The sequence below is a fragment of the Hesperophylax consimilis genome, chromosome 5 (genome assembly GCF_061612785.1).
Source record: "Hesperophylax consimilis isolate HC1 chromosome 5, BYU_Hcon_1.0, whole genome shotgun sequence".
Classification (NCBI taxonomy): domain Eukaryota; kingdom Metazoa; phylum Arthropoda; class Insecta; order Trichoptera; family Limnephilidae; genus Hesperophylax; species Hesperophylax consimilis.
In genome coordinates this window covers 30,167,894-30,234,617 of record NC_142840.1, presented here as the reverse complement: position 1 = coordinate 30,234,617, position 66,724 = coordinate 30,167,894, and the positions used below count along the sequence as shown (strand labels likewise).

General features: G+C 33.6%; 1 protein-coding gene across 2 annotated transcripts; it reads left to right on the top strand.

Annotated features, from left to right (window-relative positions):
* The first annotated feature begins 11,677 nt into the window (after positions 1 to 11,677).
* Positions 11,678 to 46,910, top strand: LOC149423751 (N-acetylgalactosaminyltransferase 6-like). 2 transcript variants are annotated; one of them, XM_089631789.1, is made up of 11 exons: positions 11,678 to 12,415; positions 12,976 to 13,048; positions 13,435 to 13,746; positions 14,914 to 15,102; positions 16,387 to 16,564; positions 21,627 to 21,855; positions 23,522 to 23,743; positions 24,379 to 24,539; positions 24,942 to 25,053; positions 25,166 to 25,210; positions 46,600 to 46,910. In XM_089631789.1, exons 1-11 carry the CDS (start codon positions 12,254 to 12,256, stop codon positions 46,699 to 46,701), a joined length of 1,785 nt encoding a protein of 594 aa, XP_089487915.1. In that variant the 5' UTR covers positions 11,678 to 12,253; the 3' UTR covers positions 46,702 to 46,910. The 2 variants fall into 2 exon arrangements, with proteins under 2 accessions (XP_089487915.1, XP_089487914.1); XM_089631788.1 differs by lacking the exon at positions 46,600 to 46,910 and having other exon boundaries at positions 25,166 to 32,329.
* Positions 46,911 to 66,724: the final 19,814 nt, after the last annotated feature.

Sequence of the window (66,724 nt, the reverse complement as noted above, 5' to 3'; positions counted from 1 at the left end):
AAAATATGTCAAAGCCACTTTGCTGTTCGGTAACGTTTTTTTTTATAAAAAAATTTACTATTCATATTTTCACCACATGTCACCACTGTTTTATCCTTTGTCAAAGTTTGAAAACCCATCTGGCAATATTTTATTCGAATTCCGTTGAATAATGTACGTTTGTACCTACATTGCCGCGCTTTTACAATCACAAAGAAATGGCACGGCACCATTCGTCTCATTTTTAACTATTATTATTTAGTGTGTACGAAAGAGCGAAGACGCTTTTCGACATACTTGCTAATAACAGCTGTTGAACACGAAAAGCAATGCCAATGACAGTGATGTAGTGTGGAAATTTTTATTTTTTTTTGTTTTTAATTGAAAAAAAAATGTTACCGGACAGCAAAGTGCTCATAACATTTTTTACTCCAAATGTGCTAAGGAATAGCTGGTTAAAGTTTGTCGGGTTAGTGCCGATACACCCTGTATAATTTTTTTAGGTATATCAAAACATTTTTGTTATATGAATAAGGTATATAAAACATTTTTTTTTTACCCTTGAATGAATTTAATACATAATAATAACCCCGTAATATGTAGTCACCATTTGATATTTTATAAGTATTCTCAAGAATAGTATATAAGTTGACCTATATGTTTAGTTCTTTTGAGACATATAAAGAACTACTTACTAAGAATGACCTACTTTGCTTACTGAATCCATAACTCAATATGACTCAAAAACAAATTATTAAAATAATCATTAAGAAATCATTTTAATATCCTTTTAACTCATATTCAAAGAATTAAAGTCATATAATTAAATACTCTGTTCCTGTACCACGCAACTTTACAAGTAAAAATATAAACCGCACCACTCAGAAAATTAACAAATCTCAGGCAAAAATACATGTTACCGATTCCAATATGTAAAAAAACTTTGGGTTAACAGAACTACAAATACTTGAGAACAAATTCATTAATAAATAACCAGAAAAGATAAGATTCCATAATAACAAAGAATTAAAACACAACTAAAAAAATATACTAAAAATAAAATAAAAAACAATGTCAATAAAAAAACTTCAATAACCATATTATAAATAACACCCCATCATACACACAAGCATAGCTTTTTATGGATTACACCTTTAAATTAAAACATAGATACATATTATACAAATGAAATGTTTTCTGATAGTATTATTGTCCTAGCGTCTGGACGATGTAGGCCCTCTGATTGGTCAAATTAAGATTGTCTGTCTCGCGTAAATTCAGCTAACTTGAAAATTAAGACACGATTTCATACTAAAATAGGATCGCCTCATAATAATACGAGATTTCTTCAAAAGCATCGTTTCTGCTCATATAATTTTTGGATAATATCGAAGAAAATATGTTTTAGAAAGTTCATAATCCATTGGATTAATTACATTACAGTGAAAATTATCCACAGTTACGTGATTATGTTTGACGTTTATAAAAAAAATCACGCGTTCTTTCAATATGGCCGATACGCACGACTATAGATGGCCGACAGAGCGCACCTCTGGCGGTATAAAAACGAACCAAATGCCTGGCGCGAATATTTAAATATGCGGCTCACAATACTTGACTACTTGACCATTAACAAGCGTTTAATAATAAGATTTCTTCTGGAAGCTTATCACTTTGTAATGGCATTTTTAATTATTATTCATATATTTTTTTGCTTATTAATTATATCTGATTTTATATTGACAAGTTTTCTAATTTCTAAAATTATTTATTTGCGATGCTTTGACCTGAATTTTTATCAAAAGTGTGATCATTATTCAAAAGATGATTTGCAAACTCAGATTCACTATTTATATTTAGAGCGCTGAGATGTTGTTTAGTTCTGACTTCAAAGTTTCTATTGGTTCTATCTTTGTAAAAGAAATTACAATCATCCCAATTGAGTTTTTAAACTCCTGATTTTTTTGTTTGATTTTTGGTATCTTTATTATTAAGAATATGTTTCTTCATTGTTATTAGTGTAAAACGCCAGTTGAATAGTACCAGGATTGTTATTATATATAATTTTAGAAGTATCGTTATCCACAAACAGAATTCTACGCCATTGTTTATTTCTATCTTTAGAAATACCCTTTGAGAATATTTTTAATTTTTTTATTTTGTATTTCAACTATCAATTTATTAGAATAACCGTTATTAAATGCTATTTGTCTTATGAATATATTGTTTTATGGTTATATGCTATTTGTTTTTTTCAGGTCTTAAAATACTTTTAGAAATTAGGAAACATGTTAGTATAAAAGCAGATATAATTCACAAGAATTTTTTTTATAAACTCTCTTTTAAATATTTTCCCACTTAACTGGTCTTTCCCGTCTAACGATATTGTAATTCCTAATTCTTATAAACCCAGCCTACTCTTACCCCTCCCCCCTCCTTCCACTTCATCTTTCCTATTGCAAACTATATTTAATTTTTGACTTTGGTTTATACACAATAAAATGTAAACATTTTATTTATTTATTTATTGGACAATTTGCATAGCGCCGCTTTTGTGAGATATCACCTCAGGGGCGCTATGTTGTAATAATCTACCTTTATATATAGATTTTTAATCTCCTGATGAAGGTGTATATATAATCTAACTTTAAACTTTATTAGATACAGTAACAGTTGTAGGTAAAGAATTACCACCAGTTGGAGTAAAATTAACACCTTTTAATTAAACCGACTGCTAATCTCATTGCACAATTACCCTCCTTTTATTCATAAACACGGGTACAATTAATCACTATGTAATAATCTATTATTTCAGTCAACTTTGTTATAACTATCTTTAATTGTTGTGACCAACTATACGATATTGATTCAACTTATAGACACTGACGGGTTGTAACACATATTTAAGCACTGCAAGTCTCCTATGAGCAAATTATATTAGGTACGATAACAGTTAATATCAGTTGTAGACATGTAGTCATAAATAGTGTTTCATTTGAAATAATCCATCACAAATAAGTAAAATTTAATTTATTCAAACAACTGTCATTCTTATTATGTGTAAATTTAGCATGTTATTATTCATTAACTCCTTCCTGTTCCGTGTTTTAACAATATATACTCACCCTCTCTCTGTGAATGACCTAATATCTATCTATTAAATGTAACTGTTGTTAATATCACTTAAAATGGGCGAAGCCCAAGTAAGTGCCGCCCGCAGGGCCTAGCAGTTAACTAGCTAGTTAATAACTAGCAGTTAAAAACCCGCTCCGCGGGTTTTTAACTGCTAGTTATTATATATTATTTGACACACAAATTATAACTCTATTATCAGTTATGTTTATAATTTTGGAAAAATCTCTAAATAGTATAGAATAAAGTCGCTTTCCGCACCTGTCTGTTTGTACAGTTAGTATTTCTGAACTACACAACGGATTTTCATAGGGTTTTCACTATCATTTAGAGAATTTCTTCCGGAAGGTTTATATATATATAATGCACGCATATTACATTTATAGAAAGTAGAGAAAAGATGATGTTTTGAAATCAAGTTGTAAAAAAAATATTTTCGGGCGCTTACATTACCAACGCTGACTAAACCTTATTAGATACATCAAAATAATGTACTATGGAATTCTATATCTTAAAAAGGCCTACAGAAAAGTTCCCAACGGAATATGTCTATCTCCTATATATGTCTATCTCCTATAGATATGTCTATCTCCTAAGGATAACTCCCAGCAACGCCGGGTACACGTCAGCTAGTAATATATATATATTTTTAAAATCATATATTACATATTACCTTGTCCGCTCGACAGTTGGATCCGCTGGACTCGCTGGATCGCTGGATCCATAGTCCAGTCCTACCACCTTCACTGTTGACTTTTTAACCAAATCCATTGACTTCAGAAGAGATGGACTTGGCCTAACCTCTGGAACCAGGATCGACCACCTAACGATCATTTTGGAGTCGGAGACTGCCAGCATTTTTATTTTATTTATTTATTTTATAATTTTTTTCAACCGTTGAAAAGAATGTGACCTTACTGGGGTACTCCATTCTAAGGTCATATTATACATGGTTATTTGTATGAATTATCAATTTGGTCAAGTTTTTTTTAGTATGTTAATTTTTTTAAGTAAGTTTCTGTAAGCGTGTCAAAATATAACAAGACGTAAATTATAAAGCGAAATAATAGAAGAAAAACATAACATTATGCAAGAAAAATATTCAGAAGAAAAACATAACATTATACAAGAAAAATATTCAGAAGAAAAACATAATGTTAATCTTTTTTAGGTTGCAACATTTTATCTATATTTTTCCTTCCCGTGATAGCATGTTTTGAAAATCGGCGACATCATTAAAACATTGACCGCCGGCGAGCGAATATCAAAATAACGAGACCTTCTATAGAAAAGTACAGTTCGCTAAAGTCAGGTAATGGTTTGAAGCGCAACCCGTTGTGGGACTTTTCTACGTAAGGTCTGAGTGCGTGTTTTGCGTAACAGCCGACTAATACTGTCACATCGGTTTGTGTAGCGATATAAAATAAAATTCATACTACCAGAAATTCAGGGATGTGTCTTGTGCATTCTAATCAAATACACAGCTAATTGTTTCTTTTGCTTTCGCAATGTTATTGTGATATGATGCACTTTTACTGAGATAATACAGGCGGAGACCTCTAGCGGCAGAGTCGAAAAATAGGTAATTACAATCAAATGGATGGGTGGATGAAGCTTTACAGGGTCGAAGGCAGATGTCTCTGTGAGGTAGAGAGATGGACCAATCGTAGGCCTCGATTTAATCTCCCACCAATCAAGAGGATCTAGAGGATGCGGGGCGGCAAGTGGGAGTGGTTTACCGAAGCAGACAAAGGAATGGACTTTGAACCGGGAGGGGCTATCTCGATTTATTACAGGAAAAAAACGGAACCTTGGTAGAGGGTAGTGCGATGACGTCATGGGTTTGGAATGCAAGGGTGTGGCGGAAACGGGATCGTAAACCATCGACGAACGAGGGGGACGTGTTTCAAGAAGGGTAAGGGACATAACGCGAAACGAACTGGGGACTGAGAGAAATTGGTAGAATCCTACGTTAAGACATACCGGGAGTGGAAATCATTGGGGGAGAGGGCAGTTACACGCGTCAATTAAAAGAAAACAACAGAAATAAGGGAAAAACAGGCAAATTACGTAAGAAAAGTGGAAAAAAAAAGCAAACATTGAACTTCTATCGTAAGCATGACGTGGAACCGCAAAGAAACAGCGTTGAGGTTACAGGAGAATGATGGCGCGAAGTTAGTTGCGAGAGGGATACCAAGGGAAAAAGGGTTGGCGATGTCAGACACTTGAAAGCACTGATTTTGAAAAAAAATACGGACATGATTTTGGGCCATTAGGACGCTAATAACGATCCAACGAGGTGATAAAATTAACCCGCGTCTTATGGAGACGAAAATACATTAAAATTAATGTATAAACAATTAGTGGGGAAATTATGAGAGAGTACGTTCGGGTTTGTTGTGACAGGAGATTAAGGCCTATGATCGATGCGAGATGAAGTAGGAGAAAAGGACAGGAGATGGGCGTTTGGAGGTACCACCCGAAGTTACACCCAGAATTACAGAGAGGGGTTGTAAGAATCCAGTAATAATTCTTGGGATAAAGTTGGTCGAAGGAATAGGCAGGGTATCAAACCGATGCGGACTAAAACGTGGAATAAAAATATAAACGAGATGATGTAAACTGGGACGTCTCAACTAAAAGCAAGTATCGATGGGAGCCTTAAATAGAAATAATCGAAAAAAAATAGGATAGCTATATTAGACCGTTTGTAAGGGAAGAGAACTAAATGTTAGAAGTGGGAGACGATCGTACGCGGGAGATTTAACACACTGAGAGGGGGAAACGGACGTGTACACCGTTTGAATTGTCGGGAGGAATTGGTTTGGAAGGTAGAGGGGGAAACGGACGTGTACACCGTTTAAATTGTCGAAGGCATAGGGAAGAAGACCAAAACTAAGTTCGTGAAAGCGTTAAGGACAAAGCGTATCACACCATAAACGACGGCCATTAAATAAATTGTGCGGACACGGTAGCATTTAAAAATAAAAGGCCGGAATTCACATTACAAAAAGACAGCTCGCACTAGAGCGTAATATAGAAAACGCCGTATGGGAATACGGGACCGCTTCCTAGTCCGCGTCTGATCTTTCTGTCACATGAGACGAATGCCAAGGTGTTAACTTTCTTGGAATGATCAGAATGGCCTAATTAGCATGATGCGACTATGGACGAAATAGAAAAGAACATACGAGTCGATAAAGGTTAGAATAGCATGTATTTGACGTGATTAATGAGGAAACGGGACTATAAAAGGGCTGATTTTAGAAAAAACGAGAAGTCCTTTCGTGAATTTTGAGAGAGTTGAAAATCGCCGGGAACCGTTCAAACACGTCGCGCTGCTTGGTAATTATTTGTGGACTTAGGAAAATTCTCTAGTCAAAAACGTACAGTTAGATTCAGTGTTTGGAAAAAAAAAAAATAATATTAGCATCGGACCTTAGAGGATTTTAGAATTTCAAAGAAATAGTTAAACACAGTATTTGGCGTAATAATAAATTAAGGTTGAAAAAATTTAACTAATTTAAATTCAGTGAAAAAAAAAGATTAGAAACGACACTACGGTGTCGCGTTATAAGCCGAGTTGTTAATACGAAGTGTTGACAGGGAGAGGGGAGACGGCTATAATTCGAGGTTAACGCGATCTTTCGTTGCCAGAAATTTAAGCTAGGAAAATGATAACAACAATAATTAAAGATAAAATAATCAATATCGGATTCAGAGAATTTCGGACCTCGGAGAATTATTCAGATTCAGTGTTCACGCCAACCCGCGAATTCAATCGAAAATGATAGAAATAATAATAATACTTTAGTACTGGTATGAAAAGGGAAAATTAAATCGCGTACTCCACTTCGTGCGCTAAATAATAACCATACCTCGTTATAGCAAATAGTAAGAACAAAAAAAAGTTATTACTGAGATTAGAGGACTCAATTCAGTGAGATAATCAGGGCGCGCGTTTAAATTAGGCATTTACAATCTGATAGAGGAATTATTGATAGGCGGATGGAAGTATAAGAACAGGTTGTTTTGCCGTCGCTATCCCGGTGGATTAGAGGAGAGGGGCTCAGGTAAGTAAATTGCACGAATATAATATATTTGCAGGACAAAGATGGAGGCTGCTAATCCGGCAGTTATTTTGAAGGCGCCAGTTGGGACCGTAATTATGTACGTATTATCAAATAACATATGTACGAATGAATGCATAAGCTGATAAAATAAATATCATTTATTCCATGACAAAACAATTATCAATTATTCTATGGACTAGGGACGTAACCGGAATTTGTCATTATAGTTCATTGTAGGTAAAGTACCTATTTATCGTGGGGATAATTCAAATAAGTGGGTCGACCGAACCGGCTTTAAAATGGATAGGGCATTGACTCGAGTTGTGCTGAAAAACAGGTTGATTTATTAGGGTCTGCAGGGGCAGACGGCCTTGAAGATTAACTGAGACATTAGAAACAGCACTGGAATGCGGAGTTGGTTTCAAAAAAAAAATACGGCGGCTGAATGAATGGCCACTTGGGTAATAAAAGGTTTGCTTCGAGGATACGTACATAACTAAAGTCATTCAACGGGAGGATCAAAAAAAAAATCAGCTAGTGTCTGAGAATAATTGAAGTAATTATGAGCAGCAATTGAAAGTCTACGAACATAGCTAAATTCATTCAACGGGAGGATCAAAAAAAAATAAGCTAGTGTCTGAGAATAATTGAAGTAATTTTGAGCAGCAATCGAGGGTCTACGAACATAGCTAAATTCATTTGACGGGAGTATCCCAAAATCAGACAGTGCCTGAGGGATAATCGAAGTAAATTTTGAGTTGCGATTGGAAGTCTACGAACATAGCTAAATTCACTTAGCGGGAGGATCCCAAGATCAGGCGGTGCCTGTGGGAAAATTTGAATAAGCAGGGTGGCAGCCAGGAGAAAGGGGAGACTGGGGACATGGCCAAAGGTCATATCTGAGTTGGTGATCTCTATAAATAAAATCATCAAACAAACAAAACCGTAATATATTATGTGTATCGTAATTATTAGCATTTATATTAGTATTTATGTATCAAGCGAACTGGTTGGAATTCACAACTCCTTCTCGGCGATGCTTGGTCTGGAATGTACTGTATAAATAGTACATTGCAGATTATAAAAACAAAACAAAGTAAATTTATATATATTTCTTGATATGTACTGTCTGCAGGGGGGATGTATGTGGTCTGGTAACTATCGGGATGATACACTACGGCTGCATACACGCCCTCTCAGAGGATGGGAAGCAGCCTAGGAAACTGCTCTCCACAAAGACCGCAAGTATATTTTTGCATATAGAACGAAACCGGTTCGTACTAAGTAGACGTAATTCTCGGAGGAGTTGGAATCTGGGAGCGTGAGACCCTGTTGAGATTTGGACGTAGTATGTGACGACCACAGGAATGGTCAACTAGGACACGGTGACTTAGGCACCAACTAGGAGATTGGGTCGAGTGATCATGCCAAACCCAGATCGATACGGATCATTTTCACGTCTTGCAGGAGGAAGGAGCCAGATTTTTGCTAGCAAAGTAATATTCCGAGTTTGTCATATATGCAATAACCGAATCGTACTAACACGCTGAAAATTAGTCCCATGTTATCCCATCTAGTAGGAGAGGTCGGCGATCCAGAGGTCCCGGAGGACAAATTATGATTGTAATGTACTAACAAATTATGTTTGACTTTCGTTTTGTGTATTAAGGTTTTATGGCAGGTCGGGAGGACGGCTTAGATGAACTTCTAAGGAGATCAGATTAGGGAAGGTAGACAGTATGGAGAAAGCGGGGGTTTCAGGTATTTTGATCCAATTTCGATTCGTTAACTTTGAAATTAACAACTCTGACTTCATCCCTGTCCTAAAGAGAACTAGGGGTTACCAAACAAAGTAATTAAAAACCCGATACCATAAAGCAAAAAATCACACAACGTTTGGTGGGATTTAATTACAACTAAATACGAGGGAGTTACGTTGAAGGTCGTAACCGGCGTATTAATTAACTAAGTACATTTGTCTTTATATAAATGTATATATATATTACTTGAGAACCATGAGTAGCCTTCGTAGCTACCGAAGGGAGAAAGAGTTCTAGGGATATTTTAATGCCAGTGGCCTAAGGTCACTTAGGTATTACAAAAAAAAATTAAATTCAAAGGATGAAAGGAAGAGTCATCTCAACATGTATTCCTCCGTGGTATTACATGTTTTATGTTGCTTAATTTCAATATTTATTGTTTATTCACGGTAAAATTATTGTACCCAATTTTTTTCAAAAGACTTATTATGGATAAGCACCAGAGATGTGCTTTATTTCAAATAAATCCATTTCAAATGGAAATACAAAATGCAAAATGGGTATTTTCCATTTTGCATTTTAAATGCTTTTCTAAAAACCATTTTGCATTTTGCATTTTAAATGCTTTTCTCAATGCATTTTCCATTTTAAATGCTTTTTGAAACATTCTTCCTACTTTCTCCACTCATCTTTTTTTCATAAGCCCCAAATATCAGTCGGTCCTCAACCTCGCTATGAGAGATAATTTACATTTGTCAAGTTGCTCCCTGGTAGGAGCCCTGGCAATTGAGTGATACCATTACAAAAAATACTGATTCAAATACTGAACATGGCCATGACGCTGTAATATTAAATGTTAGATAGCAGTTTCTATGTTTTTACGCTGGCAACATTAGTCCCGCGCAAATGTTTTGTGGTTTCATAATCTGTTGTCGTGGTGTTTTTGGATTCACCATCATGTATATGTATCAATATGTTCTACATTGTTAAGTGACTAAATTGTTTAAAAATTCTATAATTATTTTAATTGTTTGACGTGAGAAACCATTTTGCATTTTCAATGCATTTTGAAAATAGGTATTTTGCATTTGAAATGCTTTTCTAAAAACCATTTTGCATTTTGCATTTTCAAATGGAAAAGTTTTGACCCATTTCCATTTTGCATTTCAAATGGTTTTGGGTACCCATTTTGCACATCTCTGATAAGCACTTAGGTGTTTATGGATTATTTCACGACTAAAACTATTTCAAGCAACCAGGGCAATACTGAGAGTATCTACTAGCGCAAATAATAATGTGACTCCTATGTATTGTTGTAGTTAAATTACATGTGAAAAAAATAATTCATATAAATTAATTGAAATTAAAAGTTAATTGTATTCTATTTATGATAGGATATTTTGTGTGATGACCCTAAATTCACGTTTGTTAGGCGTTTAGTCGAAGTGCACATGTTTGTTACAGAGGTAAATAAATTATAACTCATTTGTAAAAGTGTCTAACTAAATACTATATCAAAATATTCATAAACCTAAAAAATCCTGGACGGAGCAATTAGAAAACAATTTGAAGCCGCAGGGTGAGAAGGAAGATATATGGAAAATGCCAAAACCTACATTTTTTAATGACGTATTCCATTCCTTGTCTCATAAAATACCCCCACAATCATAAGCCGTTATAACTGCAATAACAACACAAAAAGAAAATAATAATAGTTCATTATGCACCACTTTGCATACAAATCAGTTCAAGTCATGTTCAAACATTTGTCATACAAGATGGCTGCCAGACAATCTCACTTTTCAGAGTGGTTTTTTTATGCTTTTCACCATAGATTTGGCTTTAATGTCATTCATACAAAATGGCACTAAACAACTAAAGGTCTGTTCAGGGCATTTTAGATCCATGAGAGATGCATCGTTGGTGAGTGGTTTATTTATGCATCGTTGCATGTCATGAATGACTAACGAGGACTGACAGAGGACTAAAAACAAGTATGAATGGTATAAAGAATGCACTCACTAGATTGATAACGCCGTGTTTTTTGTATGGAACAGGTTTGTATGAATGGTCACCATACCTCCGAATGACATATTCCATAACAAAAATAAAAAACAAACAAAAGACGCAGTTAATTTAACTTTTTTCATGCTAAAACTTAGATCCACTGACGTTTGTAGTTTGGAGGTAAATAAATTCAAACTGTTACAAGTGTAAACCCAGCCTAACATCTGTCCAGTATCCATAGCAACGAGGACATCGAGGACCAGTGGAGGAGAGTGGTTTATTTATGTCAATGACATAAACAACAACAGTAAACAGTCCGAGCAGGAAAACATTAAATTTATTAGGGAGGTTGAAAAATACCCGTGTATTTACTTTCTTTTTTTTTTAGGAAATTGCGGAACTGTTCTTTTTTATTCTAACTATGGTTAAACAAGCTTACAGTACCTACTTGCTGGAATCAATTGCTTTCAACGCGAGTTGAGTGTAAACTTATAAAAAACACAGTTTGATAATAGTATGCAGCAATCAAAATACAAACAATTTTATTTTCAAAAGTCAGAAAATATTTCCTTCAAAAGAAGGCAAGTTTATAAGCAGGAAATACCTATATTTTTTATCCCAAAAAGTGAGGACTGCGGCAGCTGCCCCCTTTATATGGGCAATGCCCGGCGGCCTGGCAAAGCTAGTTTTAAAAAATAAAATGACAGTGTCAGTCTAATAAACTACTGCAATATCACTGATACAGATATACACTCACAGCACGTTAGTGGTTTATTTATGCACAGCACTTAGTTTTGACGCCACTGCATAGATATACCACTCGCCGCCACTGACAGTTGTTGTGAGTGGTATATCTATGGTTGTTGCCATATATATGTTTTGACATTGAACAATTCCATTATTATTTTTTGTTTATTCATCTGATTCGTTTTGTGTACAATACCTATTTCAAGATGTAATTATTGTTTAAAACTATCGCTTGCTTCAATTTTTCACAGCAGTTGTTAGTTAGAACAATTAACGTTATAAAATACTACCGCTACACCCAAAATAAAAACCGGTTCCTAAAAGATGTACTAGATGTTTATTACGATACCAAATGAATTTCCTTATCTGTCGGAAAAGATAAACCTGCAGTTTGAAAGAAGTGGCGTTTGCAAATAATGTGTAATGTAGTTGTCACATTCGGTGCCACGATTACTGTGAAAACCGCGCTGTGTAAATAGATTAAAAGCCGTGGTATCCATTTAAATAAACTCGTATAATGCGATAATTATTTAAGGTTTCGATTTCAGTTGAACAATGAAAATGAAGAGACGGGTTTCTAGTTTGGTAAAATTCATGTTATTGGCAATATTTGTCATTTCTATTACAGTTTTTACATTTAAATTGGTACGTCCTTTGACAAGAAATGTAGTTCACCATAGTCCTGAATCCCAAGCATTCAAGGAACCACAACCTCCTGTAAGTGTCCTTATATTATAAATTCTAATTAGTAATTTATAAAAGCCTTCAAACTAATCAAATAATATTTAATAGGTTCTCACTATCGATGGCTATTCCATAATTAAAAAACAAATAAAAGAAAGACAAAAAATAACCTGACAATATTTGAAAAATTCCTACTACCAACATAGTAGGCAGCAAATATTTCTTGTGTTGTGGCGGAGGACTTAGCCAGCCAAGGAATTGAACACTCGGCCCGATGCCAACTCAGCTACTTTCCGGCCAAATTACTTTTCCTATTTAATTCTTTTTGGGTAACCTCGGTAAATTAAGTCAAACATCATTGGTATTCAAGTTTCACCATTTTCTAAAACAGTTGGGAAGTTTTACATTTACATTATTTCTAATAGATTGAGCACATTGAATTAAAAGACTCGAGATCGTACGAGGAACATCCCAAACATTTATTCTAATCTAATCTTATCACTGTCCTATAATCAGGCGCAGAACATGATTAATTATTGTTTCGATACATTTTTATTCTCAATTCATCCTTAATTTGTTTTTCATTATTTTAGCCGGAATACAAAGTGGGAGAACTCATTGATTGGCACGATTATGCAAAAATTAAAAAGGACCTTCGGCGTAAAGGTTAACCACTATTTTCTTTTATTATATTTTTAGTGACATCATGATGCGCCATTTGCAGTGAGAATATTAATTAAATCTACAAAAAACTTACCATTTTGCTACGATAATATAATATTATATTTATGTCTTTTCCATGTAAAAAATTAATTCTCACTATTTAATTTGATTCATTAATAGTTAAATATTTTTTCCTGTGAATTATTTATTTAGTTTGTGTACCCTTATCTTATTCGGGTCGAGGACTCATCTCTTCGACAAGGAACTTTGAAACGTCCCTTTTCGGTTCTACTTTAGCTGTTGCATGTCCAGCCTCTCTTTGTGCAGTATCTGGAGTTGCTTTTTCCAGCTTATATGTTCTAAATTAAATTGAAACGTGATATTTTCAGGTCCCGGTGAGCAAGGAAAGCCATTCGTGCTACCTTCTGAAGAAAAAGATGCGTCCGAAGCACTTTACAAAGAGAATGGCTTCAACGCTTTGGCCAGTGATAAGATTTCACTGCACCGAAGCATTCCGGATATCCGGAATCCCGGCTGCAAGAATAAAAAGTATAATTCGTACTTGCCGGAGGTCAGCGTCATAGTGCCGTTCTTCAACGAGCACTGGACCACCCTTTTGCGTACTGTTTACAGCGTCCTGGACAGATCGCCTCCGCAGTTGCTAAAAGAAATTATATTGGTAGATGATTGCAGCACTAAAGGTACATAACTAATTTTATTTATAATAAGGGTTAAATAATAAATATTATTGTATCATCTTCTGAACTACGCCTTGCAAACTACATAATATCATGTGTGTTTAAACAAACCAAGCAGTGATGGCTCGAGGATATTTCACCACCCGAAGAAAGATTAATAAAAATAACACAATATCTAAGATTATCATCAAACTTAATTTGAACACGCGATTTTTCGCCTGAAATTAGCAAACGGTAGCAAGGAAATTTTATAGTATGTCCCCCAGTTCTATTTTTCCACATTCAAGTATGCATGCGCAGATTAACAAAATCCACAAGAAACATATTAAATGCGAATACAAAATACGAATTAGATGAAAAAAGTTTGGTGACATCGCAAACCTTGTGTGCATGGCCTGTCACTTCTAGAATCTGTAGCTATCGAGTCTCGTGCCAGCGTTCTTTGTCCGCGTTATTGTGCTACTAAGAAATATAAGAGAGGTCATATGTTCGATGTTTAGCCTGTAGGAACTTAAATTTTTTTTTATCATGTTTCTGCAAATGTTAATTACTTTTGTGTTTTTAAGAATTCATTCATTTTGGTGAAGACAAAGTATCAACTATTTTTTTCTTTCAGTAAATTTATGGAATATCTGGTGGGGATTGTCCCCATTGTCCCCCTGTGAAGAACTGCCACTGAAACAAAGGACAGGTTGTTTCACAGAATTTGAACAATTCATCAAATTTCAATGTTAATTTTAAAGTTCTGAGAAATGTTCTATTCAAGTTCCGTTATTATTTCAGTTCATTGAAATAACTTACTCTAAATGAAATAATTACAGAAATTAAATAGAACTTTAAATTTAACTTTGAAATTTGATTAATTGTTCAAATTCTGTGAAACAACCTGTTCTCTGAGTGTGAAGTGAAAAGTGCTCAGTAAGCAGTTAAAAAACATTAATTTATCCTTGGATGAAATTTATATAATTAAATTAATTTTTTTTAGCACAGCTGGGTGTAAAATCAAGTAAAATAATTTAAGGTGTATTGGCAGTGTAAGGTAATGTTCTATGCATGGTCTGAGCCCAGGGGTTGTGGGTTGGATTGTTGCAATTGTAGTACAAAAATAATAAGTTGTCTTAAATTTGTTTTAATTTATTATGTGAAAAATGGCTTTCTTTTTGTTTTCAGACTTCTTGAAAGAAAAGTTGGACGACTATGTGCGAGAATATTTGCCTAAGGTTCAGGTTATTCATCTGCCCGAGAGGCAAGGATTAATTCTGGCCCGTTTGGCCGGGGCTAAGTTGGCCGTGGGCGAAGTTCTTCTGTTCTTGGATTCCCATTGCGAGGCCAATGTGAACTGGCTTCCTCCGCTATTAGGTAAACTTGCTAATTAGTTGCATAAACTTTAACTTTAGTTGACCAACTAATCAGTTGAAATTTTGAATAAATTGATTGATCGGTGGCTGAGTTGGCATCGCGTCTGACTCCCACCCAGGCGTTGTGAGTTCAGTTCAAAAAGAAAATCTCAGCTTAAGTAGGTTAACTAGCCAATATTTTTCATAAATCTAATTATAAAATGCAGCACGGTTTTAATAATGATTGTCCTTGAGTATGATTTCCTGTTTCCCATTATGCTTTGACATGAATTTTTGGTGTAATTATTTTCCAATCTGTGGTTATAATAATAATAATGAACTGAATGAGGCACCTAGTATCTGTTTTTGGGATAAATTTGCTGTGTGTTATCAAATTTTATACAAGCTTAATATTATTTTATGCTATTTGGAACGCAGCAAAATAGAAATATTAAATTCATTTTAATTGTCGAGCAGAAAATGTGTTTCAGTGACCCACTTAAACATTTTGAACTATGAGCCCCGGCGTCATGAAATTTGCACAGCTTCTGTCTGGATTTTGTAGTCTCAGCTTGCAACATTATTTCCACAGTGAGCTATGCAGCCTTGACATATTCTTTTAACCCTTTCAGACCTGAATTAATACTGGCAGTGGTAGAACATATTTGATGCTTTTAGTTCAGAAGTTATAGCTACTTTTATTTAAAAGAAAATTAGGTCTCTCAGGGCGTGTTTCATGTAAAATGAAAAATCTGAAAAAATATCTTTAAAACTTAGATCACAAAAAAACAAGAAAAAAATTCAGTTGAGATTAAACACAAAAATCACCTTTCAAAATACAAAAATGGCTACCGCCCGAAAGAGTAGCTAAAATTCAATTAGCATCAAAAGCCAGTTATACCAGCAATTGGAAAACGAAAACCATCAATTTTTGTTTGCTCTACATAGTGCGGAAAAAATTCCTAATTCTATGTATTTTGAAATATACTCATGGTCTGCAAGCGTTAACTGTAAAAATATAAAAAAATTTGGCCTCCTTCACAAATGCTTTCCTCTGACTCCGGTTCGTCCCCATTTGCCTTCAGTCCTCGGTCCTTGTCTTGCTCTAACCCTCTTCCACCCAGTCTAAATAGACTGGTCCTAGATAGACCTCTACCTCGGTCTGCCTGTCGGTTAATTCCACTTGGTCATAATTTTTGGTGTCTTGTCATCTGGCATTCAAAGTGGACTCACAGAATCTAGAATATGTTTTTAATATTCTTTCATTTTGATAATTACATATTATTATTGTTGTGGTGCATTTTAGAGCCCATTGCGGAAGACTACAAGACTTGTGTGTGTCCGTTTATCGATGTGGTGGCGTACGACACATTTGAGTACAGGGCCCAGGATGAGGGGGCCCGAGGAGCCTTCGACTGGGAACTCTTCTACAAGCGTCTCCCCCTACTGCCCCAAGACCTCAAACACCCCACGGAACCTTTCAAGTAACTACAAATATTTTATTTATTAATATAGCTAGACCGGTGTGCTGAATGTCTGTTGCCATGCGCAGAAAGGGAGTGATTTTTAGTAGTTTAGTAGTTTGCTAGCTTTGTTCGATTGATGCTTAACGGCGGGAAGGGTAGTTCTACCTTTTGCGCCGGCCTCATTTCAATCGCAAAAAAGACTATATATGAATATCATATCTCTTTGTAAAGGTCCCAACCATGTGTACATAATTATCAAATCGCAAAGGATAGTATATGAATTGTTATTGTAGTAATTCAATTCCTGGAATGAGGGTTTTTATGACCGTGAAACCCGATTCGAATCTCTATCTCTGTTCCGCACCCACTCAACTATGTGCAAGCGAGAGAGAGATGTTGGGCGTATTTAAAGAAAGCAGGTATGGGCAAATACCGATAGGCGGACCGTAATAAACACATTACAAGATTAATTGAGTTGCATTTCAAATAATAATCGATTTTTGTTTAGTAATTTTATAGCTTGGGTATGCTGAGTTACTACGTAGAAATTTTGATTAAAATATTTTAATTTGTTTCTTAGATATAGCGATTTAAAACAAATTAAAAAAATTTGCTCAGAACCTTTATTTTCGCCCGTAGACAGCGAAGCGCCAGCGCAAAAAAAGCTGCCCGAAAATTCCTTTCTAAACTATAAGAACCCAACATGGTTGATGTTTTCAAATCAACAAGGCCTAAAATCAAAAAGTAGCATTGATGTATCTCCACATGTTTTACCTGTACCTCTGTATTGACATAATTTTAACACCTGATTAATTATTGGAGCATTATTTAATATTTTTTTGCATGACACCTGCGTAAATAAGTCAATCATTAGGAATTTACAACACTTTTTGTATAATTATTACGACAGATGGAAAATCGGCAAATCATGTATGTATTTTCATTGTGTGCTTATTCGAAAAGTGTAATATTTTTTGCTAAATCAATAAAATACAACTTTTGAATATTATTTGGTGTATGATATTTTTATATAAAAAAGCACCAATTATGCATTATTTTTAACAGCAGGTGTACTAATGACTTATTTTCGTAATAACAATTACATCGAACATGGCCTAGAAATAAATAAACAATTTTATTTTGCTAACTTGTAGAAAACTAGACATGGTAACCTGGTTATTTTGTTATTATTTTGTAAAAATCTAGTTTGCAAAATAGTTGGTTTTGTCATAAATGCACGTAATCAAGCAACTCAATGGTGGGAAATTTCTGATTCAAGTGTTGTATTGATTAAGGATATTTATTTATTTTTTTATTTATTTAAACGCCGTAAAAGGCTTTTACAATATACATGATTTATGTTTACAGTGGTTCACAGGAGCGAAACAGTATTATGTTAAACAGAATAATTACTGAGAAATTATGTTGAAAATTAAACAAGAATAACATCTGGTATACATAGGTACAATAGCATTTTTATTTTCAATCAGTACAGTAGTTTAGTATTGAGGTTATTGTTACCTTCAATATTGGATTTGGTTGAATTTGCTGAGAACTAAGAGTTAGCTCTATTGAAACAGGGCTGTCAGTAAGACATCTCAAAACAATTTTGGGAAAAATTATAGTTTTGATTAAGTATATAGAATTATTAGATAACACTCTTCTGTCTGATATCTGATGTAAGTGCATAGTTTAGGTTCTGTGATAACTTATGAATAGAATGGTATTATGCCTAATAACATTGATAATTACGACAGAGGTATGTTATTATAGCCTTCTTATAACTATATTCCGTGCAGTTGAACACATCTACTACTTCTGAGAAAGCATTGCCAACTGCATGAAATCTAGGTATAAGCGAGTTTCTAAATGACTCAGTCCTGATATTGTTATTGAAATTAAAAAGAATTTTGGATCGAGTGGTTCTAGTGGGTATATGGAAGGTAATTAGGCTTAATATATCAGGGCTGTCTATAATACCATTGACAATTTTAAAAATAAAAGTCAAATCGGAAATAAGTCTTCTATCTGAGAGTTTAAGTAAGTTTAATTCTTTCATCAAGTGATTGTAATTTATTGATTCTATAGGTAGACCGAGTTTATAGTTAATGTATCTTAGGAATTTATGCTGAATTTTTTCAATAGAGTCGGAGTGGATTTTAAAGTAAGGACACCAAATAGGAGAATTATATTCGATTTGACTTCGAACAAGTGAGGAATATAAGATTTTTAGTGTTGAAATATTTTTAAAGTCTCTGCCATTTCGGAGAATGAAGCCGAGCATTTTTAATCCTTTGTTGGTGACTGTTTCTACATGTGAAAGAAAGTTAAATTTTGAATCGAAAATAATGCCGAGATCGTTAATTTCACTTACAGAGGCGAGAGAAACATTGTTAATTTTGTATTGATAGTTAAGGGGTTGTGTTGTTCTAAAAAATCTTATAATGTGGCATTTACTAATATTGAGATAAAGTTTGTTAGTTTTGCACCAATCTTGAAGTTTATTTAAATTTAATTGAATTTGAATAGAGTCATTTATTGTTTTTATAATTTTTAAATAGTTTAAGGTCATCGGCAAAAAGTAGCACTTCAACATTTTTATCAAATACAGTAACAATATCGTTTATGAAAAGGAGAAACAGTATTGGGCCTAAATGTGACCCTTGGGGTACACCGCTAGTAGCTATGAATTTGTGTGAAAGGTTAGAATTATTTTTTACTTGTAGATTTCTATTTGTTAAGTAGCTTTTTATCCATTCCAATAGTTTACCCTCAATTCCGATTTGACTAAGTTTATTGAGAAGAATTTTATTGTTAACTTTGTCAAACGCTTTTACAAAGTCTGTATATATTGAGTCGACTTGGGTTTTGTTTTCGAGTGAACATGCTATAAAATTTTCATATAAGAAGAGATTTGTTAGTGTGGATCTGCCTGGCATAAATCCATGTTGATTAGTTACAATGATGTTGTTAATATGTATGTAGATTTTATCGAGGATAAGTTTTTCAAACAGTTTGGGGATAGTTGAGAGCATGCAGATGGGTCGGTAATTAGTGACATCATGAATATCGCCTTTTTTAAATACAGGTGTTAGATAGCAATTTTTCCATAGGTCGGGGAAGCAGCCAGAATTTAATGATTGGTTAAATATATGACATAGTGGATTGGCTATTATTGATGCACAGTTAATTAGAAAGGCAGGACTAATTTTGTCAGGACCCGCTTTTTTCTTTAAGTCGAGTGTTTTTATTTTGCGTATAACATCAGAAACATTTATATGTAAAGCGGGAATGTGGACCGATTCCTTTGGATGAAAGGGTGGAAGTTGAACATTTGGGATATCATTATCGTAAACATTTTTGAAGAAGTCGGCAAACAAATTAACGATGTCATTAGTATCACTACTACTTTTCCCTTCGAAATACATGTATGTTGGTAGGCTAGGTTTGTTTTTTCTTAGTGAGTTTACATGTGTAAAAAAGTTTTTGGTATTTGAAGGAATAGACTTTTCTGTGTTGAGTATGTATGTTTGATATAATTTTTTGGAGAGCTTTTTACAGTCAGTTCTATATTTATGAAATATTTTGTAGTCTGAGATAGAGTTGCTCTCTTTGAAATTTTTGTGCCAGATTTTTTTGTTAATTATTAAGTGTTTTAAGTCATTATTAAACCATTTGGGGAACTTTGATGGTTTGAATTGAATTAAGGGAACATATTTTTCAATAGCCGTGTTGATGATGGAGTAAAAAGATTCAAGATTTTGGTTAACATTTGTGTTTTTGTCTAAAAAGGACCAGTCTGTACTTTCTAAGTATTTTGTTATGAGTGGATAATCTGCCCTTGCAAAATTGTATGAATATTTAGGAACACTATTAGAGTAAATGTTTAGGAAGTTGTTAGTAATGGTGATGTTTAAGGGAGGATGGTGGGAATCTTCGGGAAGAAGGGGGTCTATGGATTTACATAATTTTACTGAAGGATCGCTACTAAATGCAAGATCTAGTAAATGGAGATTAGAGTTGTATACGTTATTAATTTGTTTAAGACCTAGGAAATTTGACATATTTATAATTTCACGAGCATTAGCAGATGTATTAAAATGAGTGGTTGAGTTATCGCTATGGGTAATCCAGTCTATATTGGGAGTATTGTAGTCGCCGATTAGCAGCATTCTAGCTTCCGGATATTTGAGCTTGAGGGCCTCTACATCTTCAATGTGGTTTACGTAAATTTGTGTAATTGATCCGGGAGGAATATAAACACATCCAAGAATGATTTTTCCTAGGTTCGTCTTGAGTAGTAGGAAAATTTGTTCTATATTTTTGTATTTGCATTTTAGCCTGGATGAAGTTATAGATTTGGTGACTGATATTAATACACCTCCTCCTCTTGATTTGGTGCTGGTGGCGGTACTTCTATCTAAGCGGTAGGTGTTGTGTGAAGTGAAGCCTAGTTCTTCTGTGTTAAAGGACGGATCCAACCAAGTTTCAGTCAGGAAATATATATGAAAGGGATGGATTGGAATCGATGATCTTAGCTCATTAAGTTTTGTGCGGCAGCCTCTGATATTCTGATAGTAAGCCATGATAGGTTTTAGTTTTTTGAGTTACTATTTACAATAACAGGTTTATTTAATAACAGGTTTCTAAGAGTTCCCATTAATATCCAGTGATTCAATATTGAGTGAGGTTTTTTTTTATTTTCTGAGATGTCATTTACTATGTTCCAAATTACTTTACTGTCATTTACCGAATCTACAATTTTTTTTTTATTATAATTTTCTTTGGTTATTATTATCAGGTTGTTGCAAATATTACGATACTTTTTATAGAAACGTAAGAATTGAGGGTCCGGGTTAATGAGGACTTGTTTATGAAGTCTGTCTCTTTTACGTATACAGAGAATAAGGTCGTTCGTAATCCACAGTTTCAGCTTTTTTTTTTGTGGCTCTATTTTTATTGGTACAGATGCTTCATTGATGTGGGCAGTTAGTGATGCGATATAACAATGCTCTTAGTTGAAGGAAAATCTTCGCAGTATAAAATAACATATTTAATTTATTTGCCTATGTAATTGCAGGAGTCCCATCATGGCGGGTGGGCTGTTTGCCATAACGGCTCGCTTCTTCTGGGAGTTGGGAGGGTACGATGATGGCCTGCAGATCTGGGGCGGGGAGCAGTACGAACTCAGCTTCAAGATCTGGCAGTGCTACGGCCGGATGCTGGACGCTCCCTGCTCCAGGGTGGGTCACATCTACAGGAAGTACTCACCGTTCCCTAACCCGGGCAGGGGGGACTTTGTGGGAAAGGTTAGTCATGTTTATTGATTTGTCGGTTCATGTGACTTCATATATCAATACATTGGTTCCACCACGAAACAATTACTTTATAACAATATGATTCCGAAATATATAAACTTGGGCCTTTATGTGGTAAATCCTTGAACAGGGAATGTGGAGATCTGAAAGTAATGCAAGGCAATATGTAAGTGTGATGAACAAGATTAAGAAAGGGACACTTACACATGGCTGTGCTTCTCCCACCGTCGCAAGTTTACCATGTTAGCATGCTAATAGATCAGATTTATTTTAACATATTGTTTGCGGGAGACACTTAAACGCGTCTTTTGCCTACTGTTGGTAGAAAGCGGGAGACGCTTTAAAGCGTTATTGCCAGACGGCGGGAAACGTCAATTCGTCTTGTTATTCTGTGAAGTAAAAATTAGTCGCCAGATCTCGTGAGACGTTTACTAGGTAACCTGCGAGTTTTTTCCGGGTGACAGACTGTGGTCATAAAATATACACTTTTGGTCGTATAACATAGCTGCAACATTTAATTTTTATCTTAACATTTCTTCAGTAGCAATATTCTTTGGTTCAAGGCTCCATTTTCATTTCTGCCTCCATTCCGCTGTTACAAATTATTTCTATTAAAAAAATATTACGAATTTTGTACAAAATATTTATCACTGAAATGTAATTTCGCCCTCGGATCTGAAGACATTACCCCCTTTACGGAGTGGATTGATAAAAAACCATCCATAAACATTGTGTTAAGTAATTTATTTTTATAATAAATGTTACTGGGTAAGATTTGTTAACACTAAGGACACCTGCTGACATAATGAATACCTACATTTTTATTGCATTTGCAATGAAATTCTAAGGACGGATTATTTCAGAGAATTTGAACAATTCTTCAAATTTTAAAGTTAATTTTCAAGTTTTGTGAAAGATTTTTTCATGTTATGTTATTATTTCAGTTCTGTCAAGCAAGTAGCCTATAATGTCATACTAACAGAATTTGAATAGGACTTTCACAGAACCCGAAAATGACTGTTGAAATTTGATGAATTGTTCAAATTTCCACGTAAATATTCAAATTCTGTGAAGGTTCTATTCAAGTTTTGTTATTATTTTACTATGGGCCAGTTGTTTCTCAGTACTCGGATAATAACAGAACTTAAATATACAATTATTTACCATACATTAATGGTTGTTTATCAGTTGGGTAAAATTTAAAACACATTTATTAGTAAGGCTCTTAGCACATATGAATGTACTTAAGTTGCTTGATTTTATTTACCCTTTTTGATTTCACCAATCGACTTAAGTCTACAGTTTGTAAAAAACATGTATTTCCCTTGAATGTACAAATCAATGCTTAAAACCCCTCCCAAGATATTATGTAAATAAACTTTTCATAGTACATAATATGTACTACGAAATATACTAATATTATTAGTGTTACATAAGGCCGGTTTAGTAGCCGGGTGTTCCGATTGGTGGGGTTCTCGCCTAGGCGTTGTGGGTTCAATGCTCTGCAATATTTTCCGCTTACAGTGATGGAAGTTCCTCATCCTCTTCCATGCCGTCTATTCACCTCTTCCTCAGTCTGCTTCTGAGTCGGCTTCTTTGAATAACTTTGCTTATTCATTAATGTAATGTGAGTGTTGTATTTATTATATTCTTTCAGAACTATCGCCGTGTGGCCGAAGTGTGGATGGATGACTACAAAGAATACTTGTACGATCGCCGGCCGCATTACAGGAAGATAGACCCGGGCGATCTAACTCAGCAGAAGGCCCTACGAGAGAACCTGAATTGCAAACCATTCAGCTGGTTCATGAAAGAGATTGCCTTTGACCTTACCAAGAAATACCCACCCGTTGAGCCAAAAGATTTCGCCTCAGGAGAAGTAAGAAACTAAATGTTATTTGAAATGAAAATGTTTTATTTTTTACTATTTAAACACTGCTTATCGCAAAGGTTGAAGGTGTAATTTCAGATTAAATTAATTTTCCTATAAATCTTTAATGCACTCTGCATTTCATGTAGTGTTTGTTTTATTTTATAAGCATTTTATGTACCTGTGTTAATAACGAGAATGACTGATAAAATTAGCGCCCTTGAGGTGATTTTGCACAAAAACGGCTTTATAAAAATCATCCAAATATTATTATTATTATAGCACTCTTGCTCTTATGCTTCAAATAGTAATGTAATGCCGGTAATCTGGGCATTTATTATTATATTTAATTTTTATATTATTATAAAAATATGTACCTATACATATGTGTACGTTAGACGGATGGTCTAGGTTTCTGGGGATGGCTTGGGGAAATTTTGTGGAGGGCCTTTTAAAGGTGGGAAGGAGGTAGTTATATGAGGGAGGAAACACAAAAGCTGATAAATCATTCCTCAGACAAGCTGTTTAGTGAGCACAAGAACGAGTCGTAAAAACTGTTCCTTAGAGTATCAAAATATCGATAAATAGACTCGGAAAAATCTGACCTGGTTTTTGTGGTATAACTTTTTCTGTTTAATTTTCAGATTCAGAGTGTAGCGGACCCGTCTCTGTGTGTCGACACGAAGAAATACGGTGCCAGCAAAAGGTTTGGAGTCAGCCGCTGTGTATCTGATAAGACAAATACTGAAAGTAAATCTTCCAGTGCTGAACAAATCTTCCGACTTTCCTGGACCAAGGACATCAGGTAATTCTCTTTTTGATGCATTAATGATTTTTATTTTGCCTATAAATTATCCCGGTTTTCGGTTAAACATCTGTATCATTACAACAAAATTAGGGTAGGTACTTTAGTAGTAGATTTTCAATCCAATAAGATAAGATGTTTTTAGAATGGAGTGTCTTATATTTGAATAATATGTTCCATTTACAAAGTATAGTAAATCGCTTTGACAGTTGAAATATTGCAGAGAAAATAGAGTTTTGGTGGGAAAAATGAGTTGATTGAAAATAGATGTGCTTGTTATTTGGAAAAGATGTAATAAATGTGTTTTTTGGTTAGTAAATCGGTAAAACATAGTAAAATAATAAAACACGTAAAAAAAATTGTACCTGCATATGAATAATGTAAGTTTTTCATGAATTTCAGGCCAAAAGGTCGCTCAATGTGCTGGGATGTGTACGATTCCCATGACAAGGCAGAAGTTTCCCTATTCGGCTGCCACAGTCAGGGCGGGAATCAGTTCTGGAGATATAAACCTGTGAGTATTACATGATTTTATGCTATCCTGATTTTATAACAATTCTTAAACCTATTTATTATTCATTTTTTACCCATGACAAATAATACATATATTTATTTGTTACTTTCAGGATGAAATGTGGTTGGTTCACGGCGGAAACCCAAGATGCCTGGAGGTAAATGTCTCCACGAAAGATATCTATGTGACAAAATGTGACATAAGTAAAAAAGCTCAAAAATGGAAAATTGGACACGTGGATTTGGATAGGTTAAAGGACTTTGACAAAGAGATTGAATAAAACCAATTTAAACACATAGGAAAAAATAACTGAAGTGGTACTAGATAATTATAATAAGGTTTTATTAATTTTAACCTTCTGCAGTGAGTAATATTACAAAAACACTTAAAAAATTACTCGAACAATATAACTTAACTGAATGTAACCTAAAATAATAAGCTATATGATTTAAAGGTCGAAAAACTTAACAAAGGCTAAATTAATATAATCACAGGCCGCTTGTTCAAAACCCAGCTAAGTGTATTTCATTCCAAAGTAAATGATACTCTCAGTATGCCCTGAAGAGATACTACCATTTACAATCTAAAGTTGCTTTAAAATATATTTAGTAACTAGATCTGTATGGGTAGATTCTTCCCAACCCTCCTCTTTGTCTTCTCCTTTCTTTCCAAATATTCCCTGTTGTGTGCCATAGACCTACTGACTCCAGGCAGTGGGTAATTGGTTTGCATAAAAATCATTCCTAATCTTTGTTGGTAAGAAGGTTGAGAATTAGAGGGTAGATAATTATGAAGTGTGAACCATGTTTTATGTTGGCTTTAGGCTGAAGGTAGATTAATTATGAATACGAAATGACAAGTGCAATTTTTGATAATAAGGTAAGCTACATTAATATTTATTTCTTTTCAAGATATGTTTTTAATTTAAATGTCCATGTCGCATGGGAATTTTGCTATTAAGGCCAGGCTCACACGAGCGTCTTGTATTGCGGCGACAATTGCCGACTATTTCGCAATCCATATGCGATTTTACTGCGCACACGTGTTGACGTGACATTGGTGAGACTTTTTTTGGGTTTTGAAATAGTCACCCAACTGTCGCTGTGACTCAAGTAGTTGTCAAAGCGCTATAGGGAAATATGAAGTTTGATTTAGTTATAGGACTCGAAATCAAAGTTGAGGTGAACAACACGTATATATCATTGTGTGTATTGGTGCATATGTATACAGTTCCCACAGCCTTTTGTCTTGCTTACGTTTACTTATTGTTACTAGCAAGAAAGGGAAAACATGACGGCCTTTAATTGTTACGATCCTCCCGGTGTGCACATGTACATTTTATTTGATTGATTTCACAATTTATTTATTTATAATAATATAATATAGTTGTGGTTAAACCAACATTCATAATCGAAATGTTGCTTGAAATGGCTTTAGCCGTCCTTGATGACCAGATCTGAATAGCCTGGTACTTCCCCACCTTCCTCTTCCTTGTCTTCCTCCCCTTCCCAATACCTTCAGCCTCACAACATACCCCAATTGAAGATACCATAGTCTCACTGTCTCCAAACAGCTGGGAGCAGTTGGGACTATTGTACTCTTTATAAAAAAAAAACACAAGTATATAATATGATGATGGGATTAGAAAATACTAAAAGATTTTACGGATATGTATTTGAAAAATTTTAGTGTGTGTTCTATTTCAATTTCACTTTTGATTTCGGGAATGAATGAATGCAAATCTTGGAAACGGAAATTAACCCACTTCCAGGTATCCAATCGAGCTGAAACTCAGCAGATAGACTCGTTATCAATGACAATGCATTCTATCAACCAGGTGGCATTTGGTGGCAACCAGGTACACACATGCGGACAAATACACATTTCTCTAAAATTCAATGACAGCAGTAAATATACAAAATGAATGTCGGTTCTACCCGATCGGCATTTGGCGAGGTTATTAGCGCGATTGACTCCAGACCCTGGGAAGGAAGGTACAATTCTCAGTCAAACCAATTTTTCTTTTTTAAAGTTTTGACATTTTAAAATATCATAGTAAAAAGTGTTTTTACTTGTTTTTTTACGGGTTGATTTTTTATTAACTTTGTTAATTTTCCCTAGAATTTTCTAGAGTGATATGTTGCATGAAAGCAATTCATCTAAGTAGGTACTGTGTTTGACTCAACTCTGATTGCGAAACCTATAACTTGTCGAATTGCAATTAAATTGATTGATAATTATTAACACAAAGAATGTGATGTTGCATTTTTTTTAGATATGCGAGTATCAATATCTTACATTTGTTTTTGGTTTTTAATATTTATTTAGAAATATGAATTTTTTTTAAAATATATAAAATACAATGAAAATAAGATACAGTTCAAGAATCAGCACATACCCTACGAAAAGTACCAAGATTTGTGGCTTCCTATACGGCTTTTGTTAGGTCATTATAAAGTTTTTGTCCTTTGTAAAATAAGCTTTTTGTGTGCACGTAAGTTTAGTTTTGGAATGCCTAAAATTTCGGCAACTTCTCGTAGTGTAATTGTGAACATTTTCACTTACATAATATTATTTTGCAGATATATTAGGGAGCATATTATTTACATGGTGTGCAATTTTGTTTTAAAATTAGTGCTTAGTGTCTTATGTTTCCAAACTAGTGTTTAACCCATAGGAGCCGGCAAGAATATTCAATAAATAAAAATACATTTTTGTTAAGGCCAATATGAAGACAATAGCATACTTGATAAAGTGACATTTTGATTTTTGTGTTTAACAAACCCTGTAGAAGTAACATCCAAAGGCAAAATTAATGTATAAGGTTGAAACTGCAATTGCAGTGCTTCGTGACATAATTCTTAAATATATGTGGGAACAATTCTTCAACACTGTAATTGCAGGGCTCCGGCTCCTAAGGGTTAACTATGTTAAATTTTCTTTGAAAGTCGTACTATGAACTTGTTTTTGAAGGGCTTTGGGCATTATAAAATTTAGATTTATTGTGTGAATAAGATTGAATCATCCGTAAATTTGTCATTATAATTATTTATGAATGTCATCTTCCTTTATCGGAGTGCTCTATATAATTTTTCTTGCCACTTTAATGCCAGCAATACTGTAAAAAAATCGTATAATATATAGGGTGATGAATTATCAATTTATCTAAAGCATCGGCTGGAAGTGAGGATGGCTACAGCCAGTGAGGATGGGAAGGGTGGCTACAGAAAATAGGTTATGGGAGTGGCCTTTGATGATTTACCAATTTGTTATCAGAGTGGCTATACATATAATAATAATAAAAGTTATTAGAGTGGCCGTTGATGTTTTAGAATTATTTTGTTATCTAAAGCTATTAGGAATTAAAGGTGGGCAATACTGCAATAACAAAGTTATAGGGTGGCCATTGATGTATTATCATTTGGTTATCTAAAGCTATTAGATGGTAGAAAAGTGGCCTATTCTGTAATAATGAAGCTATTTATTAGGGTGGGCATTGATGTTTTATCATTTATTCTGTGATGAAGAAGCTATTTATTAGAGTGGCCATTGATGATTTATCATTTATTATGTAATGAAGAAGATATTTATTAGAGTGGCCATTGATGATTTGTCATTTATTCTGTAATGAAGAAGCTATTTATTAGAGGGGCCATTGATGATTTATCATTTATTCTGTAATGAAGAAGCTATTTATTAGAGTGGCCATTGATGCTTTATCAGTTTGTTATCTAAAGCTATTAAAAGCTACAGGGGTTGCCTATTCTGTAATACCCAAGGTATTAGAGTGGCCATTTATGATTTTTCATTTTGTTTTCTATAGTTTAAAGACATTATGAGAGTGGCCATTAATGATTTTTTAATTTTCTTATTAATGTATAAATAAGTCACTATATGGGCTAAGGGCGATTTATCATGATTAATTTTGTTATCTACAGCTAATAGAAGCTATCTTAACTAATCTGTAAAATGTAAGGTGCTTGCTGATTGTGTAAATGTTATGTATTGTTAAATAATATTAGTAACTCTTTTATAAATGATTATACTGCATATTTTAACAATCCAAACTCTTCATTGAGGAAACATGTATTAAACACAAAATCATGCTCTTATTACAGTGAAACCATAGACATTTAAATCAATAAACTAGCCAATCAGGGAAAGAGGAACCAACCACGTTGCGCGAAGCGCGGGATGCGACGTGACCGTCCCCCTTTCTGCGATTTGTTAATAAATGAATCTGACTGTATACAAGAAACTCGCATTGTAATATCACCATTCAATCCTTGAAAATAAAATCGGCTTACAAATTACTAGTCTTTTTTACAATGGCGTGCAAATTGCTGGCTGCTTATAAAAAATAACTGCAAATCCCAAATCGAGTAAACAAAAGATTGGCCTTGTTTACAAAATTTGATATTTTGTTACACTATTTAGTTAGACACTTAAATTTATGTGTTATAATTTATCCGCCTCACTCAATTTTAGTGTCGCTATGCCAGGCGACTTGTTTAAAAATAAACATCCAGATTCTGCGCAGAAACTGCAAACCTTTGCCTTACTTTAGTGATCCTTACTTTTCTGCGCACGGTCTGGTTATTTCGAAGTTCCCTCTTCGGTAGTAATGTATCACTGATGTCGTAGTTTATTCAAATCATTCTCGAACCTTGGTACCAAAAAGCTCGTCGAAATGATACCCAGATTTCATCTTAAGGCAAGGGACCGGAAAAAACTTTTTATGTGGAATTATTTGAGTCATTTTTGCATTTCAGTCTTCATGGAACTGAAAAAAATTCTTAAGCATGAAAACTTCTTAAGTGGGTTTTACTAGAGTTTTATTATTTCGCATTTTTTCTCCTTCTAATTTGTGTGTGTTTTGAAGCATTAAAATCTACCTCTTTTATGCTGCTATTACTGTAATATTGTATTAATTCCGTTTCTTCCTTATCTTGATTTTTTATATAAGAAATTGATTTATAATAATATGTACAAAAGCTAAGTATGCCTCTTTTCATCAAATCGTTAAATTTTCTGGTCAAGCCAAGTTATCGAAGAAGCTATAAAAATGGCATTACATCTTTATTATGCACCTACAGTGAAACTAATGCTTTCTAATGAACCTGAAAAATCATCTTATATAGGAAAACATTATAATATATACAATAAATTGTGTTTTTTTTTTAAATTTCAGTCTTCAAGAGGCTCAAAAACAAATTTTTTAAGCATGAATTTTTTTTTGGGTAATATATATTACTGTGGATGGGTTCATTTGGTGATAGAACAACTGTTTCCCCCTTGAGATGATTTGAAACGGCGCTATATAAATTAGTCAAATATTATTAATGGTACACTATTATTTTTTTATGTTGAATAATAAATGTCTTGTCTCTATATGTTATCTATGTTAAAATTAATATAATTACAGATAGTATATATTATTTCAACATTATCAATAAATTTTATAATGTAAGGGAAAAGAAACAAATTTTAAAATAATGAAGGAAATATTTTTTATTATCTTTATCGAACCAGTCTATAACTCATAACGACTGCTTTCGTTGTTCTAATTAAACTAAAACATTAACTGCCATTTCGCTCAACCCTGCTCAAATGCAATAAAGACAGAAGATAGACATGTGTCCGTTTTACCTATCATTCAACCACATGAATTTTCATAATATACTTGTAAAGTCTTGTTTTGACTCGATCGTTTTGCATTTCATATCTGTAAACTTGTTTGTACGTTCTGTTTCCAGTTCTAGATTGTAGCCGTTTTAATAAAGAAAAGTAAATTGTTTTTCAAATGTGAAATCGTATTGTTAATTCGTTTTTCTTCAATATTCTGGTACCTGCCTGCTTGAACAAAGTTTGAAAAAGAATTGTCATTGAGGTTACTTTGGCCAAATTACATAGTTCCTTATTTGAAATAATAAAATATTATATGGTTTGTAATTAAGTAGGTAGGCTAAACAGTACCTACTTGCAAACCTCATAATTTCAGAGGAAATGTTGGTTTTGATTTATTAAATAATAGAAAAATACTTTTTTATACGCGAGGTCTGCTACTGTTCACATTACTACATTAATTAAAAAAAGGGTTGATTGAGACTTTACTGCCATATTTAAAATAGTTTCCATTATTAAACACTACCTCTTAAAGGTATTACAGTGAAAAAAAGTTACAAGGTTTCTAATGGACTAACTTCTTTTGTGAGAAAACCTAATACACAAGGGGAATAAATTATGCCATTTTTTAAATTACAGTCTACAAAGGACTGAAAAAAAACTTTATATGCATGAAAACTTCTTATGTGGTAACCCTATAAGTGGTTTTCACTGTATGTTCAATATAATTTTTATTTACTTAAATTTTTAATGATCTATTTACAAATTATTTGTTCTTAAAATGGTACTGAACAATAAGAATAGTATATTATGATTTTTTTTCTCATGGCTCATTTTATGGTATGTTGAATATTATTATGTTTAAATGAATTTAATTGAGTAATAAATGTTTTGTTTTGTGTTGAGAAGATTACTATGTATAAGGAGTGCTTTTAAAGTTTTCCTAGCAATGCAATTTGATTGCATTTAAAGCATTATTTAATTTAATTTGTATTTTCCAGTATTTTGTACATTACAAAAGAACAGTATTCTTTTAAAGTTTTCCACGACGATCATGAAGTATTTTCCACCACATGACTGCTATAATATAATAATATTTTTTTATTAGAAAATTATTGAAATATATCACATTTATGAAATAATTGAATACTTAAATAAAATAAAGCATTAAGTGTAAAACATGTTAAACTGGGATAATAGGCATTTAACTGAACAAAAACACTCAATTGTTAGTATAAAAATATTCTATAAATAAACTGTCGTATTAAAGATATAGCTAATTTGGATTAAAATTTTCTCATTTTACACAAAAGTACTAAGCGCCTCCTGAAAATATTTAAAAAAGCACCATGTGTGATTAAAGATAAAATTAATAAATATGGCATAAATTATTTGAAATTCCCTAAAATAATTGCAAATATACAAATAATTTTGTGGTACTCAGTTATTTACTATTAAGGTTATTGGCGAAGGCACATACACCATTTCTGCTTATTAATTTTTTGGCACTTAATGCTTTATTTAAATCAGGTATTCACTTTATTGAAATTTTAATCAATTGGTACCTACATATCTTATGAATATAAGACTAAATATTATTATATCTACAAGAATCTTATTGTTTTCCATCGCTTGTTAATATCAATGTGTTAAAATTGATAATACATATTATTGTGATTAAAAAAATGTTTTTAAAAACAATTTATTGTTTTATTTATGAGAGTCCTAGATACTCTCATATTGACCACTATTCAGAATCGAAACTTTATTTGAATTGACTTTAACCATGTTTGGTGACCAGATCTGAATAGCTAGTAACCTCCCAGCTTTTCTCTTCCCCATCTCCCTCCCTTACCCTCTCCCTTCAGCGCCACAATATACTCCAATTAGGTATGCCAGTCACACTGGCTACAAAGAGTTAGGAGCAGTTGGGACTCTTGTGCGGTATTCATGTTAAATAAATAAATTACTTTGTAACAGATCATTTAAAGTTGAATTTTTAGGCCCACTAAATAGCGCCATTGGCTCACTAAATGCGAAATCCGTTTGACCGTAACCTAACGACTGATTGATTATGTACATATCTATGAATGCGAATAGGGAAGTAGAGTGAAAAATATTACGACTTAAAAAACATATATTCATATAGGTTCCATGATAACTCAACACAGTGACAATTCAACACACATTTAAAAAGTGATATAAAGTCATTAGAAACGATGAAAATTTTTTTTTTTTAACCTAACCTAACCTAATATGATTTAAGATTTTCACGGCCAAAAGTATTTTTGTTATTTGTTTTTGGGGTATTATGCCGTGTTGCGCTAACTCCTTCTTTAGCCAACGTTTCGGACAGCATTGCAGTGTCCATCATCAGGGCAGATGTCTTATTTGAGGTTGTGTTAAAATGTGAGCTTAAGTATGAGGTTGTGATACCGTGTTGCCAGCTCCAACCCTCTGAGCTAACATTAACGTATCATTTTTTTATTTAAAGTGGTTTTCTTCGTTTAGCTCTGGTGTATCCGTCAATTACCGGATACCAAGAACTATTAAGCTTAGCTCCATCGTCTCTATTAATGTTTACGGGATTTTTATGAATTTCAATGGCCTCCGTAATCAGCCGTGCTCTATAAGTTTTTGCTCTATAACCTCATACTTAAGCTCACATTTTAACACAACCTCAAATAAGACATCTGCCCTGATGATGGACACTGCAATGCTGTCCGAAACGTTGGCTAAAGAAGGAGTTAGCGCAACACGGCATAATACCCCAAAAACAAATAACAAAAATACTTTTGGCCGTGAAAATCTTAAATCATATTTGACGAACCTCTATGGGGAGGAAGTTCACACACTGGTACGACGATTGGAGAATCTGAGAAAGAAAAGAAACCATTTTTTGGGCAGCCTTGCTTTTCTCAAGAGGTGTAAAGAAGAATCGATTGTACCAGTACACATCCAAATAAAAAGACACATCACATCCCGGAAAGCAGATAGAGTATTCCAAAGAGCGGAGGCTGCACTATTAAGGGAGAGGATCCACAATGTGCGAGGCGAGCTGGATGGAGTATCTCGGGACCTTTTCGCTCTACATCTGCACCTAAGTGCAACCCTTACCGAAGAAGACTGGAGAAAAGTTGACAACATGACTTACCAACAAGCAGTAAGATCTAAGCAGTCAACAGATGCGAGACAGAAACAAAAGTTTGAAAGGCTCAACCGAGACAAAAAAGGTGATCGAAAACAACTCGATCAAAATAAAGTTGTCATCAACATTTCGACCCTTGCGTTGAGCCCAGACGCAACTTCTGTACTGGCAAAGGGGATGAATTTTGCAGTGGCCCCCAAAAAGATACCTGTGGAATCCATCGTATGTGGTGTAGAGACTGCACTACATACAATGATGAAAGTACACAAAATGTCAGAGGTGCAAGCAGAGGACATCCGGCAAGAGACTTGCCATATTTTGAAAAGGGCTGAAATACCCCGCCCCAATATCACGAAAGGAGAGTTTATGGCCCTAAAAGAATTACGCGCCAATGAGGAAATCTTGGTTCTGCCAGCCGATAAAGGAAATGCCACTGTCGTGATTAATACGGCAGACTACACAAAGAAGATGGAAGACCTCTTGTGCGATTCAGGCACCTATAAGAAGATTAAAAACAACCCCACCAACAAGATTGACATAAAGACAAGGGAACTAGTGAAAGCTTCTAGCATCAGGAAAGAGGATTGGTCTAAGCTTTTTGTAAAAGCCTCTAGAACTCCTGCCCTGTATGGTCTCCCAAAAATACATAAAAAGGAAATCCCAATGAGACCGATTGTCAGCGCTATTGGCGCTCCTACATACAAACTTTCCCAATACCTCTCAAGATTACTGCAGATGCAAACTGGTAAAACTGAATCGTGGATTAAGGATTCAACAGATCTGATAAGTAAGCTCAAGAAAGTCAAGACTGAGGAAGGAGATATTCTGGTCAGCTTTGACGTCGTGTCACTTTTCACAAATGTGCCTCTAGAAGACTCCATGACAATGCTCAGGGAGATATATGAGGAAGACATTTGCAAACTTTTTGAACACTGCCTCAAAACGGGATACTTTGCATTTCAGGGTGAACTATTTGAGCAATTGGAGGGAGTTGCGATGGGCAGTCCGTTATCGCCAGTACTAGCCAACTTTTTTATGGAGAAGTTTGAAGAAGTGGCACTCGACACAGCTTCGGCTGTCCCTAAAGTATGGTGGCGCTACGTCGACGATGTCTTCGCCATTTGGCCTCATGGAACGGAGAAACTAAACGAATTCCTGGACCATCTTAATTCTCTCCACAGCAAAATTAAATTCACAATGGAACTGGAAAACGAAGATAAAATCCTGCCCTTTCTAGATGTGGAGGTGATGCGGAAACACGATGGTAGCCTAGGGCATACTGTATATAGGAAACCAACCCATACGAATCGGTACTTACACGCTGATTCGCACCACCACCCAGCGCAGAAGAGAGGACTTATCCATACATTGGTGACCCGAGCGACCAGAATATGCGAAGAACATAAAATCGGAGCGGAACTTACGAAGCTGACCGATGCACTGGAGCGTAACGGCTACCCAGCAAGTCAGACAAGGCAAATCATAAGAGCCAAATCTGCACCAAACGAAGACAGAGTTGAGCAAGAGTCGAAAGGCTGTGCCTTCCTGCCTTATGTGCACAATGTGACAGACAAAATTGCCAAGCTTTTGAGAAAGGAAAATATCAAGACTGTCTTCGGAACAACAACAAAGATACAGGACTTACTGAGGTCTGCAAAGACTAAGTTTCCTCTGGAAACAGATGGAGTGTATAAACTCAGCTGTTCCGGATGTGACAAGGTCTATGTAGGCCAGACAGAGCGGACTATCTCCAAAAGAATTTCGGAACACTTCAGAGCTTGTAAACTCGGCCACCCTGACAAATCGGCAATTGCCGAGCATTTGATTGACACCGGGCATTACTTTGGATTTGTTCCTGAAATCCTGGGGAGACCGAAAACTTATAGAGCACGGCTGATTACGGAGGCCATTGAAATTCATAAAAATCCCGTAAACATTAATAGAGACGATGGAGCTAAGCTTAATAGTTCTTGGTATCCGGTAATTGACGGATACACCAGAGCTAAACGAAGAAAACCACTTTAAATAAAAAAATGATACGTTAATGTTAGCTCAGAGGGTTGGAGCTGGCAACACGGTATCACAACCTCATACTTAAGCTCACATTTTAACACAACCTCAAATAAGACATCTGCTCTGATGATGGACACTGCAATGCTGTCCGAAACGTTGGCTAAAGAAGGAGTTAGCGCAACACGGCATAATACCCCAAAAACAAATAACAATAACCTAACCTAGTTTTTGTTTCATCATTTTCCATGACTTTATATAACTTTTTAAAGATGTGAGGAATTACCATTGTGATGATTTATCCGGTCACCATTCATATAGATCAACAGACGCTGATTCTGAATATATGTTTTATTGTACAAAATTAAAAAATGATTAAAATCCTCATTCTAGCATCACATGCCTTGTGCATATAGTTTTATATTAGTGTGTGACGAACCGGTGGATGCAATCTGTAAATCGATAATAGTTTGGCTAGTCTATGGTTAGTAATGAGATAGATCATTGTAGAAACGTATCATATATTTCTACAGGGCCCTTGCACAAAATGGTGATTTTGCACAAAAAAAACGCCATACAAATCCTCCAAATATTATGATTATACACTTAAACGCTCTGTGATTGGTCAGCGGGTTCTGACAGCTGACGGCATCTAAACCGTTTCAATGGTCGGTCGGCCGCCCAAGTTGCGCTGCGTGTACTCTCGCACGGATCACTACCGCGGTTTACAGGCTGTATCTGGTAATACCCTCTTAAGAATGCGGACAATATTTTGCCAATTTGCTCTGCGTATACTTTCACACGGATCACTACTGAAGTTTACAAATTATTTAAAAATAATTCATGTTTTTTGGAAATCTTATAAAAAAGTATATAGCATACCGATCCGGGTGGGTTTGAACCGACAAAACCGGGATACGTATGACGTCACGCGTACCCCTTCAGCTTTAGATAGTTTTGGCGGGCTTTGTAAAATGCAAACTTCGAAAACTACGAAATCAAAATTTGTAAAAAAAAATGGTATTTAAGTTAGAAGATGAACGTGAACATTCCAAATAATAAAAAAAGAAACTTACTAAATTAAATTATTGGCGGGTACGTAAAGCTACAAGACAAGAGTTTTCGACAACATTAAAAAACATAATTTTGGGAATTAAATAACAGCTCTGTTTGAAAACTTTTGTAAGAGGGATCCCTACGGATGCAAGTTATTTATATTTAAAATTAATAAAACAGGACTTTACCATTAAAATATTTTATGTAGAACGGTTTGAAAATTTTATAAAACGCTTTTCAACTATAATATTGGCGGTTAGCACCAGATTTTATTTTCCGAGGAATCCTTCTAGAAACATTTTAGATTTTAGTAATAATTTCATCAGAAATAATTAAAATAAACCCAACGAAAATATCAATTTTCGAGGCTTGCTAGGGCAAAGTCGACCGTAGGTTCATCCATTATGCAAGGCCGCGCGCTGAATATTGTTTTTACGTGAGTTCACACTTATGTCGTTAAGATTCCCACTTTATTTTAGAGATTTGAAGGGACAGATTCTGTCCAATCAAAACCTCCTAGATCACAAGGCCGGGACACTGAATCAAATCAGCCTCCTAACTTGTATAGGAACCTCCAAAAAATGTATTTTTACTATTTTAAAAAAATTAATATACCTAATCATTTTAAGGTTTTTTTAATAAAAGTAATAAATTGAAAAAGAAAATATTACGAATTTTTTTGTAAAATTCCACACAAGGAGGCTGAATGAGTGTCCCGTCCTTGTGATCTATGAGGTTGTGGTCCAATACACAGAATCACGCATCGCATTTTTTTGTGCACGGCTGCTGTTTTTTAGAGTACTGCTGCCTCGTCAAAAATGTAACCTTGCCCAACCTACTACGTTGATATAATGAAATATAAATTAAAAATAAATTGAAAAAATCGATTTTGGGTCAATATTTTAAATTTACATTCGATAAATTTGCGTACGTAACGATAACAACTAACAACTAGTCGATATCACTCCACTGAATAGGTCGGAAGTTACGTAGCAACAGTATCGTCTTCTGGATTGTTGCGTGTGGTAATGCAGTTAGAAAAGTTATATAATATGAAACTTTTTTTATAGAAATAAACAGCTTCGATTACTTCTGTGAACGAGATAAATTGTTTTCGTCAATTTAAAAAGTGGGGTGGTTTTAAATGTAGTTATCTTTTAAGAGGCACGTAATAATATATTGTTTACGGAGAATGATAATGTAATCTTGGAGAAAAAATTCTTAGAAAAACATTGTAGTCTCGTGTAGAATTATTTTTTAATAGAAATCAGTTCAAGAAAATAATTATGGTTTTGGAGAATTCATTTAGTCCTTCATCATGAATTGAAATTTAAAATAAACTTTTAGTCATGATGTTTTCCTTGAAGAAGAATAATAATAATTAGTCTTCAGGAATAGAAAATGGTTTTAAAAGAAGGTATATTAATAATTTGTAAGTTAAATTTGAACCCATCAAAATAACAGCGCAGCCGGATGATTGGCCGCCTGTGTGCGTCACACACATCGCGCGTATTACTATGAATGTAATGCCCCTGGGGATATTGCCATAACCGCCTAGATCATAAGGCCGGGACACTCGTTCAAAGCAGCCCTCTAACTTGTATGGGTTTTTACAAAAATATTCGTTTTAATTTTTTTGAAAAATTTATTATTATTTATTAAAACATTTTAAAATTTTTTAATCAATTTAAAAAAAAAACATTATTTGGAGGTTCTCATAAAAGTTAGGAGGCTGATTTGTTTCAGTGTCCCGGCCTTGTGATCTAGGAGGTTTTGATATTGCTCGCATCTATTTGTATCTTCAGATAATTAGTTATTTGTAAGGTTTCTGGCTAAATGAATAAATTATTGCAGGGAAGCCAATTACAGCGGCGGGTTAGAACTTTCTCACGGGGTTGGGATAGAAGGCGATTTAAAAAACGTTTTGCGATATTCTAAATGATTTTGAAAATAGGTAATTCAACACTCATATGTATTAAAAGAAATTTTGTAGGAAAAGACTTCTAGTAGGTATCTAGATATTTACATTTGCTAATTGCAGTGCCGGCTCTGAGGCAAACGGCGCATGGCGCGAGTAAATTTTTACGCCCCTTCTTAAAACCAGTAGACGCCATTAGATTGCGATGTAGTAGGAAGTAGGTAGGTGATCACTGTAATCAATTATATTTGAATGATTCGTATTTTTGTGTACTTCGTAGAAAGATAATCTCAAGGGCGATGTGTTAGGACTAGGGAATGCAATCCCGCAAGAAAATGTCAATCCAGGTATTTGCGGGACTGAACAATCTTAGTCCCGCTGGATCCAGGTATTTGCGGGATCCAGCAGAGTGGACTTAGATATCTAATCAATCGTATAATAAAGACCTAACACCTCGATCTACCAACCATTTTTTTTGAGTTTTAAATTTATACCTATAATAAAACAAGTTCTTTGGGACATTTTAAATGATTTATTAAAAGGTATACTTTTAGTTAGACATAGGTAAAATTTAAGTCATAAATTGGCAAAGAATAAGATAAGACATAAATCTACATAACATACCCGCCTCGGAACAGACTTTGTCTAGTGAGGTGGGTAAAAGAAATCTATGTACACAAATGAAAATAAAATAAACGCCCGGATTGCCGGCACTGAAACTGAAATTGAACTGAAATTTAAATAATAACGTTCACACGATAAACAATATTCTTGTACAATGAGCATCATAAGTTTAATTAAACATTATTTTGGAAATTTCGTTAAAAAGTTAAAGTATTAATTGTGTCATCTGATAAACGGCTTCTGATATTGGACACAAGGTAGCCAGCGGCTGAAAAAGCTCGATCAGCTTCCACGCTGGTTGGCACAATAATCATTAGCGCATTGTAAGTGAATTGAAGGTATGTGCCTTTTAATCCACCGGACTCGAAGTAATTCAGAGTAAGTGAGGGTAAATCTGTAGTTGCTCTCTTTCAGCTTTAAAAGATCTTGAATAACCATCATTTTTAGTGTCTTGCCGTAATTCATAACCCCATTAATTTGATAGAATTAGACGATGTTGGTAAGTTAAAACCCCCGGCTTTAAAAAGATCTCGCAAATCCGACGAGGTACAGAAAACTCGGAATGGTAAACCATCTTTAGACACCATTCGTGATACCCTCTTTTCGACGGTATTGTTTTCGCTTGAAAAATGGTCAGTGATTTTATTTGTTGATGGTTGGGGTTCAAAATGAGCCGATGTGGAAGAATTGGACGTCGATGCAGTTGTAGAAGCTTCTCTGTAATCCCACCAGTCCAGCGGGATCCCGAAAAAATTTCAACCGAGATTAGTCCCGCAAAATGTCTGCGGGATCTCGGTATTTCGGGATCCCGGTATACCGGGATTGCATTCCCTAGTTAGGACTGTTGGATGTTAGGTATTATCAGCGCCTTGGTAATTCGGCGTCCGGAGCGAACTGTTCCAATTGCGTCCGCATTGGGCCGGCCCTGGTAAAACGGGTTGTGCAAAGTCGCTAATAGTTATGACAAAATGAAAATACCTCGATTGAACTTATCGACAACAACTCCCTGCGCAAAAAATATGGTCCAAGAACCTTGTTCCTGTGCATTGTAATGAGTAGGTATGAAAAAGTGTTGCCTGATTTATTATTACTAAATACTTTTATATAATATAATTGACAGCCCTGTGACACTTATCATCACGCAACCAAAAAGTAAAGAAATTTTTAAAAAGTACTACTGTCTACTGTTATAAGATTCTTGTGTAGGTATTAACCCATTAGATTATCGTGACTTATTTTTGGGATATTATGCCGTGTTGCAGTGTTAATTCTTTAGCCAACGTTTTGGACAGCGCCAGCATTCCAAAGAAGGAGGCAACAGGCTTAAGAAGCCTTTTTTATTCAAACTTAAATTTGGATTTGAGGCTAAAATACCCAATCCAAACTGAATAATTATTTCCATAATTAAAAGCTGTAGCATATTAGTGCCGATATGTGCTATTTTTTATATATTTGTTTTCTAAATTATGAATTTTTAACAAATAATTATTATTAACTCACAAAAATGCCGAAGTTTTCTCTAAAATCATTAAAAATCGAATCCTTTAATGGCCAATTTTTTAAATTTATGTTTGCATGAAAAAGATCGCGCTGCCGTTCCTCTTAATACCCCAAAAATAAATCATGATATTACCTTTAACCGTTAAAAAACTCAAATCATATCTCAAAAAATAATCAAGTAGGAATATAAAATTACAAGGTAAAATTAAAATCGCTGATTTTTTTCGAGATGCAAATTGAAATACAATGTTTGAACCTTTTTTAAGGTATGGACGCACGTCACTGACATAACGAGATCATTAATTTCCGCTTCTATTTTGTTGTCTACTACCCAAAAAGAAATATTTTTTGAAGACCTACAGAGGTTCATCTGTTAAAATAAACAGTATAAAAGCATGTGGTCCATCCAGGGAAAGCCAGAAGCATTTGTCCATCTGCTGGGATAAGATATAACAACCATTTGCTGGGATAAGATATAAGATGGTTCAAGTACTATCTCTGGCCTGTCTCCTGGTGCTGGTGATGTCTTTACCGGCGAGGTTCTCCCAGGGACACATGACGGAGATAATGGTTGACGAGGATGGACCAGGAGGCGGAAGGAGTAACTCAATCGAGGCCAACCCGGCTGAGGACTCCGTTGCCTCGATCCCTTGCCACGTGGAGTTTCAGGTGCCCCATCATTATTTTTAACGATTCCATGACTGAAGAAAAAGTGAGAGAAGAATTAAAAAAAAAATTATAAATTAAAAAAAAATCTTTTCAAATCTAAACTAAACTAACCAAACCTAACCAAGTCTATTATTTCATAGTGTTCTGTTTTAGCCATTCAATTACATCACGGGATGTAATTATAATTGCATAGTTCCAATTAAAAAAAATGGTCGGCAAAAGTAATCCATGTGGGCAATACAGACAAATAATTTTCTACTAAAATTGTAATCGCTTGTCTGGAATTGAAATGATTCTTTTTAATAATAATTTTTTAATCGGTTTCAATTTTGAAAACATCATGCTCGTACGGATGGACGAACGTACTCACAAAGAAAATTATGGAAAAAATCAGGGGATATTATAATTAATCGCAGGATTGAAAATATTACAGGTTAGTTGAAACGCGCAGACCCTTGAAACATCACAAATTATAATTTTACTTTTAATCCTACGAAATTCAAACAAAAAAATACACATTTCAATTACAGAATTAAAATAATTTTCTGATTGAAAAATGTTATATTTTCCGACAATTCTGGACACATCAGTTCATCATTGAACCAGTCTTAATTAATTGAAATTGGAATCAAATAATAACGCGCTTGATAGAATAATTTCAAGTCAGAAGTTGATTAAACAGTCATTACCAGTTTGTTGTTCAAATTTTGCTCTCTCGGAAACCAAGAACAATAGAGTTGTTTACTAAATCAACGCTGCAATAAAAACATAATTGAAAAATGCGTTCTCCGTGGTATTGATGAATTTTAAATGTAACAAAAACTTGTTATAATTTTGGATTCTATATTTCGTAACCATAAATTCGTGTTGATATTGTATTAATGTGTAATGTAGAGTATTGATAATTTATTAAGAATCTCTTCAAATTATTCGTAAACGGGTTAAAAACGGGATTGCAGGCCCCTGACGAATGAATTGAAAGGTTTCCTGACAAACTTTTAGTAAAATACGAATTTATTATCATGATGTCGGAACACGTGTTCATAAAAATCCTAATTTATTCACATTTCGACATTATATCGAGGAGAATGCAGGTGCATAAACACGTGTTCCGATATATTAAGCATTATCTATTTTATTTATCTATTCTTAGTTTATCGCGAAACGGTCTGCAATCGCGTTGTTAACCGGATAAGCAATAGTAGGAGAAGAAATAAGTAAAAGAACTATCTTAAAGTTTCAGAAATAATTGTTAAAGATGAAACTATTTTAAAAATTAAATTAATATTTTGCTGAACTTTTAATTAGAAATATGTCATAGATTCTTTAGATTTCTTAAACTGATATATTTATTGAACCCCCGAAACCCTCTCTTTTTAAAATAATTATTTAAATCGCTATTAATACCGAACACAAAACGAAAAATAATGCTAAATAGATTATTTTGATTGATGAGTGTAGTAATGAAATTGATTAGTATATAACAACCTAAAAATTCATAGTGCTGGAGCGTTTATTCATTCACGGAAAAGCCAATTAATTTAAATATCAATCCATATCACTCCTTCCATATCCTAAATACTAACGTGAGTAATGTTGCGTTGAAAACTAATTTCAGGAAAATGTCAAAAGCGGATCCAAAAGCATTTTTGGGAAACATCGGGTGATATTCACAGGAAAAGTAATGTCGTTTAAAGTCGTTAATCATCAAATGGGATTACACGATATGTATCATATTTTAAAGTCAAAGGTTACAGGATGAGCGATATAGGGAAAATATCCTACATTATCGATATCTAATTCTTATTAATTATTTTTAATCTACAAAGCTGTATTATTATTTATCGACAAACTTTGATTATTATTTATAGACAAAGTTTAATTATTATTTATCGACGAAGTTTAATTCGCATGCATTATTTATTATAGGTAACATTTGTTTTGTATTAGTACTTAATTATTTTGTTAAAATACTCTTAATACTCTTTCGCAAGGCCCTGTCGTTATTTATAGTATTTTATTCGTCGTCATTTGTTGTATTTGCTAAAAATAATAAGTCGTTTCATTATATCCTCTCAGCAAGGGCTTCAAAGTCGATCACGTACAAAAGCAAAAGGGTTTAAATGCAATATCAACATTCAAACGAGCTTCTAACCGACGTTCTGTTGAATGAAGTTGCGGTGTTTTTTTGACTTAAAAGATGTGTCGAAAAAAGTGTACTTTCCGAAATTACCGCGGAGAATCTCTCGATGGCCGGAGTATTTGCAGTGTCGTAGTGTAAACGGAGAGCTATTCGTGTAGATAAGTGATGTTCAACCTTTTTTAGACGGAGGGCCAATTTATCCATTTCGATTTGTTGGCTGGCCGTAGGGGATAGGATACCTACAGCTTGGCTTGATTGTTAAATTTGCAGTCGGTGTGTCGCAAACCTGTTTGTGTTTTCTAAAATGTTGATTTTAAATAAAAAAAATATAGAACGTAAAAAAACCTCCGTAGGCGAATATTTTATATCTCCAAGGCCAATAAATGCTGTTGATTTTAATAATTTGAAATATTAAAGATTAAAGAAATATATAAGAAATACCTACTCTCAATTATGGGAAACTGTTGATTTTTATCGTTCGGAAAGTTAAACAAAATTCGGTCAAGAAAACTTTCGATATTTTACAACGGAAACCCTTAACATGCATCGAATATAAATCTCAACAAAAAAGCGCTGCGCAGCGAAGGTGATTTTTTTTCTACAACGAAACTGGAAAAAAATATAGGAATATGTAAGAAAAAACTTATTATTTTAATCGGCTGATTCAAAACTTTGCAAAGAGACTTCCGCTAAACCCGTTTGCAAAACAACAGAACCATTGAATATTCTTTACCTCAATTTTTTGTAATTTTATTTAGCCAAGTGAAAAGTTTAGAAAAGTACGAAAAGGCTCACGGGCTCAGGGTCTGCTTACGGCCCGGGGGCCTCGGGTTGCTCGGCACTGGTATAAATGGAAGCTAGTAAATATTGACAGTGATGTGTATTCATCAACGTTGCTAGGAGCGGCGATTGAAAAACCGGATACGTGGAAATGAAACGTTATAAAAAAACACAAATTATGTTTGATAACAGTGCAAAAACTTTTGATTTCTGAAACTCATCAAAAAACTACACTGCGGAATTAGCCCGTGGACCATACACACAATATTAGCGTAGCCGACATATAGTATACTCTCGTCTAGAGTAGAATGAGAGATTCTAGGGCAATCAATATATACACGGTGTTCAGATAAAATAGTTTAAGAAAAACAACAAAATTAAAATCGAAATGCTCGGACCGAAAAAAAAGAAGTTTTTTTGGGTTCTCTAAATGATTTAGATTCATATATATTTTTTGCATGTATATGTACGGTACGTATATTTTTTTTATCAATTTCATGGATTTTTATTTTATCTGTTTTTATGGATGAACAATTTTAAAAATAAAGATTTAAAACTTAACGGCCCAATACGAAGCGGTAAGTGACGGGTATGTTTGTGTACCTAATATTTTTTTTTTATTTCATATACATTTTACATTTAATTTTAATTTTACATGTGGAAACCAATATTTTATTTCCAAAACAAAAAAATATATAAAAACCACGATAATTTTTTTTTTTACCTGAATGATAAAAATAAATATTTTAAAGAAAATAGAAATAACAAATATTTAAATAATATTAAGTTAAATACATGCAAAAGCATACCTTTTACAAGACTTCTCTTTCGTTAGTAGTCAAAATCACAGAACTCATTGCTGTATAGAGCAGCGAAAGCTTTCAAGGAAAATGTATTAAAATTTTGATAAGAACTGATCAAATATGTGTAGTGTATTTTTTAATTCATGTAATCATTAAAAAAAGCTGGCCACATTTAAAATATATAACTTTGAACTCGAATATTAAAAAGGGATAAAGTATTATTTGACATCAGAGCTCGTAGGAGCGATGAACCAGAACAAGGAATTCAAGTAAAAATATTTTTTATGTAACTTCGCTTTACGATTCTTTTTTTAAATGTCGATTTCATACATAAAATAATTTTCAAAGTTTGCATTTTTCAAAGCCCGCCGAAACGATCGAAATCTGAGTGCCTTGGTTTTGTCGGTTGACAGTAAGGTCAATCCCACTCAGGTGAAATGAAATCAACAAATTCCAATATAACAACATAACACGTTTATTAGTAGGGCTCAACATCTTACATTATATTGTTTACACTTTATACAAGATAACTATAATGCATTGTTCACCATGAAATAGGAAGTGACACATAGTATGGTGATACATGTATCAATGTCTTGTAAATGTCAATTAAATACCATATATTTCATAAATATATAAATAAGTATTTAACAAGATTTTGAAACAGAAAGAATTGTTTTGAAATGAATTGTATACCAATGTGGTAACCCGTAAGCGAGTCTACGCAACGAAACTGCTCAAAATTGTACGCATTATGATGTGTGGTAGCTGTGTAAGTTCTGTCAGAACTCGCCAACCAATCATATGGCGTTTGTGTCGTTTTAATCGTTTTTAAATGACGATTTATTAATTCTGCTTCTATAAAATAAAACTTATATTTCAAAATCAGCATTTGATGTACATGAAAATATGTATTTAACTCATAGTATTTTTAACTCAAATTATTGTCATTGAACGAATACGTGGGTCTAGTTTTAAGGATCACGCATCCGTGGTTTATGTACCTACATTAGTTCATTGATTCTTACTGTGAGTTCGGACTTCATCGGAAACCACGCCACTAGCTAGAACAGTAAGAATCATTAGTTCATTGATTATTTCCGATAACGTCAGAACTCATCCGGAGCGTTTCGATACTTCCGAACATTTTTTCTTTTTGAATATTCAAAGTAATTTTTTTTCGCTTCAATTCTATGCTCGTCTGAAAATATGATGCACGGTATTAAAATAAATTATCTATGTATTGCTAAAGCTTTTTTCAACTTTGCAGGTGATGAAACGGGTGGTTGGCCGCTGTATGAAGCTGGGGAGGAATTCCAGGGGTTGTGTGGCTGGCACCTACCTACACCCCTTCCACCCAGAGTGCCTTTGAAGAATCTTTAACTGACCTCACTTTATCACCACTCATTTAATAAAACACCCGATTTTTGTTGAATTTTTTATTTAAAAATATATTAACAATCTATCAGACAACGAATATATTATGGACATTAATTTAAAGCTTGTTTAATTTCGGTTGGGGTTTTAATTGGCTGAAATTACTCGTTCGAAACATGTTAATAGATAATGGGTGAATGATTATTTTTATTATTTAAACCGTGGCTGTGTAAATAATACTTTATTCAAAACGTTTTCTCATTTTCCTTATGATTGATTTTCTCATTGATTTATTGAATAAATGATAAGTTCGTAGACGTAGAAGAGAGGCTGGATATTATTTGTATAAGATGATCATTTTCCATTTTCCTTCTTACCTATTGAATATTCAATATTCGTAGATGATTTAACATATTTTTTAAACTCAAGTCATTTCTTATTTCATCATGTTTTTTTTCTTGTGTAAATGGTGATTTAATAAGTTTGCTGTAATTTTTTCATGCTCATTTTTTTATTCGTCGAGGGTGATGTATTGTACATAACTTTGATTCTTTGAACCAAATTTTCGGAAATGATTTCACATTTTTGATTGACCTTAGCAACGAATACGGTTTTATGAAAACACTATGTTATCAATATATTTAGAAATGGTCTGTATCTTTAAGAGATGTTTATTTTTCGTGAATGATGAAAATATTTTTAAGACAATAAAAAATAATTTGTGGATGTTGGTTTTATCGTAGGTTGAGAATTTTAAATGATTTCCATTAAGAAGTTTGTTGAGGTTTTAAACAAAAGGTTTTTTTTCTAAAACTTAGAAGAGAATTGATATCGTAAAGTCTCATAAAATTCTTTTCACTACTGGAATGGTGGAAATAACGTATTACGTAGGTACTTGCAAATATCATCGGAAAATATATGGGTGGAATTCCAATTGACGTTCCAAGAGGAAAACAGTATTTTTTGATTTTCGTCGTTCCATATATTTTCCTGTATTTCAAACAACAGATTTCTCTGGGTTTTGCGATAAATCGTGGTATAATTCCAAACACTTCAAATAACCCGTAAAAAATGGTTCTGCGCAACGAAATATTAACATTCTTCTGTAAACAGCGTTGAGCGAATTCGGTAGCAGAAAAATAGGGTTTGCACTCAAAAAGCTCAATTTCAGTTCAAAATGAGAGTTAATAAACTCTGTGGATAGTTATGGGTAGAAAAAATGAAAGATGTTGATGTAGGTTGTACGCATCACGTCGGGATACATGTCGGCTAGGTCACATCACGTTGGGATGTGGATATGTGGTCAGAGATGTTGTGGGCAGCTGGTGGTTAACATCACTTATATACCTGGTCATCCAGTGAGATGCTCCTACAGGCCAGTGCTCAACACTCGACTCGATGGTGAGGAGGAACAAAGGCGACTTCCACGGGCTGATGCTCGATACCATGGATGATGGAGATGAACTATGGTGAATTCCGGAAAGTGATCGCAGGAATGAGTTGGTAGCTAGACGCCATGCAGGATGGTGCCAGAGGAGGTAGACGCGCGTGTCTCCGATAGCGTCCACGAGTAGCGGCAAGTTGTTCACTTGATTGTATTTGAGTTCTGGACTAGACTGAGACTGTGTTTGATGAGGAGTAGACTAAATGTGTGGCACGGAACACGGCATTAATGTATGCGCGGCGCTTTGTAGAGTCCGGAAAGGATAAAAATTGAACCAAAGTCTTGCATTTAAGCCCGTGAGAATGTGATTTTTTCCTAAAATGCCCCATTAGAGAGATTTAATTATTGATTTACCATCAGACCACACATTCTGGTATGTATCCAAGATTTAGTCCGTTCGGATACATAGATCCTGAGAAAACGGCTTTTAAAGTTCGAACCCAAGTCTTGCATTTGTGCCCGCAAGAATGCGATTTTTCCCGAAATGCCCTTTGACAGAGATTTTATGATTGATTCCACTTCAGACCATATATTATAGTATGTATCCGAGATTTCAGTCCGTTAAAATAAATAGATCCTGGGAAAACGGCTTTAAAAGTTCAAACTCAAGTCTGCATTTGTGCCCGTGAGAATTTGAATTTTTCCCGAAATGCCCTTTTACATTGATTTAATGATTGATTCTACTTAAGACCATTTATTATAGTGTGTATCCAAGATTTCAGTCCGTTTGGATACAAAGGATAAAAAATTAAATAAATTTGGATAAAAAGTCATCATTCCTGTGGGCACTAATTTCAGACTCGGGTTCGAACATGTGATGAATTGAACAATCACTTAAATAAACGAAACGAATGTACCCCAAATTTTTTTTTGATTAGACTAACGACATAAGATTTATTGACAGGCGGGCCTTGAAATAAACACGTTCCCACGGGAAGGGAGAAAAGAAGAGATCGCAGGAGGGACAGTCGGGATTTGAAGTTGGAGATGGAGACAGCTCGGAGAAATCGATTAAAAATCAGTGGCGATGTGTGGAATTACAGTTAGTTAGTGAATTCAGATGGTTTTAGAAAGTATTGTTAAATATTGAATTAAAGTAAAATATTATTTTACCGGTGTTTGTGTGAAGTGAAAGTGGTTGGACTCAGTGAGGATAGAGATTATAATAATTGGATAATCTGTAGAGCGCCGTTTTGTGAAAAATCACCTCAAGGGCGCTAAGAGTTGTGCGGTCGCGATTATAATATAAAATGTGTTAAATTAAACGTGATTTCGTAAATAGTTCAAACTAAATTACTTGTTTAAAAAAAAATAGAAATAAAAATAATAATAATAATAATAATTGCGTTTTAAAAATAAAGTGAACGTATTTAGCAGCAGGAAGTGTTTATCATATCGGTTGATCGAGCTAGGGAGGAATAAAATAATTGGCGAGATGGCATTCTATCCTCGGAGACCGTAAACCAGAGAATCAAACAAATCATAAAACTCGGGTTCGAACCCTGACAGAGATTAGGAAGGTATAATTTTGTTTACAGGATTATTTAATTACTCTTTTATAGGTGTAGGGAGGAGACCAAAAATTAAACTGATTTAGCCATGTAGTGTGTAACCAGGTAAGTTTCACACTAGGATTTGGAGGTCACTAACAGGGTGAGTTTTTTAATATTATTTATTAAATTTCAGAAAACCCTTAAAAAGACGGATACAACCGAAGAACAGCAACGAAGTTTACAACCCCTGCCGCCCAAATAATGTTTCAAAAGGGAATGTGTCAATCAGATTATCTATCAGCTGTGAGCGGGAGACGGGCCAACGACCTTTTCATATGTAGGCCGATAATATTTGTTTTAGGGGAACGCTTTGGACCGAGGGTCATATTGAGAATTTACCTACTGCCGATCTGTTATTCTTTTAAAAACTTAACGAATCAAATCGTGGCGTTGTCCCTGCGATAGGTATTGAATAGCCGACGAAAACATTAAATAGGTACTTATTACAAATAAAAAAAAAACACACCTATCTACAAATTACCTACCAAAACACTGGCGCACCATTTATAACGGCGATCACCACCAGCCGGGACAAGACGCAGGTACAGTCAGTCGAAGGGGAAGTTTTGCTAGCGTATGACCGCCCGAATAGAAAGCGATTAGATGCAACCAGACAGAACAAAAATGAATACTTTTCTTCTGTTATTTGACTTTCTAATTTGATACTTTTCATCAATTGTTTGACTTTCTAATTTACAAATTGGGATGCACAAAAACAAATCTAGAGTCAAAAGAGGGAGATGGTAATCTCCGAAATAAAACTACCAACCGAACAACTTTTCTCAACAGGTCCCTTTCGAGAGGTAGGCAGCCTCATAAAATTAAATGCCAAAATCAAACCAATTATCCGTTTATACCTACCTGAGAGGATAGGTATTCAAAAGAAGTTACCCATACCTAATACACGAGGATGCTAGTAACCTCATAAAATAATTACTGGAACCGAATACTAAAATACAGACAGTCCTCATCCTAAATTTGGCATTTCGAGTAAACCTTACATATATCTCACATGATAATTGGCTGAATGGATAAGCACACAACCTATCGATAGAAGCAGATTAAATGTCGACAAGATCGCCGTGTGTTATCTATGTTATTAACCTAGAAAGGGATGTAAGTTCCCGACGACGAGGAATTTACAGCGTTTTCTGGAGGTGGCATGTAACTTAGGACCTTACGTGTCACATTTTCGCGACTAGATTCGTAACAAGGGATGTCATGGTTTTCCCTTTCTACACTCAGTAAAGTAGATTTTCCTGGAGGTGCAATGAGGTTGGGGCATTTCTGAAATTGGTGACGAGACCTGGTTTTCTTTATTCTGGCGTGACGGTTGCCAATTTGGAACAAGGGGAGACCCAGCCGGTTCGGATATCCAGACACGCAGATATCAATCGCCTTGTTCAAATTATCATCCATCAGATTTGTTTGGTAAAGAGGAGGAGCCAATTTAGCTTGAAAATATTCATTTCCGTTCCTCTCCCTTCCCTCCCAAAATATATACATGGATGGCGCCGGCAACTAACACCATAAATTTATCGTATGTATATCACATATATAAAATCTAACACTTTATTATACTCACATTACCCTACGACTTAGAAAATAAGGTTTATGAAATGGCTTTAAAACACAACGGTAATGGATTCAACTCACTCTATCTCAAAAGAACCGAGGGGTACCACACACATACAAAGATAACTAGGTTTCTATACCGAGAAACAAAAAACCAACACAACGTTTGGTGAAACCTTTTTATACTGAACCGTCACGTGAAATGATTACGTTCAAGGTCGTAGATCACGTAGACAAACTAGGAAGCGCACACTTGAAGGGATGTGTAATAAAGAGAGGAGCAAAGGCTTGTACCGACAGCAGGGAAGATATTCCTACCCTGGGTATATACATAATCAAAGCCTTATGGAAAAGTTACCTATGGGACTTAAAGAAAATTTATCGTAGAAAGAGAAGAAAGAAAAGTTTGAAAAGTACAGATCATTACAAACAATGGCCATTTTTTCAGGCTTTATGGTTCCAAAATGGCTGAAATTTTGGAATCGTTATAAGAATCATGGTTCGAAACGAAATCAGTCACAAAATTTGCATTTGGTTGTTATTTAAAAAAAATCATCATTCCTGTGCGCATTAATTTCAGACTTGGGTTCGAACTATGGAGGCCATTTTTTTAGGCTCTATGCAACCAAAAAAGCTTAAATTTCGGAATTGTGACTAGAATCGTGGTCAAAAACGAAATCAGTCACAATATCTTCATTTGGTTGTAATTAAAAAAAAAATCATCATTCCTGTGGGCATTAATTTCAGACTTGGGTTCGAACTATGGAGGCCATTTTTTCAGGCTCTATGGTATTTAAATGGCTGAAATTTTGGAATCGTGATTAAGAATCATGGTTCAAATAGATAAAGTCACAAAATCTACATTTGGTTTTATTTTAAGAAAAATCTACATTTCTATAGTAACTAATTTCAGACTTGGGTTCGAACTATGGAAGCCACTTTTTCAGGCTCTATGGTACCAAAAAGGCTGAAATTTTGGAATCGTGATAAGAAACATGGTCCAAAACGTAATCAGTCACAAAATCTGCATTAGGTTGTAATTATAAAAAAAACCATCATTACTGTGGGCACTAATTTTACACTTGGGTTCGAACTACGGAAGCCATTTTTTCAGGCTCTATGGTACCAAAAAGACTGAAATTTTTTAGTCGTCTTTGGTTGTGAATTTTTAAAGAAATAGATACGTAGATAATGAGAATATGGCTTTCAAAATTTTAACCAGCCTGCCTTTGTGCGCGTGATAATTTTGATTTTTCGAAAGTATGCATAATTTTTTTTTTTATAATTAGTTCCACTTCGGACCATACATTCTTGTATGGATCTAAGATTTTTAGTCCGTTTGGATATGTAGATCGTAAGAAAAAGGCTTATTTTGTTCGAACCCATGTCTGCATTTGTGCCTGTGAGAATGGTGATTTTTCGAAAATATGCATACTATAATTTTTTTTATAATTAGTTTCACTTCAGACCACACATTAAAATTTTTAGCGAAATACTCTTTAAAATAGATTTTATGATTGATTTCACTTTGAGCCGCTCATTTTAGTATGTCCAAGATTTCAGTCCGTTCGGATTCATAGATCCTGAGAAAACGGCTTTTAAAATTTGAACCTAAGTCTGGTCCAGTGAGGATGGTGATTTTTCTAAAAAATTCCTTTTTTATAATTAGTACCTATTTAGACCATACATTTAAGTATGTTTTCAATATTACAGTCCATTCAAATACATAGATCCTGAGAAAACGGCTTTTGTAATTCGAACCCAAGTTTTGCATTTGTGCCAATGAGTATGTTGATTCTTCCCCAAATGGCATTTTATTAATGAATTGACTTCAAACCATACATTATACTTACATATCCAAAATTTTATTCCGTACATCTACATAGATCCCGAGAAAACTAGTTTTGAATTTCGAACCCTTTAAAAAGTCTTAAATTTTTGACCGTTAAAATCATGATTTTTCGACATTTGCCACTGTACTGGGATTATGGTATTGGAAAACAGCTTTTAAAGTTTGACCCCGGGTCTTATATTTATGCCCTGAGGAGAAAATTGATTCACAGTATAATTCTTAGAATGAATCCAAAACTTTATTCTGTTCGGTTCTATTCTGTTTTTTATTTTATTTAGTTCCCGTGAAAATTCCTTTTAACGTTCGAACCGAGATTTTACATTTTATTTGGTTCCATATTGTTCATATTATTGTCAATCAACAACACAACCCAAAAGCTCCGATATTCTTGCTATCACGACAAAGATAGGTATTCTTCGCGGTGGTTTTTGTGCGTTCGCCAAATAGTTTTGTTGCAAGTGATTTTTCAAATTGCGATATTTTCTCAGATATTGATTTAAATGATATGTTGTGGGAATTAATATTTTACGGGCCAAAAAAGCGCGCAAATTACACATAGTATTTAAAAAAAAATGATGTTTGTGGGTTATCCTAAGGAGATAGATATACACCACCTCAAACTTTTCTGTAGGCCTTTTCAAGATATTTAATTCCGTAGTAAATTATTTTGTTGTATCTTCTAAGGTTTAGCCAGCGTTAGTAATGTAAGCGCCACGAAATTATATCTTTTGACTTGATAACAAAACGTCGCCTTTTCTATACTTTCCATAAACATAATATGCATTTATTAAATATATGTAAACCTTCCGGAAAAAAAATCTTAATGATAGTGAAAACCGTATTTTCAATATTACATCAAAAGCGACTTTATTTTATACTATTTAGAGATATTAGATTAGAATTAGATTATTATATTTTTTCACCTGTAAACAACCAACTTTATTTTTGTAGGAATGGCTTTGTTAGTGCTACATTTCTCACTAGATGTCGACGAAAAGTGAGAAATTTAGCACTAACAAAACCTTCCCTACAAAAATAATGTTGGTTGTTTACAGGTGAAAAAATATAATAAGCAGTAATTGTTGATTGAGGTACTAGTACAAATTGAGAATTAGATTAGTTAGATTAGGCACCTAAAAAGACTATTTTAATATTAACAAGTAATATTTTAGTTGATGTTTTTATTATTAAAAGTTGTTCTTAAATAATTTTTTTTTTTTTTTTATTCTTTATTTTGGCTTTCACCCATTAAGAGTGATCTTGGCCATACATTACAACATTTTTCTTATTAATAAATACAACAAATTACAGGATAAAATTGACATGATTGACGGTATTGATATTGAATGCAAAAGTAAGATGAAAGTCGAGTTCCGATCACGTCAATGTTTATTCCTGAATTCCTACGATATTTTTATTGCGACTAAACATTTGGATGGATGATTTTTTAAATGCATAAGCGAGTGGAAAAGTCGGTCGGAGCGGAAAATTTACGACGTTCATATAAAAAAGTTTAATCTAGGAAGGAGCCACATTTCACACTTGCTGACTTTTCTGGAATGTTACAATGTTTGTTAGGATAAATCTGACATAATATATACCTGTACCCGCGTTTACACATTCCGATGAATTTCCTATTGCGGTTTGGCGGTATAATACTGAATAATGCGGGGCATGTTTTGTGGTTAGAACTTTGCGAAATTTTGGTATAAGTTGTACATGTCAGAAATGTATAAAATATTTAATCTTAAATATTATACCTTCGCCGTAACCACAATACTTTACAACATTGAACATTGAATACTTGACTTATCCGACCAATGGAAAAAAAATACCATCCACGTATATTTGAATGGAAACCAATATCTCCATGTACTTAATAACTTTTGGTCTTAGTGCATTAAGCATGAGCTCTGTCTCTCTTACAATTATATTATCTTATACTTAATATAATACTGTTACGATGACAGCGTAAATCGTCATCTTATTTCAATTTTATAACGATGATGAAACACAGTGTTGTAATGGAAATTTAGGGTCCAATTGGCCATAATTTTTGATCAAGAAACATTACTTAGCATTTTTTGTGTTCTATGATTCCGCGATCTTATTAGCCGCGTAATTTTTGTGCAATGATTAGTTTTATATCAAAAGTAACTCAAGTTAGATTGAGATGTAATACCTAGACTGGCAAATAACCTTCTTTGCATATTTTATTTTTATTTATTAATTTCAACGCCCTGGTGGGCTTTTACATAACAAGTTTTTTACATAACAAGCTTTTACATAATATAACATACAGAAACATTTTTAAATGGAAAAAGATAGACTTTAAAAATAAAAATAAAAGTAAACATAATATTCAACGCCCTGGTGGGTTTTTACATAATAAGTTTTTTTACATAACAAGCTTTTACATAACATAACATACAGAAACATTTTTAAATGGAAAAAGATAGAATATAAAAATAAAAATAAAAGTAAACATAATATGAAAGGTAGGTAGGTGAATAGATAATTTAAGGTAGAGTTAATTCATTGCAATAAAAGAAAAATAAACTAGTAGGTATGTTAACAATTATAAAATTACATGTGAATGGCTAAATGTGATACATGACAAAATTTATTTATTCATTTGTTTGTTCACGCCTTGACGGCTTTTACATGCGAGGTAAATCATACAGGAGCATTATAACAAGTATATAGCATCATTAGAAGTATAAAATCATAAATAAAATAATAAGCTGAGCATGAAAGACATAAGTAGGCACAACACAGGTAGGTATTAGTATACGATAAGTAAATTGTATATTGTATAAAGGAGTTCAACCAGCAAATACTTATTTGGGCTCAGGCTACAGTACATTCAGCAATTATAATTGTCACAATATTACACCAAACATAATTACAAACATACTCGAAGCATACCGGTTGGCAGTTTTAAGCATTTTATTCCCATTCTCAATCAACAGCGCCTTTGCCTTTTGACTAGGTACCAAGACACACGGAGAAAACTTACAGATATAAAATATATATAGTTTATTAAAATATTGGTCGAATTATTCGCAGTCCTGTTAAAAACTGAACTGAAGGCCTTTAAATAATGATTTGCGAGATTAAAACAAGAATATTATATGAGGATATTGGAATATGTGTTAATAAAATTGTAATACGAGTACTTTCACATTTCATTATACCAAGTTGTTATCTTCCACATTTTGTCACTGGTCACTCAGCCTAGAAACTGACCAACCCCTCACCCCGATCCTAACTTTCCAAAACCTACTGATTTTTCATGTTTTAAGTTGAAAATGTCACCGAATTTTCTAAATTTCATTATCTTTTATTTACTCCAAATAATGTCGGAAATCGATGGTCAAAAAAATTTAAATACGTTCATGAAACACTATGTATAATAACAGGATAAGCGTAGCTGCATAAACACGTATTCCGATACATTATGAAACAACTAATAGTTTGTTTGGAAATGGAATACTATCATGTTTTTAACAAGTTTTTAGTAAATCTGCCATACGCATTTTTCTCCATGCAGGTTATTTATTTTAAAGAATTGAGAGTATATCCTGTCGGTGGGCAAAGTGCAAACATATCGTTGCTAATAATATTATTAATTTTATAGTGGCTTAGTTGAAAATTATATTAATTGCTATTATTGAGAATTAATTCCACTCAGTGTACAGTAATGAATAATTCTGTGTTGCCACACTATTATCATTGGCAATTATGGCAGCAAGATGAGAATAATGATAACATTCCAGGAAAGTACCTACCTTACTTGATTTGATTAAGCTGTCAGAAACTCTTCTTAATGACGTTTGAATATCATCAAACGTTCGGTATTTAAATAACATTTAGAACTTCATTGTCAATATGCAGTTGTCAAACAAATTTGCAGTTTTGAATATTTCCATAAAGTACGAATCTCTAATTAACATTGGGATGTAAAGTAAAATTAAATAATTTTTAATACTTTCTTAGAATAAGACTAGTGAAATATTTCTGGAAAAACCGTTACTCTCACGTGTTTCCCTGAGCGAGCAATATTCAAAATTTTATGCCGCCATAACTTCTGTGCCAAGATGCAATTTCAGAATGATGCAGTGAATTCGAAAAGTGTATAAAATCTATCGTTCATTTTCTTCATCCTATGCTTCCCCGTGAAATAGCTTTTAGTACTGCGAAAACGAAAGATCCTGAAATACGGAATATTGTAATACGTACGTCTTTAAAATATTTATGTCTCTTTTATCTTTTTATGGAAATTTGAAATTCAATTAAGATAACAAATATTTATATAACGCCTGAGAAATAATGAATTTCAGTGAAAATTTTTTTGAAGAGTAAAATAAATTGATTCGCAATCATTTTTCGAGAATTTTTTACAGTTATTTTTAAGGGAATTAATGTTTATTTTTGGAATAACTACATGAGTAAAACCTAATATTTTAAATATTAATAATAATAATAATATTAATATATCTGGAGTCGGTAAATTATTTTCCCATTTGATCTCTGGTGATTTGACGTGTTGTTTTTGTATTATTTTTTATTTATTATGCTTGTATAATGCACTTGCATAACGTGAGTCGACTAGATGATCATTTGCGGAAAAGTGTGTGGAAGGGTTTACTTTTTACTGTGGGGAAGATTTAACCCTGACATAAAGTCGGAAATTTAATTTTTAGATACCTAAATGAAAATTTGAAACGGAAAAAGATACGCTCACATCTAGGAATTGAACCCAGGACTCTTGTGTTGCTGGGGCACCGCTCTACCAACTGATTTAATGGGACCCTATCTCCTTCGGCCATATTTAACTGTATCATACTTCAAATAAGAACCACCATCTCAGGCTGCTATCTTTATGTATGATCGTGAGAATCAACCCGAACTAAATGCAATCTAGACAGTGTCTTAGATAAATATATCTTATTTTTATTTAAATGTGCGACATCTATTGACTTTTTCTGCATGTTTTGGATAAATATTTGTTTTTGGAATAACTTAATGAGTAAAACCTCAAATTGTAATATAGCCAATAGCTAATATTGTCTTCAATAATTAAGGAATTAATGTTTGTTGTTAAATATCTAAAATATTATTAATATTTTCCCAGTTATGGCGATCGCTATACGGAAATGTTTTTCGGGATAAAGAGGCCGGGTTATTTTTAAACGAGAAAAAAATAACAATAAAAATTAAGTTACGTTGCCTTCGAACAACGGGCTTAAAGGACGAAGAAAAGGCTTTGTTTAGGAAAAAATGAGCTTTTCCGATAAACGTTAAGTTAGTATAACCGTTATCTACAGTAGCCAGCCAATGACATGACTTGAGGGAAACTAAACATCAAGAAAAATACTTTTCTTATAATATCGAGTAGGTATTGACTGAAGGCCCTGAAGCGTTATACCGGGAATCAAATCCTACTTTAATGGTTGGAGTTTCAAACTTCGAATGGCTAATCGGATTAATAAAAATTTATGAATTTTCTGAAAAATTTTTAACAAAATCAATTACTATTATCATCATAATGAATTGTGGCAGCGGAGCTGTCAATCCGAATTTCTTATAGTTTTCAAAACTTTTATAAACCAATTTTGACAAAATGAATACACACAATGTTTCATTCTCATACCGCAAAACTTTGAGGGGTGATTTTTTAAATTTTTTTAAAATTTTTAATTTTATCTTTATTTTTTATAATATTGATAGCATTTTATGATTTTGACTGTCCAACTAAGAAGCATTCCCGTTTCAGGACAGTCACATTTACAGGTTTCAAGTTATCCTAGACGAATACAGGATTTAAGACTAGCTAAAATAAGTATGTTAAAACGAAGATACATAAAAAGATACATAGAAAAGATACATAAAGATACATAGAGGCGTTCGTGATTTCAAATTACATTTTTAGTATCATTTCGGAATCAGTCCTGCCTAGATCCAACAAACATTTTGTCACTCTTGGACCGAAGGATGACAATTCACACAGTTTCAGCTGAGAGGGGATTTTATTATATATTTTAGGACCGAGAAATGAGAATATTTTTTGATAAGCCGCTCTGTTGCTTGTTGGAACGGAAAGGTCATTCCTTCCCTTACTTCTATTATTATCTTCTTCATTTTCATAATATATATTTTCTTCATATATATATATTATATATTATGGAAACAAACAGTACCATACAGAGATGAAACAATTTACAAATATTAATTATTTTAGGGTGGGTAACCTATGATATGTTTCCTTGTAATATCTAGTATTATGTGGTATACGTATATTTAGTAATTACCGGGAGACGTGTTTAGTGTGTGTGTATGTGTTTGTATGAGTGTGTGTATATATGTATGCGCATTGAACAGCATATATCATTGACATGGTGCTCCTTTTAAATTTGGGCAATGAATCCGAAAAAATGTCGATGTTAGAGCTTAGAGAAATATTATTGAATGTATGAATAACACGGTTTATATATATATTTAAACGCGCTTGGTTGTTCTATAAATTACATTGATTTTGAATTTTAGCTATTTTAAATGGTTATGTTTTAAACGAAAATCGGAACATGTTTCCAAATGTATAACTGTTCTTACTGGGCATCATAAATAAACCACTCACCTGGGCATATACCTAGTATTGCGACTCGCAAAAGCAGTACCGATTACACTATGCAATTTATATTAAACTTTTTCTGGTAATCGTGACTTTTTTTTACAAAACCTTATTAAGATTGTTTTCTTAGGTAATCACGAATAATCACCCCCAAAATGAGCGTGGAACACGGAGTATACTCGAATTTGGATTTGGTTAAAACAAACGATACTAACGTATATATTTATTAAAGGCCTTTGGTTTAATCTCAAAAAATAAAACATTTTTTTACACACATACTTGATTTAGCAACATCAGAAAGAATTTATTATTTGACTGATTGAAAATTTGTAAAATCAACCTGTACAAAAAAAAATTATTTCACTATTTTTATTTTTTTATTTTTATTAATTTCCGACTTTGTATCCGGGTTAAATCTTCCCCACAGGAAAAAATAAACCCTTCCACACACCTTTCCACAAATGATCATCTAGTCAATCCACATTATGCGAGTGCATTATATAAGCATAGTAAATACAAAATAATACAGAAACAATACGTCAAATCACCAGAGATCAAAATGAAAAAATAATTCACCGACTCGAGATATTTTCATATCAGAGGGTTCGGCTCGGTAGAACTTAATAATTGGACCTATAAATCCTACTGATACCTTAATATAAATATTTAAAAAATCTATCTGTTTTTGTTAATGGATATATACATATATTTATATTATATATATATATATCCGTATACAAAATTATATATATATATAATTATATATATATAATTTTGTATACGGATATATTATATCCGATCGAGCATATCGAGAATATAAAAAATGGAAAGGAAATGTAGATAGAGGCACCTTATTTTTACTGAGAATTTTCCTAATAATCAGAAGGTGGAAAAAGAAAGCTAACATTCCAACAATGTACGTATTTTGTATTTGTAAATAAAGGTTCGTCGGAGGCTTTTAAAGAAATTATGGCAAAAAAAGAGAAAGAGAATAAGAGAGAGCATACACGATATTGTGGAAATAACACTTGAAAGCCCTTTAGAGACCATAAATTCCAGACTTTACGCGGTGTTGTTAGGAGTAGTTGCTCCCAATGGGGAAGCCTTTTTCAATTTGACCTGTAAGCCGAAGTAACCCGTAACTTAAGCCTGATACATGCCGCTTTACAAGCACTACCCACATTCTACCTAAATGGTATTGTTCACTATGAATTGCTTTCCCACTGATATTAACATCTGTGTTTTGTATTTCAACGCAATTCTTTAATTAGTAATTACTTTGAGAACTTTGTTGCCACCTTTATTTCCGTTCATTCGATTTTTATTTAAAATAGGGTAAAATTACGACAAGTTTACAGCGGATGAAAAATGCCACCAAATGTCAAAATTTCATGTACAAATAGTGTCAGGAATCATTGTTATGTACGTTCAATATGAATTGCTTCCTCACTTATATTAACATATCTGTTTTTGTGACTGACTCGTATTTCAAAACAATTACTTAATTAGTAATTACATTTGCTTCTTAAAATCACCAAGACATCAGAGTATACTCACGATAGCGAGAACTTTTATTTGAAATAGGGTGAGATTACAACAAGTTTACAACGGATCTGTCAGTTATATATCTTTAATATTTAACATTTCAATATATTAAGATATTTGTATTTCAGATAATGTATCCAGTGGCGATTTTCTCTAATATGGGGATGTGCAGTGAACCCCCGAAGAATAACTATACCAAACAAGACTCACTTGAATTATAATATTACTAGAGTTTAAACAGCGAGCCACTACTCCATAATAAAAAAATCATCCGTACTAATGAAAATCCCGTCACTAATCCGTAGTAAAAAATCCACCCATAGGAATTCGACTCAGTGCGGAACAATTATTAACTAGAAGACGCAGGGAAGCTAAACATCAATTGTATATTTCATACGTTTCTGTTTAGAACTGTGCTAATAGGTATTTAATTGCTAGAATTCGGTGTGCGCCGAGATAGCTTTGTCTGACTCGGGACCGTATATTATCAAACGCATTCGGGTGAGATAATATATCTGCCCTTCACCCGTGGGCTTCGAACATAGGCACTTACACCTTCATCGAGTAAATGACTTCACCTTTATTCAATTGTTTCTGTATTTCGACAATTATTTGGTGCATCGATTTTAAGTAGGTAAACTGGTATTTACGTTTTTAAAATTACTTTACTCAATTCCACTTATCTTATACATATTTCCAAGCCATAAATGTACACGGAGAAAACCTACTGTTAATTTGATGAAAATCTAGTCAAATTATTCGTTTTCCTGTTAACAATGGGACTGCAGGCCTTTAACGAAGAAATTGACGTAGTTCCGAATAAAGTATTAGTTAAAAGCGAATGTTTTATCAGAACGACGGAACATGTGACCATACAAATATTTATATTTATATGGACATATAAATATAAATATTTTGATATTTTGACTGATATTGTCGTACTCCGTCATGATATATGACTAATAATTTATCAGGAAATTCACATGTTATCTTTTTTCTCCGTCTTAATGGACGTATTATTTGAATTCGCTAGTATATAGGGAACTTATTGACATTTTTACGATATCTAACTTTTAAACTTCATAAAAATATAATTGTGCTAATTCTTTTCCAAAGAGTCTTCTAGATTTGCAATCTTTTAAACGTGACGCCTTTATTCGATGTACAAGAAAAGCTGCTAACAATAAGTCGATATTCTTTTCTTTTTTTAAAATTCGCTTTAATGTTGAACTCTGAACCGCTATTTCACAATAATGATATTTTTTAAAGTATATCTGGATCTCCAGCTAGACCCAACGGAAACAAAGTTCTCAATCGCAGGTTTTTTAAATTTAAAAATATGTAGCTACTTAGTTTCGTATATGATTTTGTTTTTGAAATTCTTTATCCAAAGGGACACTGCCATCTATTGTACGTTTCAGCAAGCACTAAGCATTTTAGATGCATGAAACAATACTTGAGGTATGTGTAAAAAATATAACGTGATTTATAATTAATAAACTTACCCAAAGAAATAATCAGTAAATATTATGATGCTTAACCAGAAATAACTTTTCAGAATGTCTAACATATTTCGCGCTGCCTAGCTAACCTTCTAGATCTAGAGGGATCCTTTATGCCAAGTAACTCTTTTGTCCCGTACCTTTTCTTACCGTTTGACAAGAGAGTTCAAAGTAAAGTAATTCGCAAGTCAAAGTTCCTTTACACACTAAAGAAAATTTTAATAAAACATAAAAGTTTTTCGATGTTAAAATACGTGTTTTCAAATAGGCCATTAATTTTAATCTCCGAAAAAAGTGGGTAATGGAACGGAAAACTGAATTAAAATCAGCGCATACATGAATAATTATCTCAGCTATAACGTCGTAAATTATTTAAATTGAAATATTCCCAAAAGGAACTTCTTGCTTTCTATGTGAAATTACCGTGAAAAATATATTCTTAATTTTTCCTTTCCCTCTTTTGATATCTAGATCTAAATTTAACTACTTAAGAAAACCGTATTCCGGATTTACTGCCAAAAGTCTCTCCGATTTAAATTTTTTATATTAAAAACGTTTTGAAAAAAAAACTCATACTTTCAGCAAGTTTATCTTCGAGAAAAAAATCACAAATCTAATTCCATTAAGTATCCCTGAATTACATCATTTTGTAAGCAAGTTGAAGAACCACGATTTTATTTGAATATGTTGAAAATATATTAAAAAAAGTTTACAAAAAATGGTATTTGAATAAACGAAGTGGTTTTTTTCAAACGGTTTTATTCCTTTTACAATATTATTATGATTGTTATTCTCAGGCACACAAATTATTATCTGTATTACTAGCACAGATCCGTGAAAAATCATGGGATATTATAATTGGAGGATTGATAATTGCATGATAGTTAAAAGCGAAGACCCTCGAAAAATCATCTTAATTTTTAAGATTAATCCTAAGAAAATTAATATAGTACTGTCAAATATAGAACTAACTAACAAAATAATTATCTATTAAAAAATATTATGTTGCAGATTAAAGGTAGGTATCTATTATTTTTATGAAATTATAATTTTTTTTAAAAGAAATATTCATATTTGAAAATCTCCCACTACCACCACAGTAAGTAAAAATTAGGTTTGCATCGTGATGGAGGACTTACTTAGCCAAGGAATTCAACTCACGATGCCTGGGTGGGACCCAAACGTGATGCCAATTCAGCCACAGACCGGACTTCATCTATTTATTTAGAAAATTCTGCTTAAATTCAGAGCAAATCTGAGTTTTAGAGTTCATTTGAACCAGAGTTGAAGTAGACACACAACTGCAATTAATAATTAATAATAATATTATCGAACCTTCCCAAACCTGTTCACTACTGGGAATAGAATTAGATATAAACATAAACTGGAAAGAACATGTCTCAAAAATTGTAGCAAAAATCAGTACTTTTTCTTATGTTCTGGGTACCTTGAGAAAAATATTAAACACCGAATCAGTAATAGCCGCATACTATGGTTATGTATATTCAATAATAAAATACGTAATTATTTTTTGGGGAAACTCGGTAAACGCTAAAGATGTTTTCATCATACAAAAGAGATGCATAAGAAAAATTACAAACTCTGATCGTTTAGATTCATGTAGACCTATGTTTAAAAATCTGAAAATTCTGACAGTCACAGACATATATATAATGGAGTTATGCATGTTAGTGCGATCATCTACAGACAAGTTCCCACTAAAAAAGTGGGTGTGTCAAGCCTACGCAAGACAGAAGTGAAACTTCTAGTATTCCTCTCTCTCTATTTTCATTTCATCATCTCTATTTTCTCTCTTAGGTTAGTTTGAAAATTAGAGGTTAAATAATTCAACGACGAAGCATGGATTTGCTTTTTCTAATATTTTCTTATAGATGAATGACGTTCGATTAATGTATAGTTCCAAAAATTTTCAATTTATTCACAAGTATACAATATTACATAAATAACAATATTACAATTAAAAATTACAAAGAAATTACAATGACAATGATGTGTTCATCACCTCTATCTCGTCACTACTCATTTTTAACACTGAAATTCTGTACCAAACCGTATGAACCACAATCAATTACGTATTTCACTCGTATTACACTCACGACGCAGTATACTAACCAAGCAGCTGATGCTTGGCGTGGCGCAGTTCGCTGGTGTCTGAGAGAGAGGAAAGAAGAGAAGAGAGAGAACGTTCGTGAGCGGCTCCCCCACCTCAACAAGCGCATATGGTGAGAGAGGGACAGTGAACGGTGAGCGGTGGTGGGGGTACCCGCATTTTCGTGTCGATCCTGACTCGGTTTTACTCCGTCCCCGAAAATCCATTACGCGCCTAAAGAAGTTTCACTTCAAAAACTCAACACATAAATACGCTACAAGGCTCACAGAAAACTTATTAATACCAAAAGCAAACAAAACAATATTCCAAAAAGGACCATACTACATGGCCATTAAAGTATATAACAACCTTCCACATAACATTAAACAAATACAAGATACACACAAATTCAAATCGTTACTAAACACTTTCCTTGTTAATAAATGTCACTACACGTTGAGTGAATACCTTACGTAAATGAAACGCCTATTTTTATTGGTATATATATTTGTATTTTTTCATTGGTATACTGTTATTTTATCTGTATAAACATTGTAATTATTATAATAAAACAAATAATATTATATAAACATTGTAATTAAATAAATGTGGTTAGCTGGAAGAAATGGGGTCTACCCATAAGCTACACCTTTTGTAATTTTTATTTTACAATAAATAATTTTTGATTTGATTTGATTTGAAATTAGTATTTCTGATAATTGCAGATTTATGTCACTCTAATAAAGTGACTATAAGTGATTGAATCTAATAGCCACTATATATTTATTTTCTAAAAAGTCGTGATTTACTTGTATTTTGGAATGAAGCATTGATACCTTATAAACTCTTCATAATATTTCACAAACTAGTGAATTCATAATATATAAAATCCAACACGTAAAAGTATAGACAAAAATAAAATTCGAAAGTTTTGTTAGTAGTTTGGATTGGATATGGGATATTTTTTACTATGTAATTTAATACATATGAATTATTCTGAGGTAAAACAAACGGTTTATGATTTCATTTTCAATACCTTTATGAGTTTTGTTCAAATATCGGCATAAAAACTACGTTTTTTATTTTTCGTACCAGGTAACGTATCTTATTACTCGCATATATTTTATGTTTATATCGTATCTTTTGTGTCCTCAGAAAATCTAACTTTATCAAAAACGTTCTGCCATTTGGGACACAACTGTGAAAAAATATTTACACGTGGTTTTTTATTATTTCTACATAGAACGAATACATACCTACCCTATACGAAAAATAACAATCAAAATGTGTGTTTCAAAGAAATAATGACTTCATTCTTTGAAAAATTTAATATTTTCTTGTTTGCGAAGCCAATAAATTATTTTGTAAAGATGAAAGCAATTTTGAGTTTGTCCTGTAGACAGTTTTCAAAACACAAATGTCTTTTAAATCGCATCCGAAAAGAAACCATTGAGCGCACTCTACTACTACTACTATAAAAACAACGCTAAATATGAACATTTGTATTTATAACTTGCCAAGTTAGCGTGGTACATTTTTTACAGTATAATCAGTCAACGTTAGAAAAATACTCGTGAATCGGGCTGAAATATCGTTATTTGTTGTAGACATAGGCACTGTTAGTTTTATTTTGGACTGTTATCAATAGCAGTGATATTCACGGTAACTTAGTAAAAATTAGAATCTTAACCGTAGAACACGAAAAACTGATCGAAATTGTCGATTTTCCCGAAATTCGTATAAGTGCAAATATCTCGTAAACCTAAAACTTTTTACAAAAGTCATGTTATGATATTTTGGTCA

Coding starts and splice junctions, on each gene's coding strand:
- LOC149423751 (XM_089631788.1), top strand. CDS start 12,254: ATGAAAATGAAGAGACGGGTTTCTAGTTTGGTAAAATTCATGTTATTG. Junction 13,747..14,913: donor AGATGATTGCAGCACTAAAG/GTACATAACTAA, acceptor TTTTGTTTTCAG/ACTTCTTGAAAGAAAAGTTG. Junction 23,744..24,378: donor AAGATTTCGCCTCAGGAGAA/GTAAGAAACTAA, acceptor TTTAATTTTCAG/ATTCAGAGTGTAGCGGACCC.